This window comes from Prosopis cineraria, unplaced genomic scaffold, assembly GCF_029017545.1.
Source record: "Prosopis cineraria cultivar Desert tree isolate PC_DT_omini unplaced genomic scaffold, ASM2901754v1 PC8, whole genome shotgun sequence".
NCBI classification, from domain to species: domain Eukaryota; kingdom Viridiplantae; phylum Streptophyta; class Magnoliopsida; order Fabales; family Fabaceae; genus Prosopis; species Prosopis cineraria.
The window spans coordinates 2,380,476-2,435,611 of NW_026555339.1; the positions used below are offsets into that span (position 1 = coordinate 2,380,476).

General features: G+C 33.2%; 4 protein-coding genes across 6 annotated transcripts; all 4 read right to left on the minus strand.

Moving 5' to 3' along the window:
• Nucleotides 1–234: 234 nt before the first annotated feature.
• On the minus strand, nt 235–6,441 carry LOC129317180 (phosphatidylinositol/phosphatidylcholine transfer protein SFH8-like). Its single transcript, XM_054961543.1, has 14 exons — nt 6,092–6,441; nt 5,131–5,431; nt 4,619–4,718; nt 4,222–4,488; nt 4,039–4,116; nt 3,841–3,942; nt 3,647–3,696; nt 3,462–3,561; nt 3,274–3,372; nt 3,041–3,154; nt 2,026–2,161; nt 1,382–1,782; nt 685–756; nt 235–590 (listed from the first exon to the last, which is right to left on the minus strand). The coding sequence occupies exons 1-14, from the start codon at nt 6,123–6,125 to the stop codon at nt 573–575; spliced, it is 1,872 nt and encodes a 623-aa protein (XP_054817518.1). The 5' UTR covers nt 6,126–6,441; the 3' UTR covers nt 235–572.
• A 925-nt stretch (nt 6,442–7,366) lies between these two features.
• On the minus strand, nt 7,367–12,378 carry LOC129317181 (bifunctional nuclease 1-like). Of its 3 annotated transcripts, none has more exons than XM_054961545.1 (11): nt 11,966–12,377; nt 11,070–11,368; nt 10,520–10,690; nt 10,337–10,386; nt 10,196–10,252; nt 10,024–10,089; nt 9,817–9,891; nt 9,319–9,437; nt 9,101–9,192; nt 7,849–7,903; nt 7,367–7,757 (listed from the first exon to the last, which is right to left on the minus strand). In XM_054961545.1, the coding sequence occupies exons 2-11, from the start codon at nt 11,365–11,367 to the stop codon at nt 7,745–7,747; spliced, it is 996 nt and encodes a 331-aa protein (XP_054817520.1). In that variant the 5' UTR covers nt 11,368; nt 11,966–12,377; the 3' UTR covers nt 7,367–7,744. The 3 variants fall into 3 exon arrangements, with proteins under 3 accessions (XP_054817520.1, XP_054817519.1, XP_054817521.1); XM_054961544.1 differs by having other exon boundaries at nt 11,070–11,372; nt 11,966–12,376; XM_054961546.1 differs by lacking the exon at nt 7,367–7,757 and having other exon boundaries at nt 7,863–7,982; nt 11,070–11,372; nt 11,966–12,378.
• Nucleotides 12,379–13,864: 1,486 nt separating this feature from the next.
• On the minus strand, nt 13,865–17,910 carry LOC129318806 (transcription factor bHLH110). The gene is made up of 7 exons (XM_054963766.1): nt 17,487–17,910; nt 16,569–17,208; nt 15,923–16,057; nt 15,642–15,707; nt 15,238–15,303; nt 14,911–14,970; nt 13,865–14,345 (listed from the first exon to the last, which is right to left on the minus strand). The coding sequence occupies exons 1-7, from the start codon at nt 17,606–17,608 to the stop codon at nt 14,190–14,192; spliced, it is 1,245 nt and encodes a 414-aa protein (XP_054819741.1). The 5' UTR covers nt 17,609–17,910; the 3' UTR covers nt 13,865–14,189.
• Nucleotides 17,911–43,073: 25,163 nt separating this feature from the next.
• On the minus strand, nt 43,074–46,165 carry LOC129319035 (alcohol acyltransferase 9). The gene is made up of 2 exons (XM_054964067.1): nt 45,578–46,165; nt 43,074–44,157 (listed from the first exon to the last, which is right to left on the minus strand). Exons 1-2 carry the CDS (start codon nt 46,148–46,150, stop codon nt 43,237–43,239), a joined length of 1,494 nt encoding a protein of 497 aa, XP_054820042.1. The 5' UTR covers nt 46,151–46,165; the 3' UTR covers nt 43,074–43,236.
• Nucleotides 46,166–55,136: the final 8,971 nt, after the last annotated feature.

Consider the following 55,136-nt stretch of genomic DNA (forward strand, 5'->3'; position numbering starts at 1 on the left):
CAAAAATCTTTTACATTTTTCAACACTTTCACTTATGAAATATCTTATATTTTTAAACAGAAAAGGTAAATTATACTTTTTTTTTTTGGGTATCGTCTTGCGGTAATGGAAGGATTACAGGTGTGGTGTATCAGTGTGTCGCTGAGAGGAAATTGATTAGCATGGTTTCTGTTCTTGGTATTACCGAATTAATGACTAAAGAAGTTTAGCCGTTTCGGTGTAATGCAAATGACCTTCTGAACAGTTTAACTGATTTTCATAACAGATCTGTGAGAGCACAGGTGCAAGTGGATCGTCATACAATGTGTCACCCGTTGGTTCACATCTCAAGGCCTCATATATCACTTTCATCACATATATAATGAAAACAAACGAACAAAAAGACAACCAGATTAATCATACAGATTATATCCAATGACTGTCGAGTTGTCACCAAAAAATACAATGTCTGAACTTTGAAGAGTCATGAGCTACCAGTCGACGAAAATCAAGACACATTCTTGAGCAGCTCCAGCATAGAAGTATAGACACAAAATGTCCATTAATTTGTACCGTCCTGTACAGTATTCTTCTCACCAGCAAACCTTGCTCTGCCATACAAACAAATTGGACATGTGAGTTCCACGCATGGAATTAAAGAACAATCGAATATATATATTTTTTTCAAATGCATACAGGGCTTACTTTGGATTTGCTTTCTTGACTGTCCATGTATGCCAGAAGTTCCTCTTGTTTTATCAAAGCTTCGTATAAAGCCTATTCAGGAAGATGAAAAGACCAGTTTAAAATATATAAATATTTCTACACCAGAAAGTATTGAACGCTAGCACACAGCTAATCACGATGGGGGTTACAGTCGGAATTTGCAAGGTAAGGGCCAGTGTTCCTCAGACTGTCCAAAAAGTGGATTACAATGGTTTAGAAAGCAGATAACCAGCAAAGCAAATACTCGAGGTTGCTTTCTAATCTCTTGGCACCAGAGATTAAAAAAGAAAAAAGAAATAGCACAGAAGTACATGTACATCCGTGTAGGCAACGATCGTAACATCGTGAAGTAAAATACCAAAAAATGTGGTAGACATCTAGTTCGTACCATAATAGCTATAGTGGTTGTGAGCAAGTGTTTGAACTAAAGGATTAATAATCAAATAGACAAGATATACTTGAAGCTTTACCAAAGATCTGTAAAGCTGCAAATGTTGAAGTTAAACTTCATCATTAACTAACTCAGAGATAATGAAGACTCATTACTAACTATAGCATTGGACGCATGCACAAATACTTTTTGTGAACGAATAAAACAACAGGAATTACTGAACTAATAATTACTATCTTTCAAGCCTGAGGCAGAAAATATGTTTTCAGAATCAAATAGGGTTACCTTCTTTGTAGCAATCAACTCTGCTTCCAATGCATCCACACGATAAACTGCAGCATTCAGCAGTTCCTCTTTCTCATATGGCATTGCATTAGGTTTTGATTGTAGCATGTCAACTTTCTCTTCAAGTTCACGAAGCCGTTTTAAGGCAGACGAGAGGACCTCAGCCTCCGAGAATCCAGGAACAGGGGAAGGAGGACGGGATTCCTCCTTGAATATTGGCTCAGTAGTCACATTACGCATAGTCTGAGCAGACTCAGATTCCGAGTCCTGGCTTCTCTTGGTGATATGAAACGCTAATGAAATCGCAAGAGTAAAGAGGGCAACGAAGAAGCCTTTAATAACAGTCCAGATATAAGCGCAAATTCCCTCGGGAGACTTTTCAATACTTGATAGAGATGTCTCTGCAACAAACAAATAATACACAAAATTACTTCTCTTTTATGCCCAGAACAGGGTAAACGAACAAGTCTGAACTTATTCAACATATATGCATGATTATATATGAGTTTCCTATCATTTGACAGAAAAGAAAGATTCAATATATGCAGGCTTGAATAATAGTATCAATATTCACTTAATAACAATGGCACATCAACACCAACCAAAAAAGAAATAACTTCACGAAAGATGCATTAAATTTCTACCAACAGAATTGAAAGAATTTTGAGATGTAGTTTGCTTCTCCTTCCACCCAACATCAACAGCTTTGTCAACGATGGGGACATGCTCGTCGTACTCAGAGAAGCCTCCAACAAGACTAGCTTTACTGATCAATCTAGCCTGGACAAAAACAATGTATTTGAATTGAATTTATCACAGTTCTTTGCAACCTCAAGATTAAGATAGTTCTGTCCCATAAGATGATATATAAAGTGGCCACAAGGCGACCAAATAAATGGGAATATAAATGAGACTGGGATGACCTATCGGATTTGGCGGTGCAATAGCAAGATAGCAAAATAAATTAGAACCAGACGTTAGATCTTCGTTCAATAGTTGGCAGTGTCATCGGCTCATAGCTGGCTTACAAATATATTTTAAAGGATAAAGGTGTATTTTTGCCTTTGAAATATTCTTTGAGGAGCACCCAACATCCTAAACTATTGATTGGAGCAATTTTTCCCTTAAAATAATTAAAATGGAGCATGTTTATCCTTACCTAAAATTTCTAATGTTGACTACCAACTAGGCTCCAACCACTAGGAAATTTAATGACAAGGGCAAAAATGCTCCATTTTAATTACTTTAAAAGCAAAATTGCTCCGAGCAATAGTTTAAAGTGTGAGATGCTCCACAGAAAATATTTCAGGAAAAAAAAAATGCACAATTACCCTATTTTAAATTAAGGATTAGATGCAATGAATCGCCCACATATCAAGCAGTAATAATTAATATAAGTATAATGAAGAAAGAAAATCCTGAGTCAGTGCAAGTGGGTTAATGCTGCTACTACAAATAGGATACATAGAAATTTTCAAAATGATGTCATACAGAAGTAAACGACATATAAAACATAATCTTTACCACCCTAGCCGGATGAGAAAAAATGTTTTCATGAATGAAGAATTAAAACTCATGAATAAATCTGAGATTATCCCAACATCAAATCGATCTAAGTGTTTATTAGACTACTCTGAGAAAATAATTATGGTCCCTTACTTCTTCCCGGACAGGTGTCAGCCTAGGGTTTATGTAATTCCCACTTGCTTTGGGGGAAGTGATATCTTCAACTTCAGATCCTGATTCTGCTGTAGATGTATCACTACTTCTTATCTGTTCTCATGAACCAAAAAAATAAAGGAAGAGCAAATTAATTTTATGACTGTTCTCAAACTTGCAAATCCAAAGAGTTCTCATTCATGCAGCGTCCAGGATGGTGCTGGAAACCTGACCATTGGATAACAGGTCTTATCACATTCAATCACCCTGCCCTCGTCATTGGAAACAGTTACTATTTGTCTAGAATTTTGCACTTCACCGTTAAGAATCATCTGCATGTGCAGCATCCTTCATTGAGTCAGATAAAAGCAAAACCAGAGCACTTTGGGTAAGAAACAGGCTAAAAAGAAAAGCAGAAAACCTTTAAAATTTCTGGATCTTGCCATGGACCTTTATCGGACTTCATGCAACCACCCTGATCTATACAAATACAGCTACCGCCTAGAAATTCTGGCAGCTCACTGAAAATTCCAAGGACAACCAGAAATTTCAAATGATAATTTGAGTGACCTATTACTCCTTCATCGGAAATAAATGTATAATTACCTTGCATCAATAATTTCAAGTAATTTACTTTGGAATCTGTTGCCAAGAACCTAGCAGAACATCAAATATAAATTAATCCCATAGTAACAGCATATCCATATGAACGGCTGAAAATTATCACTTCAATGAAATACTGCACAAAACTTACTCTTAATTATATAAAAAATAACCAAGCAATTCACACATTGACATACATGAATCTTTGAAGTAGTTTTGGGATCAAGAAATGTTTTCACTGTATTCCAGAGCAGCTTAAAACCAGGACCAGCATTGATTATAAACATCCGACTTAACGTCTGCACAGAGAATTGATGAGATAAATAACAAGACGTAACTCCGGAAGACCCAAAAAATTGGAGACTACCATTATTCTTATAATAGAAATTATTTACTTCTGGATAGTAGTCACCATCAATCTTCTGCAGTTGCATGATGAGTTCTCGTGCAGACCTAGTTAGGTTCTTGAAACCCTAGAAAGCAAATAGACGAATTGTAAAGTGAACCAAAGTCTTAACTAACCCAATTTAAGATGGATCGTAGGAGATTTTCAACCATCACTTAGACAGACATCATACCACGCCTTGGACATCCAAAATTGTCGTACTTGAATCTATGTGTCTCTTTGCAGCGATAGAGCAAGCCGGAAACTTAACAGCAAATGTTTTCTCAAAGGCTTGAACATGGTATCTTAGATATCTTTCCAAGGTAGTTTCTTGCATCAGCTTGCTGGGATCAACTTTGCCTAGTCTCTCAATATAAACAGGTTTTCCTTCTTTATCCACACCATGGTAACCGTGTGGATAGGACAGCAGAACCTTATTCAACTCACTGAACTCAAAATCCTACAGAGAGAGATAAAGATATCTATGTCATAAATGCTGAGGATCCACAGCTATATCAAACAACACATGATTGAATGAAAGAAGAAAACAAAAGAAACAGCTGGGTTGATTTTTCTATCCGATGACTCACCTCCATAATTGTATCTGTACCAAATTCTTTCCTCCATTGAATCATATTGGCCCACATTTGCTTTGCTTTTTCTATATCAAACTTCCTTGCTTTAAGGAATCTGCAATAACATTTGTTAACTACAATTTTGAGCTAAAAAATAAAGCAAATCAGCAACCTGCCTACAAAGCACGTTAAAACTATGCACAGACACAGAGAGAGAGAGAGAGAGAGAGAGAGAGAGTATAATATAATGAAGCAATATGTTGTTTGAAACACTAGCGCCTGCTATTAGGACCAATCTATAAGTAATAAATCATAATAGAGCTATGTGAAATTATTGATCACATGACTGATCAAAACAGAGTGCAGCTTGTATTACTAAAAGCAATTTAAGAATTAACCATGTAGTGCCAACCCACTCAGGCAAACACAAAAATGAAAATGTAATATCTGTACGCATTATTAGGGGGAGAGTTGCCATCTTTTGTTCACATGTCTGATATAAATGGCAAGGAACAAGGGATAGTAACCTCAACAACATATGATAGTCATCATGTTTCGGAGGCAACAAGGAATCAGACAAAAGTGCTTGTCGGAATGCATCCACTGCCTTGAGCTCCCTAACATCTCGAACATCCTCAATAGAAACAGAATTGCTCCGACTGGGACCTTTTTTCCTGCCTTTCTTCTTGAGAGAATGTCTGAATCTGCTTGAAGCATTTATTGCCTTCTTTTTCAGACTACCAATTCTTGTTCGCCTATCATCCTCAGAGTTCTCAAAATCTGATTTTCGCTCTCTACGTTCATCTTGACCTGAGAACCCTTCAAAGCCTGAAAAATCAATCCAGATTTGATATACTTTTACTTATAATGTCATTTAAGTACTTTACAGAAAGCCATTACCGAATTAAGATTACATTGCATTTTTAGATCAATTGTGGGTCAGAATTTGAGGCAAATGCAGAATCAACACCAAATTAACAAATATTCAGGGAATTTAGATTCTTTGTAATAAGTCCACCAGAATCGTAGTAGTAAACCATATTATGTCAATGTTCAGTAAGAAGAGTGATCACTATTCCAGATAGACATGAAAATAGAAAACATTCAATACTCTACATACAGCATACATCATCCATTCTTGAGATCATATAAGCACGAGGATCGATATTTTGATGAACTTAATCCCAAAATATATCCCGTGAATTGCTTAAATAGTCGAAGTAACCGTTTAGCTAAATTTAGCTCATTTACCCCATAATCCCACTTGATTCGCATCAGGCGAGTTAGTTCACCGATCCAGACGCAGCACGCAACACAATCATATGGGAATTCCTTGATGCATATCATCAATTAACATATGACTTATGGAGAAGAAAACTTTCAATTCAAAACTACGTACAATAAACAATTCGGAAAAGCACAATGGAATCAAATGTAATAAATGAGAATGGAAGGGGAAAAACATCTGTCAGAGGAGGAGTTACTCACAAGGCCGAGCGAACCGATCAAGCGGCCCGGACATTTCGAGATTGTCAGGTGCAGATCGAAGCCGAAGAATATATGAAGCATCAAAACCCTCTCAATTCACGTTGATTTGTCAAAAGGGAGGTACCTAAGCCACAGCTCAAAAAAAAAAAAAATGAAACTTACAATCATGACGTTTGCTTCCTTTTTTTTATTTTTTTTAATAACAGTGATAATCGCCTCGATGTATTGCCCATGCGTACATGCTTTGAAGGTATAATCAAACTGCGACGGAGACAGTAAAGGGAGAAATGAGGGGATGTCGGCAGAAGAAAACTGAAAGACAAGACGACAAGTGAAAGAAGGAACAAAAAACAGAGAGAGAAATAGTCCGGAGAGTTAAAAGTTAAAACTAGATGCTGCATAAGCGGGGTAAGTAGCCACGTTGTCCGAGCGAATACAGCGCTATTTTGTCAAGTTTGAGTTGGCGGGAAGTTGCCGTCGGTGGCGGTTTGTGACGGAGCTCCAGCTAACTCTTTCACATTTCTATTATTTTTTGATAGAAAAATCTTAATAATTTTAAATACTAAATAAACAAAATTGTCAATGAATTCTTTTCAAATTCGCACGTAATGTATGGGAATTGAGTTTCTTGTTAATTAAAATATATAATTTATGTATAACTTTTTTTCAATTTATAATTTTAATTGATTCTTCAATTAAATTTTCAAAATAACACGTATTCACTAATTTTATTATCAACTAATTATATATAGTGCTGTAAATTTTTGTGTGCCAGCGTTTCTTAAATTATAAGATACTAAAAAGGCTTGAATAAATAAATAAATAAATGATCTAACTTTCTATAAGTTCACCTACTGCCTGAAAGGAGTAGGCTTTGGTGGAGGGGGCGAGGTGCCGTTAAAGAACCCCTAGTATTTTTACCAAGCTATAGTCCCCACCCTTTGGAACCAAGTATCGCATAATCATTAATCACGCAAAATGAGCGACGGATCATTTTTTTTTTTTTTTTTGACAGAAGCAATGAACCAGTTTACTATTTAATTACCGAAAAGTTCAACATGAGGCAATTTACGGATAGATTCCTGACCAAGAACAAGTGATTTTGATATCTTTTCAATCCTCCCGCAGGACTAGCCGAGTCAACTTCGCCGCTTCCAAATTCTAACATGCACACGTACGAATACGATATCCTGAGAAGAACTTTAATTCGAAGGTCGAACTTAATCACTACATAGTACTTCGAAATTCTTAATGCCTAAATAAAGAGTCATTCCAAAATCCAAACCACGTTTATTTATGGAGAAAAACTAAATCCCTTGGCTTTTCAAGAAGTGAATATAGGCTAAACACGAACCATACGAAACAAAAAACTGATTAAGCAGCATCATGTCTAGCCATTCTTCTAAATTTATACGGCATTGGAACAGTGAAAAGCAGGAAGCTGCGCTCCACGGGTGGCTCACATTACATGCATATTAACAGCCCGTAAGGATTGAAGCCAACAACGAAAATACATAAATAAGTTTAAATTGGCATTAATGTCCCATATATACAAATATTCACAGGCGTTGAGTGAGAGAAGGCAGGTAAAAATATGACTGCTGTCTGCTGTACCGAATCCCATCCACTTTCTAGTATAGGAGTATGTACATATTAAAGCCAGTATCTGCAACAATCAAGAGTTGTTAACATGATTTAATGTAACCGTGGGGGAAGGAAGAGAGTTCAAGGCAGGAGCAAAAGAACTAGACTTGTACGTTTTATTCACGTTTTTTCCAGCCCTGAATTGGTTGAGTTTGTCCCTCCACAAAGCTGCAGTAAGCATCAGCAACACGAGGTGTAAGAAGTTGTAACGACGTGATTAATGCTATAATCCTTCAAGACTTGCATCCTAATTTAACACGTGTACTAATGAAGAATCACTTCGACTAGATTAATGGATTCCCACCCACAATAGGACTTCCAAGTTTCAGTACATCACAACTATAAGAACTGAACATAACAACAGAACATAACGAAAACAAAACCCATCAAGGCATGGAGAAAGCATTTTTTCTGACGGTTGTGATACATGCCACTTTAATGAATACAAGTTTGGCATCCAAGTGCTGATACCAAATGGTTATAAATTATATCAAGGCTACGAAAAATGGAATATCTACAAGATGATATTTCTTCAACATGTACCATTCATTTGCATGGACAGAAAATTAGGAAAGCAGAAAAACTAAAAAGGAAAACTTTTAAAAATAATAATAAAATTTAAATTTACTATTTTTGAAAATTTTTCAAGAAAACATAATTTTGTCTCTAAAGTTTCATTAGGTTTTGCTTTTAATCCATGTAATTTTTTTCAGTATTTTCAGTCCTTATAGAAACTAAAACTATTAATAAAAGAATGAAAACTATAGGAATCTGGAAGACAAAGGTTAGCGCCGGCAACTTGGGTTTGGCTCAATTCGAGTTCAGATCAAGCTTAAAATATCTTACTCCCTTAAAAAAAGCCCATATAAGCAAGTCTGGCTCTAATTTTTTTCGGCTAAGTTCAGGCTGACCCATTGGGCTTGGCCAAAAGTAACAACAACTCTATATACATATAGAGCTATAAATTCTAGTGGTTGGGCTTATTCGGACCGAGCTTAAAATATCATACCTGCCTAAAAAAAAACCATATAACAAGCCCAGCCCTAACTTTTTTGGGCGGGCTCGAGCTTGGCTCAAATTACCGACTCTACCAAAAGTCACCCAATCTTTTAAAACTATGAAAACTAAAAGCACTAAAAAAAACTAAACATGATGAAACTATAAGAACCAAAGATTGTGTTTTTCCAAAATTTTTCCTTCAAGTTTTCTCTCTTCCCTATTTTCTTCTCACTCTTTCCGCCTTCCAAACCAAGCCGAAAGAATGGCAAGATCAAATTAATGCTACCTGCTAGAGCAAAAATACTCCACCAATTTGAAGGTAGAATTGCAGACAATAGATTAAAAAATAGACAAAAATTAAATTACCAGCATCTTTGTAGCGCTCTTCAACAACAGCCTGCATCATGTTGTGCAAAAGACCAAACTCCTCAGTTTCAGTACAAGGCTGACCACTTGGCCTGAAACAATGTTACTGTCAGTTAAAACTTGCATTCTACCAGGAAAAAGACATTACAAGAAATTGAAGATTTCCTTAAATCAGGATTACAGAGAAAACTTTTTGCCTTCCAAGGCATCTTTCTTACCGGTCCAGTTCAGTAAATAAAAGGCCATCTGAACCAGGGGACTGGGCAGAGAGTTTGCCAGATTCAATTACTCTCATCCCATCACTGTATGCTAAGTATTTGTTGACTTGTATCGGCACCTACAACATTAGTGGAAAGGTTCGAACTTAATTAGATAATTCTCATTTAACTAGGAAAAAGTGAATTTAACATTTGGTAAAAATCATTGCAATAATCCAATTCCAAGATATGTCAGGGTTCAACAATGGGTGAGATATTCCAAAACAAGTCAACAGTCCACCCAGGATACATGAAACTTGCCTCCATAACAATGAATTGACGAAAAAAGAAAAATGGCAAATAGTTTTTTCTGATAGTACCTGATTTTTTACCATCAACCAAGGCACAAATGAAAAATCATTTTAAGGAAAAAGGGACAACCATTAAGCAAAGCACTACGATGATAAAATATGCTGCAGTTGATTATGTATTTCTTGTGCATAGATCCACAAAGTTTACCTTGCATCTTACTGCAATATTGATAGCATCCGAAGGTCGAAGGTCAAAGCTCATACATTCTTCCTCATTTCCAACCTATCCCAAGTGTAAGATAATTAGATAAGCCACAAAACATTTTGTTCCTTTGCATTCTATTTTAAGAGAGAGGGGGAGAGGGAAAAAGAGAGAGGCTGAAGGGGCGGCCAAGAGTGCAAAGTCAGTATATGCCTTGGTAAGATATAACTGAGCAAAATAAGCCTCATGAACTCTTTTAGTCACCCTGACGAGTCTAACCTGCAGAGGCAGAAACCAATATTATTTGATCATCACAAAAAATCTGGTGGAGGGATTAAAAAAATCAGAAAGAGCTGTAAAGAGCATAAAACCAAATAAATCATACTTCATAACCCATCTTGTCAATCATCTCCTTCACTACTTGATATAAAGTAGGCCTAGCCTGATAAGACAAAGAAATAGTAAATATCCATATTGTCAAATTACATAAAACCAGAACCTCGTAGAATCGATAAAGAAGACGTACTATTGGAACATTGCGTACTGCTGCCATCAGTAACACACTAGGCATTTCCACTACAGTTAAAGATACAACATAAATTTAGAATGGCAGAAATATATAAACTAACATCACAATCAGATCAAAGATCCAAGAACAATTTTTCTTTGATACATAATATATAGGGATTAGGGAGAACAAGAGACATACAAACAATTATTGGGAGAAGTAGATCAGTCCCATCTTCCATCTTTAATACAATGGCAGGATGTGGAGCATAATCTGGTAGATGTCCTCCATGAGGATTGTTATGGACACATCTTAAGTGTCTTCCATCCCTCATTTTGATCATGAAGCCATCAATTCCACTCTTCACCTCAACTGAAAAGCATAATCACAGAACAAGTCCACTTAATAAGAGGTATTTCGCTAGGGGAGAAGGGTATAGTTAGAGTCTAATAATCAACGGTCACAAATTAATTGCATAACCCACAGTAAGATAATTAACTGAGAAAAAAGAATGAGTCTATGAGAAGAAACATATTTCAGACGCTATATTTTATTTCTGTCACACTCTCACTGAGCATGAGAGCATGACCGCAAATGATACAGTTTGCTTTAACTTAGATGAGAAGCCTTCAAAGAAAAAAATTGTTCTTCTGATAAAAGATAAGCTCAATGCATACAGCAATAAAGACGAAATGCACTACGTAAAATCAAATTTATACAAGCACAATGAGCAAACTTAGAGATGACATACCAGCTTCAACCACACTAGAGTTAACATAATCTTCATCCTTTTCATTAAAATTTTCTGCCATGCTTCCGCTGCCATTGGAGGACGAGCTGAAACTACAGTGCACTCTCTTGCACTTCCGCACATTTACTTGGCAAGAGAGAATTCTTGCCTTTGCTTTGCCGCCGCCGAGCTCCTTGAGTCCCCAGAATTCACTTCTAAGATATCTATGGTTTATTGGTCCAATCATAGGTAGACTACAAAATCCTGCTAATTTAGCTCGAATAGAGGGGCACAAAACTGGTCCTTGTAGAGAACCCATACTGTCTTCTCAAAATCGACAAGAAGAATAATATGATCAGAACTATGTTACTGCCTTGGAACTAAAGAACATTATAGTGGACAATAGCTCTACATAATTTCTTGATGAGCAGAGATGTCGTTTTAAGTCCTGTGGAAATTAAAATTCACAAAATACGGCATTGCAGATAACTTGACCGGCAACTTATGAAAATTCATAATACGCACGCGTTACCTAGAAAATAAATGGACGAATAGATTCTGAATTCTATAAATTTTTGTAGTGATTATACTCTCGCCCCATCCATACGGTCCCTCTCGAAGAGCACAGTCCAAAGTTAAGAAAGAAAAGAAAAACGAAAGATATAAACATGGAAAAACAACAATGATATTCGAAAATTCCATGTCCTTCTTGTGATTATCGGTGAAGATTCAGAAATCATAAATCTATCCAATAAAAAATACGAAGAGGCTAACATTTGTTTCCTCTGGCATCAAAAACAAAAATTATTCTGCCACCACTCCCTCAAATTTGGGAATATATAGTATAAGAAGCTTGATTACATAATAAATGGATTGATTTAAAACCAAAATCGCACCTATAAGAGATCGGAACTCACCACGTTTAATCACGGCAACAGTCAACGAGTGATTTAGTCACCGGTCAGCTCGAGAAGACGAGAAGCAGCTCCCGTAACCACCCGGGGCTTTCCCTATTAGTTTTAATTGTAATTGTAATCGTAATTTTACGAACAACGTCCGGAATTCAATTAAGCGGGAACTTAATGGCGGAGGAATCGGTCGAATGATCAAATTGACATGTATAGAAAATCTTGAGCAAATATTACGGGATATTTAAATATAGACGAAGGAAGGGAATGGAAATCAGGAGGGAGTGGCAATTGAAAGTGGTGTGAAACCTAACGACATAAGAGATCTGTGAAAGAAAAACCAGATGAAGGGAATGAGATAATTGCGAGGGGATAAGAGATTCTTCGCGGTGAGAAAGATCCCGAACTAAAAGTCTAAAACGACTGCTTTCATCACAGCATGCAGTGGAATCACTTTTATGCCCTCCTAATTTCGCACTTTCCAGATCGCCATGTATTTTGAAGGCACCGCTTGCCGCCATTTGATATGCTCGGGAAATGAAGATAAAATAATAATGATAATTTTATAAGCGAATGATAATATTCACAAGTTTTTTACTAAAAAAAATAATATTCATAAGTTCACAAGAAATGATAAATAATAATAATAAATATTTAAATAACAATAGCAAATGAAAATTATATCCCAATATATAAAAATCCCCCAGCTTCTATTTTTATTAAATTCTTCAACTTGACTGACAACAAATTGGATATTACATGCATTGAAGATAATATGATCAAATATTAAATGTTAGTTCTTCTTTTAACCTAAATTTAAATCTTGATTTATCATGTGATTTTTTTTATTAAATTCAACCTCATTAATATTGCACTTATCTTAAAACCAACCAAAAGTCATCCTTCATCGCTTAATTTTTTTCCTTTTTTAAAATGGCTTAATTTTTTTTTTCTGAATCTATATGGCAGGTTTTATTTTTATTTTATTTAAATTTAAATTTGGTGAACCAGTAAGCTGATTTATTCCAGATAGTTCCATAGTATTTATGCCAAAAAAAAAAAAGCCGCAAAAAAGCTGCAGTTTCGTTTTTGTTATCTATGCTTAATAGATGAAAGCTAACACTTTTATAAATAAATTTTAAAAACATGTGCATGTACCGACTAATTTTATTAAAAAAATTTAAAAAAATATAATCATTAATTTTTATAATTTTATTATATTTTTTATTAATCAATTTATTTTTTTAATATTTTTTGTGTTTATAAGAATTAAAAATATTAAGACTACAAAAACCTAATAATAATAAATGTCATCTAATTTTAGTAAAATTATAGACATTAAAAATATTAAAAAATATTAAATATTAAAAATAAAATTTAATAAAATTATAGAAATTAATTATTTTATTTTTTCAAAATTAAGAATAAAAATAGAAAAACAAAAATTTAGGTCTCCACGACATGTTATTCTTCGGTTATAGTTGCAGGAGGGCATTTATGACTTTCCACGAGAAGCATGGATGATGACAGCGTGGCCATGAAGCCAAATCCTCAGAAAACGACGTCAAGTCTCCCAGAGAGTGCCACGTGCCAGATACCTCTTCCATCAGTAATGATGCGAATATGGATAAGGTCATGGCCCTAGAAATATCTGATTTTTCGGGACCAATTAAGAGATCTGGCTTCTGCCGCCGCTTCGGCCGTATCAGTAACTTTTCCACCATCCTCTTAATTTCCAAAACATTGCATATAGTTTTTGACCAACAAGCCATTGCATTGATTGATTCAAACAAAATATAATTTCAAATGATGAATTAAAATAATCTTCCAGCAAAATTCATTTAAAAAATTTTAACGCAGATAATAATTTCTAAACAGCAACAGATGAATTAGAAATTGGGCCAGTAATAAGAGAGAATTATAAATTAAAAATGACTTTGAAAAAGAAGCTACAAGGAAAGAGTAGCGGTACATGGTTGATGTGTTGATGGATCAAACTTGGTCCCTCCCTGATTTCTTCCACAGGAAGACCAAATTTGCTCCATCAAGCTGAATGCATAAAAAATCAGAATTTTGAACTGCTCCTAAGCCTAACCATTGTGGGCTTAGTGTTTAATTAATCCCAGCCCAGATTCACATGCTTCATTTTTTGGGCCTGGACGTCAGTTCTGAACTCTTGGATTAATTAATAATATGTTTTTATAAATTTAAATGGAAACACTTTCGGTAATAATCACAGTGTTGCGCCGCCAAAATCAGACTGTTGCCACACTCCACCAGCACCCTCAGCTGCCAAGTAAGACATACATGACAGTGGCACGAGACAAAGGCCTCGGCTCCTTAGATCTAACTTCGGTTCTTCTATCATCGCCTCACCTAATCCTGAAACCTGGCATCATCAAGCGTCATCCCAGTTTTATCAGTAACACTTCACCATGTAATCTAATCTATTTAACACCGTGTGCTTTGCATAATCAAAAGAGGAAATAGAATAATTAATCACTTGATCTTATTCTTTTGGATCATTCAATTATGATCCAGTCTTTAAACAAGATGATTAATTGAATCAAAATTGCAGGATTAAATGATTAATTAAAAAAAGACTATTCAAGCCAATGTGATGTCTACCTCGAATTATACAGTGACAAATCCACAGGACTTGCAAGGGCCATGACCCCCCATATTTCAAAAAAAATCAAAAAAAATAGGTCAGTTTTTGTTGATGAAAAATGTTAAAATCACTTTTACCCCCACTTTTAAATAAAATTTCAGTTATGCCTCAATACAAGAATTTCTAGATTCGTTCATGATTATAAATACATATGGCACCTTTAGGCTCTGTAATATCCTTGCTGCAAATTGATCATCATGCATAATTATCTTAATTAATCATAGCATAATATATAATTAATGTGCCTGCGTACAATAGTGCTGGTAATATTTAGGACCCTTACCCCTTGCATCGCTCTGTTGCTGTGGTTCCGTGATGACTTCATGTATGGAACGCTTAGCGTCTGAAAAATTCATATAATTTATATGGTTACTTGCATGTACGTACATATGGTTTGAATATGTAGCACGAATTAATTGACTCGGAAGGAATAAATCAAGAGAATATATGTATATATTGCAGGCAGCGCATAGTACTGGATGCCAAACAGTAACAGTTCCATCGTGTCTATTCAAGCATAACATATGAATATTAATCAAGGACTATAATAAATAGGCCCTTGATAAAGCCACAGAAATAGCAAGTGCAGGGGATATATTTGGATACGTACCTCGACTTGGCTTTGAAGGAATTTGATGTATCCAATGGCCTCCATGAGTACAGATGCTGTGTCTGTCTGCAGACACCCACGTACAAACATGTTAAGGAACATATATAAGAACTGGTCAAATATTAATTGTGGAGCATTTTTAGACGTTTATGAACATGAACATAAGACCATATCTAGCCAGTACGCTTTCTGAAACAAGCACGGGTCTCTCTTTTTACTTTATATGATAGAGAAGTTCTCGAAGCCCTGAAGGACTCTCGTGCATCGAAAACAAATGCGACAATATACTATGAAAGGACGACGTGAGGTTTCATGGCCTGTTTGTGTTACTTTGCGCACCATAATACAAGTTTCATATATATATATATATATATGAAGTACTCATGGACGTGAAAGTTCGGTACCTTCCCAAAAGGAGCCACCAACTGTTGAAGAGCCGCAACCCTATCTCCTAGTTTCTCTTTCCTAACCTGAACGATTAATTACCACGAAATAAAGTCAATGTAACCTGAGACCTAAAAAATTGATAAAGTTACATGATAATGTAATATTATTTTGGTGTGGGAGGCATTGAACCTTTAATTAATGGTGAAAAGCTAAGGTAATGGATTGGTTTTGTGGCTTCAAGATAAATTCATCATTAGGTACATTATCTTGTTCTATAAGGTAAGAAAGAAAAAGGCACCTTAAAGGGTGGGCATGATGAGCGCGATTCCAATCGTGATTTTTTTGGCACATTTTGAGATTGAGAAGCCTTTGACTCCACCAAAGTTGTGTTGGGCCTCTTCGTTTCTGCCATCCCATTAGTGAAGTGTGATGGCTATCAAAGTAGAAAAGAGTAAAGATTAGTTCAATAATAATTAAAGTTGCTCTTTTTGCAAGAGCAAAAAAGCCAAAAGAAATGAAAAAGCAAAGAAATTCTGATTAAAGACATGTGTACTATGTTTAAAGCTGTAGATACCTCTCTAATATAAAAAAAGGTTTTTATTTTATTTTTTACGGTAAAGGACTCCGTCTTTTCCTCTCATGTAAAACTTACCTTGTCAACTATCAATAATTAATATGCATATTCATAAATATATCATCCACTGTACTTATTTGTAATTTGTTCTTTAATTTCTCAACACATCAACTCAAACTATTCTCCTTCCATGATAATTATATAGAGATATCACTTGCGACTTAAGTTATCCATGAACTCAGCAAGAAAAATCTTCACTTTCACTGATGAAACACTGCGTAATAAATTCGCTCTGTTCAATCAGTAATACATATGACTAAGGTAAATATAGTATAGATATACGTTTACTTTAATTTCGAAAGAAACTCACATTACTAGAGTTGCATGAAGACCTGTCGATTTGGTGCTGCGTATGATCAAGACGAAAAGAAACGCTGTCAAATCTGGCTAAACCGTCCTGGGTGGGTTGGCTCAAACCGCCATTAAATCTTGCAGAGTTTAATAGATCTGAGCTCTGCAGGTTCATATCCAAAGAACTCGACATAGCCGGGGAAGAATGGTTTAAGTTTGAAATATTAATACTGGGGTAAATCTGGCTAAAGCTCCTTCCACTAGGTGGCACTCCCACACCCATACCACCAAAATTATTAGCAAAATTTTGAGAAGAAGTGGAGTAAAAATCTCCGGAGGAGAGGGTCTTGAGCAAGAGCTTCTCACTTAGAGCATTGAAATCTTTGTGCTCCATACCGGAACCACCAGTGCTGTTTAGCATTTCAGTGAATTTACAGGGGAAAGCGTCTAGGATCTCTTCCTTTATATTTGAATACTGGAGGTCTAAGTCGTGATCTGACTGAGTAGTACTGCTCACGCAGCTTTCTTCTGCACTTGCCCACTGATAACCTAATCCTGATGAAGCGTTAAGAAGATGGGCTCCAATGTCTTTCTTATGCGCGAAAGCTCTTGATCTGGGATTTGCTTCTTGGAAATTCGGGTTCACGTTAGAAGCATTCCTGCGTGAAAGGGAAAGGAAATAGAAACTATAACTCAAATGTAAACACATAGCTTCAATGCTAAAATTGGATCAGACACCAAGCCCTGATCACTAATACTACTGATATATGTACAAAGAAAGCAAGACATCAGCAGCAGAAATCGTAGGAGTTTCCAATTACAACGACTCGAAATTCAAACAAAAAATACACATTCACGATGATCATCTACTCGTACATAGACATATCCATATATATACTCGTACATAGAGAAGAAGCATGAAGGAGGAAGAACTTACAGGGAGACATTAGGGGTCCAAGAATGCGTGGATTGTTGGCCAAAGAAAGAAGGGGTGCATAGAGAAGAAGTCTGGGGAGGGGGAGGTTGGTCTTGAAGGTGATGGAGATTGGTAGATTCCATAATGATGATAGATTTATAATAAGGTTTTAAAAGAGAATAAGGAAGGGGGAATAAGGAGGGGCTTGAAAATCCCAAGATGATTAAATGTGGTGTGAGTAGTATAGCAATTGTGTTGCTTTGGCGAAGGGAATCTGCTATGGTGACAGTACTCTCTCTATTCAAAGGAGGAACACAGTTCCAGGTGACACCCACATACCTCGCTGCTTTTCGCCCACCTTTTGAGTTCTCTCTCTTTACTCTTTCAACTTCCCCATCTTACTATATTAGCCTTCAAAAGAAAGGAACACAGCATGCGTATTTCATCTCCATGCTCTCTCTCTCTCTCTCTCTCTCACTGACTTTAATTATTTATTTTCCTTTTAGGCCGACTAGTTCGCTTTTTATATTTTTCCTCCTCAGTCCGGAATGCACAGGCATGTGTACATATAAGAAAATAAAGAAAATTTTAACCTATCTACCCAGCACCCACCTTCTTTTTCGCTGCTGCTTCTCTCTCTTAAACTATATTTGCCTTTTATGTACGCTGTCTCTGCAATTACAGGGAGATGATTATATAGCCCTCTTTATCTCTCTATGTTATATAATACTACCTTCCCTTCAATCCCAAGGCTTTCAATAAAGTTCTGCTACTGGAAATGATAGCAGCCACGCTCTCACCTTCCACCTCCCGAAAAAAGAAGAAGAAGAAGTGGCATACTCTACGTACGTACGTTTTGCTTGTGCGCCAAAGACAATGAATTCAAACTTTACATATATGACAATCAGAATGCATGCGGATGTTAAGTCGATCGAGATTTGATATTGAAATAAAACACCCAGCATTTAATTTTCAAAATGTTTTCATAAGTTTCTTGATAATAAGAAGCCAAGAATGGCTAGCGTGCAAAATAATCTGAGTCTACAGAAAAAGTCGAATGAAGTACACATGATTAAGGAATAATACATCTTACATGCAGTGAGAATATATGTAGTAGAGAAAGAACGATTTATCCGGGAAAAACAGGGAAAGAAATGTTATTTTGATTAATATAGATTTTTGACTTTCATGAACTTGGATTATTTGAATTATTATACGCGTAAATTTTAAGGTGATGAATAAAAAATTATTGGAAATAAGTCACATCAGGGAATTGGTGTGGCCTTGGTAACACAGATCTTCTCTTGTGGCAACGACAGAATCTTCTCGTTCTCATTAACAGTAGTTTTGAATTTTTCTTTAATATATTTTTTCGCCAGCGATTCTTTTACTAATTTACAAGATACTTAGTGCTCATATAATTGTAATAGATAGTCAGTACTTATTACATACTTCGTACTGAAAAATTAAATAATTGATAAAAAATAGATTATGGGAATTGAGAATATAAATATTCTCTCCTGTTCCCAGGAAGACAAGGGTCGAGAGAAGAGGAGACTGGTTTTGTGCTCATTGCTATATGGTTTTTGTGCTTATTGCTATATGGTGCTCATCAAGTGATGAGAATTAGTTTTTATTTTATATTTATTAAAATGAATATCCTCAAAATTTTAATAAATATATTTTATTATCAATTTGGACAAAACAATATAATCTGAAGTCTAGAAAGTTCATATTTAAAATTCTTCACTCACAATTATTTTAATTTTTTTAAAATGCCATTTTGGAGATTATCTTTATTTTTAATATTATATTTACCAAAATAAAAATTCATTAAAAAATTTTAATATTAAAAATAAAATGATCAGAATATATATATATATATATATGGATATTCAATTTATAAAAATTTTAATATAAAATTGAATGCCTAGATTAAATATGCAGTCTCTACGTTGCTGATAAGGTAGATTTATTAAAAAAATTATAATTTTCATTTTGACAAATATAAAAATAAAATAAAATAAAACTAATAAATTTGAACCGTTAAGATTTTTATAATAAGCACCATGGTGATGAATAGTGAAACTAATTCCAAAAAAGAGATCTGTGTTGGTGGCTTTAAGTTGATCCTTTAATGCAGAACGAGAAAGGAAAGGTGGGAAAGAATATAGAAAAGAAAAAAGAGGTTAATAGAGAGAAGAGAGAAACTCAAAGAAAAGGCAAGATAACAGTAATTATTATTCAATCTAATATACATATACAAAACAAATGAGTTAAGACACTATTTATAGGCCTCAACCTTAATTCTATAATTAAACATGAGAAATTCTTAAAATTTTAAAATTAAATAAAAAGATAATAATAATTCAAATATTACGACAATTAAAATAAAATATTCCTAATTAATAAAATATCCTAATAAAATATATTCGATCTTCCAATCTAATCAAATCTTCAATATCTTTAATTAATTCTTTTACTTCCCATAATTTCTCCCTTCCTTGAAAAACTCTCTTCCAAAGAGCAGAATTGTAGATATGCTCTAGAAATACGACGGGATCAAGAGATTTCAAGTTGTGTCTCTGTTTGGAAACTCTTTCAGCAAATCAGATACTAATAAATGGCATCAAGTGAACAACAAACAATCTGAGCATATAAAAGCACAACATACAAATCTAAAAATCTTTTCCAACAAATAAGATAATATTGGAGGGGATCATATGGTTCAAGAACAATCTGTGCTTCCATATTTACAATAACATCAGCACTAGAGGGCATAGTAGATTAACTAGGCAGAGTAGTAGGAGGTTGAAATTTGATACCATCATTAATTGTCCTAAAATTCGCAACTACCATGTGTAAAATTTGCTTCTATAATCTCTCTTCTTCGTAGTCAAGAGTTGCCTCTTGAGTCTCAACAATGCTTAGATCTAGGGTAGGAACAAAAGCTTTAATATGATTTGACTGGACTTCTTTAATTTTTATGTCGTGACATGTCTCAATCTCAAAATCAGCAGTAATATTACGCTTTAGCATCACTGATAAAGGTGCATGGTCTTGGTTAGACATATTATCTCCTTCAAAAGTCAAAATATTAGGGTCTTTATGATGTTTTAAGATACTATCAAGAAGATTAAGAGTTATTTTCTTTTGATATAATTTCTCTTTATTAACTTGATAGCAATGCCCTTCTTTTATTGTGGATCGAATGGAGTTTTGGAGTTTATCAATTTTATCTCTCACAAGTTCGGGCGTGAATATATGAAGTTCAAATTTGATTGATCAACCAAATCATATTGATAGTGACATTCATGATGATTGACATAATCATAGTTGTGATGATAAACATAATCATATTGACAATGATAATTATATAGATGACAATCAATATAATTATACCGATCTATATAATTATACCGATGATGGTCACTGTAATCATATTGGCAATTAAATTAGGCTATAACATCACAATTGAATTTGATTATTTTTTATAATTGTAGGCAATGGAAGGTGAGATCTTTTTTTTTTTGGACTGGGAAGCTTTCATATCCTATTTGAGAAAAGCTTCCTAAGTTGACCTCACCTAAAAGGTGAAAACTTATTCAACAAGTCTAGCCTTCCGAGAACTCAAAAGTTTCTTAGGGATCAAACATGCTAAATAAGTAACAACTTGAGTAAAGCCTTCATAGTGACCTCTAAAAGCTTGGAAATCCCTCAAGAAAACTGATAGAAACCTTGAATAGCCTAGGGTAGATTTTGACCTAGGTATAGGGCCAAACTATTTATAAGGTGGATTTATTTTTTAGGGTTGAATCAAGAAAAAAATTGAACGAGTGAATGAAGGAAAGAAAAAATAGAATAATATACAATTAAAGAAATAAAGGAAATAAAATAATATAAAAAAGAATGAAATATGGTAGAATGGTTTAAAGTGAAGTGAAAACAAATAAGAATAATAGAAAAAAAAGGAATTAGAAAAAGAGACAAATTGCAAGGGACATAGAATTTAGGATTGAAGAAATTTATGGAGTAACTTAAGGAGCCTTAAGTTATAAACTTATCTCCCAAAACCTTTTCATGTGATAATTCTTGGTACTAAAAAATATTTTAGAGTGTATTTGGTAGTAGTAGTGTGAAAACATTAGCTCTGATACCAATAGATACAGAATGGAAAAGGAAAGGGGGGAGAGCATATAAAAAAGAGAGAAAGAGGTCAATAAAGAGAATAAAAAGAACAGAAAAACTCAATACAAAGATAAGATAATAATAATTCTTATTTAATCAAATGTGCGTTTATAAATAAAAGACAAATGAACTAAAGCGCTATTTACAAGTATCAACCTTAATCCTAAAATTAAATGTGAGAAATTTTTAAAATTTTAAAATTAAATAAAAAGATAATAATAATTCAAATATTATGAAATTAAAAAAAATTCTTAATTGATAAAATATTTTTAATATTTTAATCTTATTAAATCTTTAATATCTTTAATTAATTATTTTTTTTCTTCCCATCACGCTTTTTTGACTAGGTAGGGCTTTGTGGATGGACCTGACGGAGGAAAAGACCACAACGCTTGCGTTTTTGCCAAGGCATCGACCCATGGCTTTTGCGTTTGCTTTTCAGCATCGCAATTCGTTGTCAGAATCCTTATAATCGGGTTGGATGCTCCCCCTCCCCATTTTTTACAGTATCGCCACCACTTTTTGGTTCTAATCATATTTTTTTCTATATTAAATATCACATAATTGGTTTTGAGATTTGAAAACTATAATAAAAACCACTTTTCTTCCATCTCGAGTTGAGGATAATCAGGACACTTGTCCTCAATTATGTTTTCTCGATCGATCGACAAATCAATATCAGTTTTTATTTTGATACAAGCCAGTGTTATTTAGAAAAGAAAAGGGTTTATACATTTAAGACTCAGGAGTCCAGAGGATTATTATCGGCGATAGTAAATTAATAATTAAGTTTGCGCCGTGGATAAATGAAGTCCAAAAGTAGAAAAGAAAAGAAATCAGTGAAGAGCATAGTCGGTTCAATGCGGGAACAGAAGAATGGGTCAATGAGACCTTTATATATACTTTTCGGGCTTGATTTATTTCGCAAAAGCGGGAGTCTCGTCGAATCCACTAAACTCAGTTTAAAAGGAATCGAGCCATTTGGAAAAGATAAAGATAAATCACTTCTATACATTTTGTTTTGGCTGCGTCACATCATAGTACTACGTGGAAGTCTGATTAAGAACTCATCACAACAGTAATCATCACACGGTTGACTGCTATATACTGCTTGATATATATAATCGAGTACAGTTATCTCACAATTACGTCTTCTCTCTTTTTTCATCACGATAATCATGTATACCCTATACTTTACACTTGTATTTACGACTGTCTAGACTCAAAAAATATTCAGAAAGAAAACAACTGTTCCCTTTGTATTATATGAATTCGCTCTTTGGTTTTCCTTAATTATATATACAGCCTCCAACCCAATTGGATTCAATTTCAGTGATAATGGCTGTGGCCCGCCCGTTTGGGAGGACGTCATTCCCACCAGAACCAACTAATTCTCCGGCAAGCTATTTGATTCCATTTGTTCAGTCAATATAATAAACTAATTTTATTCTCACACTTTGCAAAAGGCTATGTCATAGCTAGCCATAGTATAGGTGGCCACGCCGCACGTACGTATATGTATAAATGATAAGTATTGAAAAAGAATAATAAATCCAACCAATTTGTTGATGTTAATTTTGCTTATCTCCCTAACTACTCGCAACAGAGAATTTAAAAAACATAAAACCATTAAAACAAGGGCACAACAGAGCACCACTCTCTCTTTGAATATATGAAACATATAAGCGCACACACAGTTATATCATGCTGCACACATTGTATGTAATATGTTATACCGAACTAGCCAATACCTAGCCACGGCCATAACCCACAGGAAAAAAAACCAGATTCGCATTGTAAGTGTACGTGTAAATTTACAAGCCCACATAAAAATACTCTGTATATATACTGTACTAGTCCGTTTCTTTTGAGTTCATTGCCTCCACACACACATGTACATGACTGAAACTGAGTGTGAGAAACCAGAGCCAGCTAGAGCCAACAAGAGAGGAATAAAATATGCCAAAAATGAATAAACAAGAGAAATCGTCCAGCAAAGACAGGCATATTAATATACAAGGAAGCTCTGAATAGTTCACATCAGACGAAAAGATGATGGAGGACCGAGAGGGCAGATCGGTATGGGTGAGCGCCGAGCTTCCACTTTGCTTTTAGCACTTTTCCACCTTTAACCTTCATGTCCCATCTCCATCCTCTTCCACATACCCAATTTCTCCACACACACACACACACACACATTAATCCATTCGTATATCCAACAAGCATTTTCACAATCGTCTTTAAACTTTTTCCTTTTTTCCCCTTATCAGTAAACATCCCTTGTCACCCTTATCTCAGTATTTCGCCCTCTCGATATTTTTCGAGATTCATTTCTTTAAAGCTGCGTCTCTTATTAATCCAAGTTTTAGAATCCGAACCTTTCTGCAAGTCGCGAAAAGAAGATTTACCCAACTCAGGAAAGAAAAATAATTTCCATGCATCAATGCCGTTTTGTTATTTTATGTAGTTATGGACCATTTCCACATATTGGGCAATGTGGAGTAGTGAGAGAATAAAATAACAGATGGGTGTTACATAAACAAGAATATAAAACAGCGTATAAAGCTGCTGCTAATTCTCCCACATCTCGTCCGTCAGACAAGGGTATGGGTTTGTCCTTAATTAAATGCGTGGTAGTTTTCCATAACTGTGCTGAAATCGATGAACTGATCTGATCAGTCGACCAAGTAAACAGTAATAGTACGTTCTTGAGGGCTGAGATCGATGCTTTCTTCAGCAAAACCGAAAGGTGAGGTCGTCAAAATGCATACTTTTCAACGCACATTCAAAAGAAATCGCTTTGTTAATTTGGCCTCTCTCTCTCTCCCTCCCTCTCTCTCTCTGCACATCCCAGAGGCAGACCGATTAAGATACTGCCAGATTCCTTTTGGCTCCCCTTTCTCAATATCACCCAATTCTTTAGCGTGACTACGAGAGACCTTATTAGCTTTATTCAAAGTGGTTCAAGACAGTTTGGTACAGGCCACATAAACCTTTCTTTTCATAAAATTTTGTTGACCAAATAACTTTTGATCTTTGAATTATATAACATAACACAAATTATTAGCTGGGCTCAGCAAGCAATCAAAATTTTTATATCTGACAATATTAATGAATTCTACCGCAACTCCATACAAGTATGTTATAAATGATCGTTGTTTGCTTTAAGAGTTCATTAGTCCATCCTTGTATATTAATAAGGAACACCTTTTCTCCTATTCTTCGAACAGTCAACCCCATTGGGTTGAGTCTCTTATCATGGAACTCTGCTTTATAATAAAGTTCTTCCAAGTTGCAGATATAACACATCCGAGTCACTTACTTTCACTAACATGTGGATGTACCGGGATCGGAGAGTTTTAAATTACAGTTTTGTTTGGTGATGACGTGTTTAAAAGGTTCAAACTTGGTGCTTTTAATGCTCACTCTCTAATATATCTAGTGATGCGCCAAAGTGACCTCCCAATTATTTTTTTCCTTTTACTTTCGATCGTTAGGTTTTAGATAAAAACTGAGTCATTCTCATGTTTTGCAATGAAATAGTGGAGTTGTGTTTTTCAGGATTTTTTAAAGAAAAATATAAAAAAAAATTGTGTAGTTGTAATTTATTTTTAAAAAATGAAAAAAATACAACGGTCCCATTTCGTGAATATAACATATCATAATGTCTTTAATTGTATGTAGACTAGTAATAAGAAAAGGAAAAATAATTAGAAAGCTAAGTGGAGACATTAAAGACGCAGGATACTATACTCCAGACCTGAAAGATTCTGACTTAGTGTTTCCTTCTTCTTATATTACGGCTTGATGACATCCAATTCACAAAACTATTGTGTCCCAAGGCCTTTTGCGATTTTCGTCACATTTTTTTTTTGGCCCCCTTAGCTTTCTCTAGGTTCTAGCCACTAGCCATAGATCGATAGATATTCTAAGGCCTCTCTTCTTTAAGGGTCGGCTTTAGTGATGCATCTTCCCGTGGCGTTATTCATCCAACAAGTTCTTTAACTTTCCCTCCTTTTCCCCCCTTCTTTTTTGAGCAAGAGTTCATGTCAATAGTTTGTCCTCGAGCGATTAGAAATTAGAATCATACAAATCTAGGACATGCAATAATTGCCACTTTCATAGGATCAAAATGTTGTTCATTGTATAAAGCCATCGTTACTGAATAATAGAGGTCCGGGCGGGTTATTAATTAGTAAGTCTCCGTCCATGCATATTCCTTGCTATACGCTTGAACAAGGTACACGTTACAAAATCCTCAAGAAATAATTAGACATTTTAATTTTAAACTTTCATAATTACATTCGGAAAAAAAGGAAAAAGTATATCCTCGTTTAAGAGAATAAGTGGGCCACGATTTCCTTTCACTTCAATTATTAGATCCCATCACTATAGTGTTTGGCTATCCATTTGTGCCAAGAAAAAAAAAACAAAAGAAAATCGTAATAATAATGATGAGAACAAACAACAACAAAAACAACAACAACAGTGATAATAGTGAAGTGTATTGCGATTAAGTGTTAGTTTTGGCAAAACCCTGAAAAGCAGGTGAAAAAGCATGGTGTGGACTGAAAAGTAGGAGTGATGAGAAGAAGACAAAGCATTGGAACAGGAGAATATATGCTTTCTCAAACTGATGGGCATGAAATCCAACACTGAGGGACCCTGCTCCACTATTATACCAATATATCCCTAACATATAATATCACCATTTTCTTATATATTGTATAATTCTAGGGTCTGTGCAGGTGCTCCATCCCCTCTTTTGTCCTTCGTTAGGGTTCTTATTGCTCATCCTCTGCCATCTACCACACAACCTCCACCACCTCCATTTCTTCCTCTCAGCTTCTTGTGTTTCTATAACTTTCTAGTTCTCTACATTAATTAATTAACTTCATGGAAAAAAGAAAACAAAAACAAAGTTTCAAATGGTTGTTACGTGCGTGCTGTGCTCTCTAAACTAGGACGTAAGAGGTGGTTTTGGTTCTGTGATATATATGAGATAACAAGATCAGTCATAACCTATTCATTTCAATAATTTCCATTTTAATTTTGAAGAGACCAGTGTCGGTAGGGACAAGGGTCCCAGATTTACAAGCAAAATCTCAGTGGTGAGTTAATTAATCGGGATGAAGGATTGAAGCATGTGACAAGTATATAAGTAGCTTTCCCTTTTTATTTGAGCTTGCTTACACGAATGGCTAGTAATTCATGATCAGCTCTGATGACTGATGCACACTAATACACCATGTGCAAACACCAAAAAGCAAACCCTACAACAGGGCAGAATACCAACATCCTGACAACTGGAACAGAAGCAACAAACATCACAGCTAAAATACTATATATAAAGCCAACAAATCCTCCATGGCAGAAATAGAATCAACGCGGCCACTTTCTCCTTCCTTATCTATATGATATCTACTGTTTCCAAAGCTCAATGTCGTCGTCGGGTCAAATATCTCTCTCTAAAAGAGCATGCATGGTGGTTCAAAGACCCGCCCTTGCAGGCCCGTCCTCTTTGAAGAGTCGTGATTGCCAACAGACCCTGGAAGCTAAGGAGAATTCACAATTCATAACATTCATGATCAAGCTCGAGAGTATTATGCATCACGCCACCATCACTATTCCAATCATAACATCCTCAGTGTATATCCATCTCCATACACACAACCTTCCAATTCTCGAGCCAGCAAAAGTATTGATATTTTAATTAGTTTCTAGCCTTCAAACTGGACGAAGAGGGTCTAGAGAACATTTCCTCTCACAGAGTAGTGCTCATTTAGTAGCCATAGACCATAGCACTCGATGACAAGTAATTCATCATTAGTTATAGCATCCGATGCCAAGTAATTTTGTTATCACATTTCGTGCTTCTTTATTACCCATATTTTACTAATTAAGCTGTCCTTCCTTTCGGTGTTTAGTATTTTTTTAAAGATGACAATTGATTTCTATTTCTTTTTTTGTCTATTCTTAATTATGGCCCTGATAAGAGTAGAGGAATTTGTGCTATATTATAGTCCGTTTTCCTTTATTAACAATTTCATGAAGTACTATAAGTGAACTTTGCCAGGTTTTAATGAACCAGTCCCCGTTGGTGTGATGGAATAATTTGGGTCTTGCAACTATTCTATTATAGTTCTGGCCTGGAAGGAACGTTTCCATTCATTTAATCTCATGTTTAAGTGATTTAATTAACAAACATCAATTTAAGTGATTTTCACTCTTGCCTCTCATAGGCCGAATTTCATGCATGTAAACCAGACATATGTAATAGAAAAGAAAATACCACTCTGATTCTCAATATAAAATGAAGTTAACAAGTCGACTCATTAAAAACTGTTAGTTATAACATTGAAAATATAAAACAAAAAATCTTTGTAATTAATGGTTGTTAACTTGTTATAAATTATTGTCTAGGATTTCAAATATGACAAACAATAAATAAGGAGTGAAATTGAAAAGAAAAAATATAAATTACTTTAACTTCATTTTTTTGTGATATATTCCCAACTTCATCTTATATTTAGAATCAACAAAATCTTTTAAATTTCGTCCTATATCTCATTAACAGAGGGGAAAAAATAATTGAGACTCACGCTATTTAAATCTGTAAGCTAACGCCAATTTACCTCCTCTTTTCATCGGCTTGAACTCAATCAAAAGTGAGGCTGAAAATATATCCAGTTAATTCCGGAAGAACAGTCCAATTTGGACAAACTGGGGCAGGTTGGATTTTTTTTTTTTTGTTTTTAGGGGGGGCCGGATGGCGGGGTTTCTTTTTTTTTTTTTTGGGGTGGGGGGGATTAACCATTTCTTATTGAATCGAACCACCAAACTGGACCGGGACGCATGATCTTTCATCCGTCATAAGTTTATAACCCAGGACAACCGACAAGCCAGTGTCACAAAACATCCAAACCTTTTATCTAATTCTCCATTTATAAAAAATATTAAATAAAAATAATATATAAAAAGAGTAATACTCCTCCATTTCAAATTATAAGGTATTTTTAGAAAGGATTTATCATCCTAAATATAAAACACTTTTATCAAAATAAGATTTTCTCAATAATACTTTTTCAATATTACACTTTCTATATATTTTTTTAATATTTTTTTATGAACGGAGTATTGAATGAAAAATATTTTTAAAATTTATGTTTTATTTTAAAAAAGTAAGGTTATAAACTAGATTTAATAAATTTTATTGATATGTATATATTTATCTAAAAACATCTTATAAATTGAGACAGAAGTAGCATTAGAAAAATATTATTAATAAAATTTTATTTTTGTTAAAGATATTATATTATGAAATATCAAATCTTTTTTAAAAATAACTGAGGAAGTATATTATAAATATATTTTTTTGGAATATATGTTTTTAATACTTGATTGGTGGTGCACCCAAATCAAATGATTGTCAGGCACGACAAGATACTGGGAGCAAAACTAATTGCTGGTGGGAAGAGTGGACTAAGAAATCAGGTGAGCCGAGGCCCATGAAAAATGTAAATGGACCAGGTGTGAGTCACTCCACATGAGCAGGAATCATGGAAAACACCCACGTTTGATAGGTGAACTTGCAAGGGAAAGCATCCTCCCATGCCAAGTGTCTATCAGATACGTTATCATCTTTGCCAGATGAAGGACGTGGAGAGGCCGCTGTTCACGAGCACGTCGGGGGCAGACCTACACGTGTCCATCTATGTTAAGATATGACTTGGGACTCTAGTTACCATACTATCCAATCAACCTCAGGTCAGGAGAATAGTTCTGGAATATACAAGAAGTATTCTTCTCGTTGTTTAATTATTTGTGGGATTTTCATTAATTTGATCGGTGCTTTAGTATTCGCCGCCGGCAATCCTATTCGATTCTATATGTCACTGTTACTTTCATGAGGCGTATATCACACTGATTTTTTATTTATAATTAGTTAACTAACATTAGTTGACTTATCTCTGGTTTACAAAATACGCACCAACTATACGAAATCGAAGCACATTCATTGTCGGTTTTAGTTTATTCTTGCTGCCCATGGGATTTGTTCTTCTAAGCTATCCACATGCTAATTAAATATCTCTATTTGACTTTTTTCATTTTTAATTTGCTTTAATGCTTTTCCGCTAAAACTGAGTTTGAAAAGAAAGACGAATGATGGATAGACCAAACCAAGAGAAGGGGCCGGACAAACTGAAATGATCACAATGTCTTTTAATATTGTAAATAATTAATGTCAGTGGGGCGGCATCAGCTTCAGATTTATGATATGGAGATGTTAACAGATGTGATTTTCCTTTTTTTTTTTTAATAATACTTGTGTCTAATGTGATTTTGAAATCATTCAAGAGATCAGTCCGTTTAGCGTTAAACATTTTATAGCATACGAAATCCCTGTTTGCATAGACTAAAATTGTATGTGCAGTTGCAGTAACACCACAAGGGGGTGAACTATATATACCTGGCCTGTTGTATAATCCTAGTAATGTTGTATTATCTATCTGAGTTCTAAAAATGCAGCAATATTAATAATAAAAGTTTTGACTCGAAAGGATACTGACCGGGTTTAGTCAAAGATTAACGGGAGAATGGCACTAAAAGTCTTAAAAACATACTTTATTACAATTTAGGCCTAAATGAATTTGATATTATTCTGCAGGCCTTGGGGCTCTTATTGTCAATTTTCTTGGAGCCAAAAGTACGATTTTGTCCTTTGTTTGGTTTGAATTTAGAAAACCTGCATGAAAAACTTAAAGTAATGGATTTTATCTCTTCTTTCTCATTTCTTCAGTCGTCACTCTGCCATTGTTGACCATCGTCGGCGTGAACGAGTGTCGAAATCTTGACTGTTAATACTTCAACCATAGATGTAATTTTTCATCTCTTTCCTTGCATTGAGTCATTGTTGATCATTGTGACCCTTGGAACTCAGCCCCTTGCTGCCGTTGGAGGAGGATTGTATTAGTTGGGATCTTCCTCTCCATTCATTCTTCCTTGTTCAATTGTGCATTCTTCTCAGTTCTCTCCCTCATTTTCTCTTACTTTGCATATCACCAGAAAAGAATGCTAACACTTAGTTTTTTCTTTTTTAGCTTATGCTTTGTGCTAATAGACAATAAATATTTGCTTTGTATTAGCCTGTAGTAGTGTGCATCATTATAGTTTTTGAAAGTTGACATGCTTTATCAATGAGATTATATTCTTTAGTTTTAGTCAAACAGCATATCCATATGTGTTTTATCTATGCATAATGAACGTGAAACCACACAGCTCTGCAAGCTTTAATTAGGAGGTGGTTTTGGCTGAGGAAAGATATTTTAGATGCTCTTGTTTAAAAATCTTGCAAGCCTTGTTTATTGTCTATATAATTTTTTTCATGCCTACTGCAACAGTTTATCTAAACATAATATTGTTGCAGGTTTTATACATTTGTCATGAAAAAAAAGGACTATTTAGCATTTAGTTATGAAGCTTTAATGTGCTCCTTGTTTTGAACCTGAAACCCAAAACCTGTGATAATTCAAAACAATATGACTTTCAATTGAAAATATATAAACCTTATATTGTGCATAATAGATATTGTATTGTACATTGTTTATCTAATTTGAGCTTTTTGTTAAGCCTAGCCTAATGATAAACTGAAATCGCATTGACTTTCAATTGAGAATATATAAACCTTGTGTTATGCATGGTGGATGTTGTATTGTACATTATTTGCCTAAATTGAGCATTTTATTAAGTCTAACCTACTGATAAACTGGAATCACATAGACTTGCAGTTGGGAGTATATAAATCTTGTGTTGTGCATAGTGAATTTTATGCTGTACATTGTTTGCCTAAATTAAGCATTTTATCAAGCCTAACCTACTGATAAACTGGAATCGCATGGACTTACAGTTGAAAGTATACGAATCTTGTGTTGTGCACAGCAAATTTTGTGTTGTACATTATTTCTCTAACTTGAGCATTTTATTAATTCTAGCCTACTAATAAACTAGAATCATATAAACTTTTAGTTGAGAATATATGAACTTTGCATTGTACATAGTAGATATTGTGTTATAGATTGTTTGCCTACTTGTGCATTTTGTTAAACATAACTTACTGCTGATAAAGTAGAATTGTATGGACTTTTAATTGAGAATATATGAACCTTATATTGTGCATAGTAAATACTGTGTTATGCATTGTTTATCTTTTTGTACACTTTGTTAAGTCTAATCCATTGATAAAGTAAAATTGTATGGACTTTTAATTGAGAATATATGAACCTTATGTTGTGTATAATGAATATTGTTTTGTATATTATTTGCTTACTTACGCATTTTGTTAAGTTTAGCCTACTGATAAAGTGAAATCGTATGGATCTTTAGTTGAGAATAAATGAACCTTATATTGTATATGGTGGATATTGTGTTATATATTATTTGCCTAACTTCAGTATTTTGTTAAGTCTAACATAATGATAAATTGAAATCACATGAACTTTTAGGTGAGAATATATCACAAACTTTCTTTTCTTATAACCGTCTTTAACTAGCCGTCCTCCCAGGAGGCCACAAACAAGAAGGATAGAGTTTTCCAAGATAAAAAAATTTATCATTGTTCAAGATGTGGGGAGGCCAGACACAGTTGCAAGACATGTAAGAATCATAACCCAACATGAAAAGTAGTTACATTGTACTTCTTTGGTGTACATAGGCAATTATAATTATGTATATAGAAGCATTCCCATGTAACATTTTTTAGGTAATTGGGAATCAAAGATATTTTTTGTTTGCATATAGAGAAGCAATTGTTAGGTATTTTGAATATAGTGGTTAACTTTTTGTATATATCAGACTTAAAATATTGTGTTAAATTTCATATGGGTACTTGTTTTAGTAGCTAGGCTAATACGAACATGAAATTATTCATATCTAATATAATTGTCCTTCTTAATATTAAAAATGTATGAACTTTCTATTAAGCATGCATGGACATTGTCTTGTGCATAGTGAATGTTGTGTCGTGTATGATTTGTCTAATGTCTTTTTATTATAGCCTAGGCTAGTGAAATATTGAAAATGCATGAATTTTTTGTTGAACACGCATGAATATTATCTTGTGCATAGTGGATGTTGTGTCGTGTATGGTCTGCCTAATCATTTTTTGTTAAAACCAAGGCTAGTGAAATACTTGAAATGTATAGACTTTCTGTTGAGTATGCGTGGATATCGTCTTGTGAATAGTGAATGATGTGTCGTGCATGGTCTATTTTGTTGTTTCGAGAGTTCACACAGGTTCTAAATTTAAATTAAATAAAGGACAAAATCATACTTTTAGTCTAAAGAAAATTAGTAATAAAAACCTCAAAGCCTGCAGAGCAATATCAGATTAATTTAAATTGTAATAAAATTTATTTTTAAGATCCTTAATGCCATTTTCTCAAAATTAATTTGGGTTCACACTAAATTTTTTTAAACCCACAAGTAAGTTCATGATACCAAACGTTTTACGGGGGAAAAATAAGAAGGAGAAGAATAACTCGTGAAGATAAGTGAAAAGCAGCGAAATTTCTTTATGTATCTTAATTGACTTGCGTAACCCCAAAAAAAAAAAAAAATCCTGATTGACTTGCTTCTCATTGTTCAGCTCGTACAAGACTCGATAAACAAAACACTCATTGAGATTAAATGATACAAGTTATAACTTATAACCCACATAACAAAGACCAGAAAACTGCGCTTAAAAACTCATAATCAACCATAATTAAACCTATAGTTGAAGTAAATAATTATGAGTTATGCCAGCCTACACGCGAGGAATGAGTCAAGCTTTAACGGAGACACCGCGTTTTAAGGAGTGGATAGCAATATTATGAAAATAGAGACTCTTGTACGGACTTATGTGATTGCCATCACCTCTTTTTTTTTTTTTTTTTTGAAAAAAAAGGACGTTTCTGTCAATTTTTTGAATTGTGTCAATTTTGTCCACTTTTCCAACTCTATTATTAATAAAAAAGTTTTACAAATAAGCCTTGCGGCCCTTGTTTAATTGTAGTAATGTAAAAAATAATTTAAATTAATTTGATTAAAGATACAAATAAAACAATTAGATCTTATTGCAATTTACTTTTTGAATAAGTATATGTTTTTATTACACGATATCTAACTACATAATGATGAAATAATATGGTTAATTTTTTTATTTAGAGTATATACTTTAAATGTAGAGATAGGATTAAAATCTAGCCAAGAACCATATTCTTATTTTCTTATATTCAAATTCAAATTAATATGAAAATATTATATGTTATACTTATTTAATTTTTGAATACTTAAATTGTATAATCTAATTATAAAATTATTAAATAATGTGTTGTAAAAAATTTATTTATTTTACAAAATTTATAAATGCGGATGGAATTAAAATTTAAGATGTAAAATAATTAGCTAAATCTCATAATATTTTTTTAGTAATTATATTTTATTATATTCAAATTCAAGTGAGATTTGGATTATGGAGGATCAAGAAAATTTTAAAAAATACTTAAATCCTTAATTGTTATGTGAGTTTGTGTAATTAGTTTTAATATTTTAAAAATGTATCTTTTTAACATACTTCAAAAATGGAACGCTTGGAATCGGGTTTAATAGTATAAGAATTTTTTATTAAAAAAATTTATTTTTTAGGTTTTTTTTATTTCTCTTATTCACTATTAAATTTCTATTAACACATCTCTTCTCTTAGAAATTTATACAAACTCATGATTTTCACAATTTTAATTGGAATAAAATAGTAACTAATACTGAAAGAAAAATTTAAATTAAATTGGTAATTTTATCTAATCATTATATATTAATTTTTTAACAGGTATAATTTAAAATTCAAAATTTAAATCCTAGAATATTTTTATTATTGAATACATTATGTTGATAATATAGAATTATAGAATATATTGACCGATATTATTAACATATCCTACTCAAATTATAATATTATCAAACTTTCAAATGCTTCTAGAAAATATGATTAATTTGAAAAATTCATTTTACCAAAGCTATGTGATTGTGATAATTTTTTCCACATAACAGCTTATATTTTTTATTTTAATTAAAAATAAATTATATTATAAAATAATTAGTTGTCATCAGAACGTAACCAATACAATCTAATTAGATGCTATTATTAAAAACTTTAATAAAACAATAATTAAATTTAAAAATAGTATATTGTTAGATCTAAAAGAACATAATCAAATTATACAAATAAAAGATTCAAAATCTTAACAAAAATCTTAATTTGTTACATGATATATTTAGATTTTAATCTTAATCTTAACATTTATAACATTTTAATTGGTTATAATTATGTAAAACAAATATTTAGATTGATATATTTTGATATTATTAATATGTTAGGTAATTACAATAAATCAAAAAAATACCTAAAATAATTTTTTTAAAAATCATATAATCCTTGAATAAATTTAAAAGCAATTCCTAAACATAACTCTTGAAATACATGATCCAGAAAGAATAAGAAAACTAACCCTACTTTTATATATAATAGATAAAATTTTATTTTTATCAAATTAAAAAATATCATCATTTAAATAGAAAATATTATTTACTTATCTTTTGAAATTAAGAAAATTAAATATTAGAAGTTAAACATCTTTTAACTACCCTTTTAACATATCTATAAATAGTTATAATATCATATTGAACTAATATGAAAACTAATAACTAAACATGACTTCCAAAATAAAAAATCACAAAGAAGACTGCCTGATCTATAGTTTATGAATTAATTTATTCTTTTATCCATATTAAAATTGAAAATCATATATTTATTTACATATTTAATTTTTATATCATATATGTTAATATATTAAAATTAAACAATATCAAAACTAAATTCTATTTAAATTCAAACAAAGATTTTAATAGTTCAAATATAATCATTCATTGATTCTATAAGAATACTAATTTTTATGTAAGAGTTTTTATAAACCAATATGAGGCATGAACTTTATATTAATACGATTTTTATTTTTATTTTTATCTCAATTTGTATAATCATATATTTACAAACTAAATATGATTTTCTATATATTTTTGACTAAATTCAAATATTTTTATTCATATTCAAATTAAATTTTAATTTATGTTGTAACCTTAAAAAATATAAACTCCTTTCATTAGAAAATATAAAGTAATTTTAATTGAATTATACCCTCTAATAAAGTAGTTAGTTGTCTCCCAATATCATATTTTAATGTTTACCATTTTTCAATAGGACATTTCTATTTAAAATAAATAAAAATAATTTATTTATTAGGGACACTTTTGTTAAAATTATATTAATTATACTTTAAAATATTAAAAATACCTTATATTTTTTAATATCTAAGAGGGAGTAGTAGATTTAAATAAGTTAGCTAATTTTTTAAAAGTTAGACAGTTACATATAAGAAGCTACAGATGAGAATATGGGTTAAGAAGGTAGACAAAGTGTATATAGTTTTTGGCTTAAATAAAATATTTATTTAAATATCTATCAACATAGGTTAAGCAAATACTTATCACAATTGTCTGTTGATTATAAAGTTTATATATTTGAAATTTAAATCTTTATTTTGAATTCAAATAAAATATCTATAAAATATTTAGTTTTTCAATAAATATATCAAGTCTTTCTACATCAAATTATGCACGCACACCGTCACATACTCAATTATCATAAGCTTGATTTTTAGGATGTCCAATGAAATTTCAACAATCATCAGGATAGAACATATTTTAATTTCAAATGGAAAAAATTAATTTTTATATACATATTTAGATAGAATTTAATTTGAATTTAAATACACACACACATTCAATTGTATGAAGCTTAATTTTCAAAATGTTATCCTAAATTTTCAAAAATCATTAGGATAGATGAGGTTTGAATTTGAAATAGATAAAATTTTTATATACATCTAAAAATTAATAATCCATCTCAAACCTAACTCTAAACCTAGATATTCAATTATAGATATAAATAATTATTCATCCTGAACCTAATTTTAAATATGACTCTGAAGTACAAAATCGTAAGAAAGACATGCCGAAGCATGAAATTGTAACAAATCAAAAAATGAACATATGACATTCTTTTGTAACCTTTAACTCTACTTTTATATATATAATGATAATGATTTTCAATTGCGGCTCAAGTTTATTCACACTTTAACTACTTAATAACAAATTAAATATTCATTTCAATATTATCAAGTTAGATTGGGACATTATTAAATTTAGAGAGAGGCAACTTAATTTAAAGTTCTTTTATATTTACATAAATAATGTTTATGTGTAACGTGTGTAGCTTACTATAGTGCTCATTTAAAACACTTCTCCCACCAAGGATTTAATATCTACTGTATACCTAGGATTCGAATTTAGGACCTATTAATTGTATCAGTGTAGTCTTTCAATTTAAAAAAAAAAAATCATGATCTTGCACATGGAAAAACAATAGCAATCATTGATGTGGAGACAGAACGATATCGTTATTGATTAAAACTGTGATTACGCACGCGCGTGACCACTAACTCTAAAATCCTCCCAATAATGTTTTCTGCCATATGTAGTGGCGTTTAATTTCTTGACTGATTTAAAAAAAAAAAAAAGAAGTCATTTAAACCGTGCGGTCTCGTGGTGTTTGATCCATATACCTCACAATTATTCATGAAGAGAATTCAAGATGAGCTACTGACTTGATTGTTTAAAGTTTGCAAAACATGTTTAGACAAATTTCTGTTGAAGCTGCAAAATGATTTATTACTTGCTGCTTAATAATACTAAGATAGATTCACGCACTGTCGTCATTTAATTATAATAACTCTTCTGATGCATTTTCTTGCTTGCAAACCGAAACATTCCAACCACTTGGAGAAAATATTAAGATCACGTTTGTTTATTAAAATATAATGGAATGGAATATATTGAAAAAATTAAAACAGAAATGAACTCAATCACCTTTTCTGTATGATAAGTATGATAAAACTTATTAATATACATTACAAATGTGAGAATCACTAAACCTTTTAAAAATTTCATGAATCATTATTCTCAACTCTGTAAACTAAATTATCTCCCCCCTTATAAATGTACTCACTTATCTCCCTTGATCATCTTATTTTTATTTTTATTTTTTTAATTCATTCTATTTTAATAAACAAATGTGACCTAAGTTCTTCCCATTCAACTCAGCTGCCTTGAGGTTTGAGTTCATTGAAATTAGCTTGAGTTGAATCAATGGTGAAACCTAAGGCTCAAAGTTAGAGATGCGAGATAATTTAATTTAAAAATTAATATTTTTTAAAAAATAATAATTACCTTAGGACTTAAATTGTAAAAATATTGATCATTATTAAAAAAATTGTATTGAATATATTGACATGATATTTTACATAAATATGATCGTTATATCTTATATTATTTTTTTTAAAAAAATTATATTGAATATATTGACATGATCTTTTACATAAATATGATCGTTATATCTCATTTCAATAATTAAAATATTACACATATACTAAGTTTTTGAATCTAAATATTTTTTATTTAGCTTAGATGGTTCAAAATATCAAGAATAGATGGTACAAAGTTATAAAATTTATATACATTACTTAAAAAGTTTTTTAAAATAAGAAGATACATTTGCCTACCCTCACCAAAAGGTACATCCTCCACTGGCTTGAGTGATAAGAAGACACTGTCAACAGCACTAAATAAGGACTTGGCTTCTCTCCTCCATTGCACCTGCAGCAAAATTTGGATAATATGTAATCAGATTTATTAAAATTTTTTATATTTTTATTTTAATAAAAGTTAACAAAATAAAATATTAAATTTAGACTGTGTAAATTTAATCTAGACAATTCAAATTTCATTGCAGCTTCAACGAAAGGGCAAATGAGGGAGGCTAAGGAGGAGAGAAGCCGAGGCAGATAAACACAGTTCCAAGCAAAACAAAAACATATATAACAATATTATCATCTCATCATCATGGCATCGCCCATTCGAATTAGCGTCCAATGACTTTAGAAGAGAAATTGGAGGTCATAAAACCCATTCATCACGACGCAATCTTTTTGATGAAACCTTAACGATTCATTAAGCCACAGAATTTACTCTATGAGAATCCACCAAAAAAATATTGTAAATTCTTCCAAATTTCGTCACCAAATCAATTGACATTTAAGTAGTATCAGAGTTTTGACAAGGTAATTTTAAAATATAATGATGTTTATTGATGATGTTGGGTAAGACTAATTGAAGAGTTGAATTAACTTAACCTTAGTGTTCGTTGTTAGTAACAAAATACCAGGCGTGTTACAAATTATTCCCCGTAAATAACCAAATACCAAATGTGTTAGAGATGCTGAGCCTTAAATGATAACAAAAGATTCCCGAGCTCCCTTACTATAATTTACCTAAATGTAAAAGATACAAAGGAACTAGAATAACAAGTATTTGATTAACAAGAAAGGTGGATTACAAAGTAGTAAAGATTACAAAGCTAAAATCAAAGCTAAAAATTAAGAGTTACAAGTATAATGGATTTCAATAGTTGTTATTGTTCTTCAGTGTTGATTTTCTCCATGACCTTCTCTTCCTTTTATATTGGTTTATTTGAGATAGTTATTCCCATAGAATTCATGAAGTATTGGGGATTTAATAGGCATGGCCTGCAAAATTTGTGGCACGATCTTCCTCTTTGCAAGATGTATAGACTATCGTTCAACAACTAGCCTGTATTCCCAAAATATATGTGGATGATGGCCATGATCTTTCAAGATTCAAGGCTTGTTGAGCACACGTATCATGAGGCAACGGCCTAGATAAAGATTTCAAGCCTTAAAGGATTTATGGACTTTGAATTGACTTAGTCAGGTTATTTCTATTATGATCTGGACTAATTCTATTGCTGCATCACTTACAGGATATAACTCTTCAGTTACTCAGCCCATTTTCTGCTAAAGTCATTGTAAACAACAAGATAAGTGTTAAATAAAAAAAACAAAAACATTTTCAAGATAAAAAAGTAAAAAACATAACTTTGAATCACTGCATTTTATGGGCGTTTTGCTATAAATTCCCACATTTTTTTTTTGCTTTCTAGGTCTTTACTCTTTAGTTTTTTAATATTTTAGGTCCCTAAATGAACATAGTTAGAGGGACCTAGAACACAAAAAAAAAAAATTAAAAACCTATAACAAAATATTAGTAAAGTATAAGGATCCAAAATTATACTCCTTCTGTTCAAAAATATAAGACATTTTTTAAAGAGTTGGATATTCAAAAATATAAGATATTTTTAATCTTTTAAGATGTAATTATTGCATTTTTTTTTAAAAAATATCCCTATCGATAATAATTTTACATTTATTGTAAGGTATTTAATAATAGTAAATATAAAAAAATAAAATTAATTAAAAAATAAGTAATTATTTTATTAAAAGATAAGATTCAATTAAAAATGTTTTATATTTTTAAGCAAAGAAAGTTATTTTTTAAAAAAAATATTAATGTTTTATGACGAATACAGTTATTGCAAGTGGCAAGACCAAGACGATGAACCTAGTACTACTGTAGTAGGTAGAGTGATCTGAAACGAGCCGCGTAACACCATGTGGGCATCCTGGTTTAGTCTAACCTTGTCAAAAGTTGCTAGGTATCAAATTGGTAAACAGCTATGCGGCGTCCTCTTTTTATTTGTTAATTTCTCCGAGAAGGAAGCCATGCCGGTGGAGATAATTTATGCTTCTTTAGTTAAAAAATATAATTTTTTAAAGAATTAAATATTAAAAAATAAAATAAAATAATAAATTTGATCACAAACTATTTTTTAAAGAACATTTAACTATCAGATTATATAAAATAAATTACAAACTTTTTGAAAGATTGCATCCAGTAGCCCCTCATTAACTTCAATTGACGGACTTTATGCGAGTCTCGCAATGACACATGGCACAACATGTCACTATAGTAAAAGTGTAAATTTAGCTACGAACTATTTTTCTGACAGCATTGGATAGCCTCTACTACAAAAAACGGACCATCTAACATCTTCCCCTCAATTTTGACTAAACATCATTTATTTTCGTACTTATGAAGCCCACAAAACATTAATATATTCAATCTTCTTAATTTTGTTCTTAATATAAGTTTTAAAAGAAGAGGTTCAATGAGTTCTTATCTAAAGACCTTCACAAGGACGATGTCAATGAAGTAAAAGCTTGATTTTACTATGCATAAGAGGAAGCTTGATTCTAGCCTGATTTAGTCATGAATTATTTTTTCTACTTTATTAGCATCGTCTTGGTGAATATCTTCAGATAAAAACTCATTGAACCTCTTCTTCTGAAGCTTATATTGAGAACAAAGGCAAGAAGATTGGAGATATTAATATTATGTGGGCCTCATAAGTATGAAAATAAACAATATTTGGTTAAAATTGAGGAGAAAGTATTGGATGGTCCTTTTTTTTATAGTAGAGGATACCAAGCGCTCCTAAAAAAATAGTTCATAGCTAAATTTGCACCTTTATCATGCTGATGTGTCGTGCCACATGTCATTGTGGACCTCACATAACGTCCATCAGTTGAAGTTAATGACGGGCTACCAGATGCTCCCTTTTTGAAAGTTCATGATTTATTTTGCACAATCTAATGGTTTAGGCTAGCAGATACTTCTCAAAAAATAGTTTGTAACTAAATTTGCTACTTTACCCTAAAAAATATAAGATATTTTTAATTTTTTAAGATGTAATTATTGCTTTTTTTAAAAAATATCCCTATTGATGAATGACTTTATATTTATTGTAGGGTATTTAATAAGAGTAAATATAAAAAGGTAAAGTTAGTTAAAAAATAGATATTTATTTTATTGGGAGGTAAGATTTAATTAAAAATATTTTATATTTTTAAATGAAGGGAGTATTAGTTAGGAATTCCGTGTCAAACTAAACAAACCCCTCTAATTAATAATTTTTATTGACGAGGATAATTTTGAATTTTTAAAAATAAATCATTTTGACTAAATTCATTCATTTAAGCAAAGTTGTTATTGGTTTTTTATATTAAAAAAGACTGAGGGATCAACAAGTATTGAACCTATGAAATGGCAGGAAAATATATATTTAAAAAAGAAAGGACGAGAGGGAATCATATCAAAACGCATATAGAGATGCAGCGGCGGAGAGTAAGTGGAGATTTTGGTGGGCGCTCAATCGGTTGGATCGAGAAAAAGCTATCCCAAAAGATATAATATGCCTATGCCCACAAACCACGCCGCATCGCTCTGTCCAAATTCTTTCTCTGTTCAAAATATTACGAATGCATTTGATTCCATATGCCAATATTTGGCTCCAAGATCATTGCCCGCCATATTTACTCCTGCATTCACGTTCTGTCCAATAAAGTCCACTTTATAGCCTAACACAGTGCTTGATTCCCCCTACAAAATCCACCCCGTATACTCTCTGTCTCTCCTAAATCCCAGTTCAACTTTTCCCTGCATATTTTTCCTTCTATTCCGATCCATTGCTTCAACGCCGTCTTCACGCTTTCTTTGCTCTTTTGACCACTCATCTTTATGTGTCCTTAACGTTTCCAAGGCCGTCTGTGTTTATATATAATATATAATTTGGACATATGGTTGATGCCATCCATGACTCCACTCACCTCGGTGCAAAACGTGCAATCTAGATACGATGCACCAAATGTTCCCATTTTCTATCTATTTTTTTTTTTGGCATCTCATGTATTTCTATCGTCCCATTTTTATGATATCTAGCCGACTCTGGCATATTCATTAATCAACATATAATTATCACAACAATATGAAACAAACATTATATGTTTTTACCTAGACGACTCTTCATTTCAAAAGTAATCAGTGATAAACAAACTATAACACAGTATTAATTAATTAATACTTAATTCAATTCATCCTAGGCAAACACATACATTCATTTCCTGGACCATGGGATACAGGGAGCACGTTCCCCTTCCTTCTCTTGGGCTCGCCCTGGTTTTAATTTGATACATGAACGAACTGAATTGATAACACGGTAGTAAAGTTCGTACGGTAAAGAAGTTCATGAGTGCCGGAAAACGACGTCTGCGTTCAACTTGCATCCGCCACGGCGCCCACCCACGCGTGCCTCTCTCTATTCATTTTTCCTTTCCCAGCTTTTCATGCGGTTTTACACCTCCTTCTTTTCTTTTTTCCTGAAGAAAAGCTGTACTACAGCAGTCTCTTTACTTTTATTTTCTGTTACGCTGCCCTTTCATTTATTTATTTAAAAGGATGATCATAAAACATCTTAATAACGGCGACGGAATCCACAAGCTCCAAACCTGTGATGGGTTAAGATTAAATGCTCTTTTCCTTTATACATCACAAGTTAATTAACAAACTCGATCGGTGTGACCCCATAAAATTCGAGAACACAGAGATTCTCCACTCTTGATTTAATATTAATTAATAAAGCTCCAAAAAGAAAAAGGATAGAGGTGGTGTTGTCATTCATTCAGATAAAACCTTTTCGTTGTTGATGATAGCCATTGCGAGCATGTCCGTTTCCTCCTTTATCCCAAATGAACTCTTTCATGTACGACTCGAATTTTTCAACCATGGCCTCGGGCACTGATATCATCACTCTCACCGCATCAGAATCACCCGTCACTGGTAAAAACAAACAGTAAATATCACTGGTCAAAGGCCCCATTTGCAGTGCCTTCCCTCCTCCAAAGTCCACCTCCTCTAACCCTAGCTTCGACCACTGTGATATTACCAAGCTAGCCGAGAGATCCGTTTCTACCGTTTTGTCCTCCAACAAATCTATCATTGACCTCACATGCTCATCGTCCACCCTCGCTTTCCCTTGCTGCACCAGTTTCACGCCATTGTGAAGGCCGCCCTCAAGCAACTCGTCCACTGTGCTCTCGGCGCACGCTAGCACGAATCCGTTCCCAAAATACCCCTGAGGGATTTCTGGGTTCAGCTTTTTGCGAACGTTGACAGAGAAAAGGAGCTTCACCTTGATCAGGTCGGGGGATCGGTCCAGTGATCGAACCCAGGAGCGCCACGTGTGCGAAGCCAGGGCTTCGAAGGTCGTGCACTTCACAGCGCACTGCTTCTTAAGATGAAGGAGATGAGAAGAGGTGAAAGTGAAGCACGTGGCCACCAGGGGCTGCGACTGCAATAACTTTACCAGGTCCACCTGAGACGAGTTACTCTTTGTGTATACCGAGTGAGAATACTTCACCTGTGGAGGATTTCGAGGCTTTAGGAGGTTTCGACAGTGGCAGGGCATTATTGGCAGGTCACAATTCGGCGACGTGGTGAGGTGGGCCCATGCGTTTAAAAACTGAGACGAGCCTATGCCGTCGCATATACAGTGGTTGATGGCGGTACACACCACCATTCCACCGCACCGGAGACTCGTCACCTGTTAGGAGGATAATAAGATCGAAGAGGATATTTTGGTCAGTTTAATTGAAAAATTAAAATTACAATAATGATATAAAGAAAGGTGGAACAGCCACATATGTTTTCGTGAAAGCAAGAGGCATATGCTAACAGCTTACAGCATTTCATCACACAGATTCCAACCTCGTCACCTCCAGACATGACTTTGCAAGTAAATGTACAGGATGTGACTATGACCACACAAAGTTGAACAAGAGGGAAGATAAAAGTTGGCATCAAGATTTCAGGAAGGCAACTATTTTGGCTTAACCATGGTTGTCGAGTTAATTTCATGCATTCAAAAAAGAATGATTTGCGGGGAGAAATGTTTAAACTTAAAAGAGAGAGCTGATCAATGACGTTGATGATTGCTTTGAAGCGTAATCATGACAGGTGAGCACTGAACCAGTTGGGGAATACAAGCTTTAATTCCAGATATCCGAACACCCTTTTTTAGGCAGGGAATCCGCCATAACATGCTCCCACCGTTTTCATGTATAAAAATATTTTAACCAATTCTCTTAAAAAATAGTTAATCTTGAAAATTATATTTAAAATAAAAAAATTTGAATTAAAATATTCTTATAACTAATCTTTAGCTTTAGAAAGAATTGAATTTGTCTTGTAAAAATAAATTTTGATTATATAAAAGAACAATTCAAGCAAGATGTTATAAACCTTTTTAAATTATTGTTTTTCTTGTTAAAAGAAAACTATATATTTGCTCATGTATGAACCAGAATGAGCATGCTAGTAGCACATCTGATAAACTTAAAGAACTAAATTATATTCTAACTTGTCTGACACTAAAATACACACAGAACTAACAACTGTTTAAAATTATTTTTATTTTATTATTATAAAAATTAGTGTTTTGTAGAACATGTTTTGAGAATAAAAAAATAATAAAAAAAGTATTTTTTTATTTTTTCTCATTCTTTAAAACACTAATCACAAAATAATTAAAAGTTATTTTCATTTTTTCTATTTTTTAAAACAATATTTTATTTATTTTTTTCCAAAACACTTTAAAAATACATTATCAAATAGATTTTTTTATTATCTTATTCTGACAAATAGACAAGGCCTGACATTTCTACTGACCGAAAAAACTCCATTTATTTACTTAAATTCCATGCATATATAAGCCACGAAGTAGTGAATGACATGTACATATTCATTTCTCTTTTTCCCTTATTGTATAGGAAAGATAAACAACTCTGGTGCAGCAGTTCTTGGGATCAAGGTAATTAAATTTAGAAGTCACCATATTTCTCCATTTCGAAGGATGATGAAACAAGGTGTGCTGTAGCCAGTTGGGTTTCACTGAAAAAGCCCACAGAAGAAAGGAAAGCAGATTAAGAAGAATAGGAAATCAAGGAATGGAACAAGAGTGAGACCTGGACAATAAGAGGAGGAACGTCCAATAAACTCTGAGCTTCCACCTTATACAAGAGCTTCTTCCAGGACTTATTTGGCATGTCGGAACATTCGAGCAATTCGTCGGCAGTGATGGGCATGAAAGCTTCAACAAAAAGAGCACCTTCTCCGTTGCAGTCCACGTGGAGCTTCCCTTGGTGTTCATCGCTGGGCCTCAGTCTCCCAGCTAGTGGGTAGTAATCCACTAGAACTCTGGACAGAGAAAGCTTCAACACGTCGGAGCTCACAGATTTGCGGAACAGATAAAAATACTTAATGGAGAATCTGAGGAACTTCTGATCGTCGAGGTTAGAGAGATAGAGAGAGTGATTTGGTGTAGCAGCGCTTGGGTGGATTGTGATAGGCGGATTAGAATATAAACAATCTGGAAGGTGTCTGGATTTTAACATTCTTGGCTCTCGAATCTTAGTCAGTACTGTTGAAGTTTTCAGATAACGATGAAGACGATGGTTGGGTGGAGATGAAGAGAGACGGAAGATTAGAAGAATGGGACAAGGAGAGGGAAGAGTTAGATAAGACTTTTTAGAGGACATGGCAATAGCTAGCTAATTTGTAGACAAGGGAGACGGCGTGTCATTTTTAAAATCTAAGTGCGATGAGATTTCTATTAGAGGATTTAGATTTAATAACTTTATTTAATATAGACATCAAGTGTATGTATTATTTACATCATTGAAATTTAAATCAATAGTTTAAATACTAGTACAAAATGTGATAATTAAACCTCCACATCTACATCAATTATAGTGCTTACGATGTAGAAATAAGATGCGGTGGCATTTTCATAAATAAAAAAATTGTGAAAAAACATCTACACCAGTTTAAATCTTAACCAGTGTAGATATTAAAATCTACAGCGGGTATAATAATAATCGGTGTAGATAAGTATTATATTTTAAAAAATATAATTTCTTTTTTTGATATCTACACCAATTATTCATAAACCTGGTGTAGATGTATTATTATTAAAAAAATATTTTTTAATTTAATCATATCTAAACTAGTTGGACTTGGTAATCAATGTGGATATGTTTGAAATTTTTTATCCCATATCTATGTCGAATATTTCATATAATCGGTGTAGATATGAGTTCAAATTTTTCAAATGTCTCAAAACCCTTCTCTACCGCCTTAGATGTCTTTGCTTTTGGTCTCGGTCTCACCCTCTCCTCTGATAATCTCTTGGTCTCACTATTTTATTCTTTGCTATTGGTCTCACCCTCTCCTCTATCAATCTCTCGGTCTCTCAGTCTCACTATGCTATGCAACTATGTTTCTTCTTGATTTAGACTTGGGCACTTGGCCCTCTCAGTCTTACTGTGCTCTACAACTCTGTTTCTTCTTGATCTGGACTCGGCCTCTCAGTCTCACTGTGATCTGGACTTAGCTTCTTCATTTTGTGATTTTCTCCTTCAACTGCTACGCGTAATTTCCCCTCATTGAGAAAATTACTCTAGCCTCTCTCAGGTACATATATCTTCATTATATTTCTGTGCTTCCTTCTTCTTCTTCTTCTTTTTTTTTTGCCCCACTTCATGTAACAATGATTATGATAAAATATTGTTTCTTCTATAAGCAAGCCTATTTCCTTTTTTTCTCTCTCTTTTAATCGTACAGCTTCATTTGCTTTAGATATGTTTTGTGATTTTTGTGATTTTAAAAACTTTATCCTTTAAATTCAGCCACTCGCTATAAAAGAACAATCATTCAATCTAAAATTCAAAACAAACCAACTCAATTAGCTTTTAGAAACTTGATGAAACTTAACTCTCTAATAATTCTCTTCATGCACAGACACATCATATATTATTTTGAGTTCCCTTCCTCCAATTCTTGTTACCAAATGGGACATCAATATAAAATAGTGTTTGGAATTGAAGTACTGTACTTGAAACTCCATTATTTCTAACTTTGCTTTTTTCATGCTAGAGACTTCTCTGATGTCTCTGTTATTTGTTTTTTGCCTGCAACTTGTAATATCAATTATAGTAGACAATTTAAACTTTGAATCTCTCATAGAGATCACGGGTAGTGAAGTGCGAGCAAACAAAATTATGGAGAGTAAGAAAGCTTTTTCATGCTTATTAAGCCATCCAATATTTGAAGAGTCTCATTGGAGTTTGATTAATGAAGTTGAGCCAGGAAGGATCTCACAAGAGTGATAAAGCTTTCCCAATGAATATTTTAATGCAATTGCATACTTAAAATATATAAATCCAAAATCATTGATTAAGCTAATGCAGTTACCTTAACCTTATTGTTTATGTTGTGGCCTGTAGGGGAAATATTATTGATGAGATATTGAAGAAGGCTGTCTAATTAGAATGATGCATATGATCACTTAAATTGTTTTCATTCTCAATCAGGTCAATAAGCAGGTCTTTCTACGACCGAGTCAATTTAGATTATTTTCTTGTAATACCAAGCAATTATTATTTGTGCCATAGGTTAAAAATGAGAGTAATTTATAGTAATATTACGGTACTCAAAAACCCTTTATATCTTGACTTTGCTTCTCTTAATTAATATAAATAGGGACAGGGGACTAGTATAGTGTGAGCATATATATAAGAGGCCTAAGGCCATTAGGCATTGCATGTGACTGTGTTGTGGTTAAAAAAATATTTTTTTCTCATATTTTTAATTATAAATTTATTGAAAAGTCTAACTTTTAAGGGAAATAATAGTGGGAGATTTTATTGTCCATGTAGGAATCATTTGAATGAGAGGCAACTAAATGCAAATGTGATATATGAACACTTAATTTATGAAGGGTTTCTCAAAAGTCATAAAGTATGGATATGGCATGGTGAAAGACTGAACATGCCAATACCAAGTACATCTCAAGCGCGGGATGTGAATGTTGATGATGATGATGATATGGTTGATTGGTTGGAAGACATGATTCGTGAAGTAGGTAAAGAGGCCTTTATGCAATTCTTGACATATAATAATATGTGCAGTGATGCAAATGCACCTTTGTACCCAGGGTGTGAGGAATATAGTTTGTTGAAAGCAGTGTTAGAATTGGTGAACTTAAAAGCTTGATCTGAATAGAGCGATAAGAGTTTTATAGAAATATTGGAGTTGTTGAAATTAATACTTCTAAAGAAAAATGTGTTGCTGGTTCATTACTATAAGGTGAAGAAAATTCTCTGCCCACTCAGCATAGAGTTTAAGAAAATACATGCTTGTCTAAATGACTACAAACTGTATAGGAAAGAGCATCAAGAAAAGCAGAAGTGTCCAATATGTGAGACATAAAGGTATAAAGAGAACAAAGATCCTGTATAGGTGCTCTGGTATCTTCCAATTATATCAAGATTTAAACAATTGTTTGCTAATGAAAATGATGTGAAGATTTTGAGATGGCATTCAGATGAGAGGATTTTTTATGGAAAGCTCCAACATCTAGCTAATTTAAAATTATGGAAGAAAATTGACAAATTATTCCTCGAGCTCAATAATAATCCAAGGAACCTCAGGCTTGGACTTAGTACGGATGACATGAATCCTTATAGTAGCCTTAGCAGCATACACAGCTCATGGCTTGTTGTGTTAGTAATTTATAACTTATCTCCTATGTTTTGCATGCAACACAAGTATATTATATTGTCTATATTCATTTTGAGACCAAAACGACTAGGGAATAACATTGATGTTTACCTAAGACCCTTGATTGAAGACTTGAAAAAGCTATAGGAGGTAGGTGTGGATGTGTTCGATGTAAATGAAAAGGAGGTATTCAAGCTGTATGCAATGATCTTTTACACCATAAATGACTTTCTTGTATATAAAAACTTGTCTGGTTATAACATTAAGGGGCATAAAGCATGTTCAATTTGTGAAGCAGGCATATGCTATCATCAACTTCATCATGAAAAAAAGATAATTTATCTTGGCCTTAGAAAATTTCTTGAAGAGAGTCATTATTATTGTAAAATGAATAAAGCTTTTTTTGGTGGGTAAGAGCAGTAAGCTACCCTGAAGCCATTGACAGGAGAGCAAGTCTATCAATTGGTGAAAGATGTTAATGTTACCTTTGGTAAAACTATAAAGAGTAGTGAAAAAAATTTAGAAAAAGAGGTCTATCTTCTTTGACCTTCCTTATTAGCGTTATCTTAATGTGAGGCATTATATTGATGTCATGCATGTGAAGAAGAACATGTGTGATAGCATTGTTGAAACACTTCTCAACATACCGAGAAAGTCTAAGAACGGTATGAAGGCAAGATTGGATTTGGTGAATGTGAAAATTAAAGAGGACTTACATCCAAGACTAAATGGTAAGAGGACTTAGTGTCCCTCGACTGAGCATACTTTGTGCAATGATTAGAAAGTAAGCTTTTATGACTGCTTATACGGCATAATAGTGCCATCAGGATATTTTTTAAATTTTAAAAAGCTTGTATCGATAAAAGATTCAAAATTAATAGGCCTCAAGTCTCATTATTGTCATGTCTTAATGTAGCAACTACTACTGGTAGCTATTCGAGGCTTCTAGAAAGATGAATTAAGAGACGTCATAATTAGGGTTTTCTTTTTCTTTAATGCTATATGTCATATAGTCCATGACATTGAAGAATTGAATGAACTAGAAAATCAAGCATATCTTGTCTTGTGCCAACTTGAAAAGCTCTTTCTTCCATCATTTTTTGACATTATGATACATTTAATTATTCATTTAGTAAGAGAGATAAAGTTGTGTGGCCCTGTTCATTTATGATGGATGTATCCAATTGAAAGAATAATGAAAGTCTTAAAAGGATGTGTGAAAAGTCTATGCCATCCTGAAGCATCAATTGTTTAAAAATGTCTCTGAAGAGGCGACAGAATTTTGTCAAGATTAATTGAATAATGTATAACCTGTTGGGTTGAGGTAATGTGATATCAAAGATCGTAGGCGCAGCATGTCTGTGAAGACCGTAAATCTGCATAAATTGTAATAAGCACACTTACATATTTTGAATAATGTTGATCAAATTTAAGACTACATAAATGTGCATAATGAACTTGTAAGGGAGCAAAGCAGTTGAATTAGGACGACTGAGCAAAGACTGATTAAGGAGCATAATAGTACTTTTGCAAAGTGGTTGAAACAAAAGGTTGAGAATGAAGAATGTGTTTCTGATATTGCTAAGGTCTGGCACAAGGTCCTAAGTGTGATGTTATATGAGAGCCTGTATTTAATATTAATAGGTAGTTGTTCTACACGAAGTCTCTAGACAACAGGAGTAATGTGCAAAATAGTGTGTTATGCTAGTGGCTTCAAGCATGCACTTCTTAAGTGGAAAAGACTCGAATCCTTTATTCGTATCCATGCCTTATTATGAGGTTATTGAAGAGATCTAAGAGGTTGACTATATTAAATTTAGAATTCCTATGTTCAAATGCAAGTGGGTTGATGTGAAAAATGGTTTTCATCAGGATAGTTTGGGATTTACATTGGTAAATCTAAATACTCTAAGTTTTGACAATGAACCTTTTATTATGGTAGACCAAGAAAAACAAGTGTTTTATGTTACAAATCCAAGAAATGAAAGATGGTCAGTGGCTCTGGAAGGAAAAAGGGAGGTTAATATTGATGAGAAGAATTGCTCAAATTTTGGTATTTCTGAGACTCATTCCTTCTCAATAGGCTTACCTGTACTAAATGTTGAAGATGAAGTGGATGATGAATATGGCACAAGAGATGATCACCGTGAAGGGATATAGGAGAATATCACTATTTAAAACTATTTTAAAAATTGGCTATTTATTTATCATTGTGTTTGATTATTTAATTAGTTATGTCTTTTATCATAAAAAATATTTATCATTGTGCTTGATTTATTTATTAATTTTTTTATTCAATTTATTTATCGCTTATGAATTTTGATTATTATCTGAACAGGATTATAGAGGATCGGAGCATTAATTAGGGACAGCTTGACCCTTCTATTACTCCAATCGTGTCCACTACTAGTGATGAGGGTGTGCCTGCAATGGGAGACCAAACCCAAACTGTAGGTAGCAGCCAATCTACATGAACAAGGAGACCTAAAAGCAAAACGCGATTAAGAGAATTGGCTTTAAGTTAAAGTAGAGGCAAAAGGATTCCCATCTAGTTTGATAGTAATTGGAAGCCAATCGAGCCTAACGTAGCCAAGTTTATCGGTTTTACAAGCCTCCAAGCTCGCAACAAGTCGAGCCTATTAGCACCCATATGGGTCGATGTCCCCAAATGTGTCGAGGAATAGATTTGGGATGCTATCAATGCAAGCACTTTTATCTAGTATTTTAAAACTCACATCAGACATTGAACTGGAAAGAGCAATAGGTCGCAGTTTTCATTGTCTAATCGATTAAACCAGCGGTTGAAATGGTAACATAAAAATTAAATAAAAAATAATATTTATATGCACAACTATATAAATAAAACATAAATTTGTCAATTGTGCTTGAGATCTTGACTTCAAAATCTAAATGCTTGGACTGTTGAAGCTAGAGGTAAAGGCATGTTAGTATAAGCTTGTGATCTTGAAAGAAAATGCTGGAGCTAGAGGCACGTTGTCATGTCATAACTCATAAGCTTTCTGTCTCAATGCCAAAGGTTGGATATCTAAAGCTAGAGGCAGAAGTTGGAGGAGAAGTTAGAGATTGAGCTTGGGCTATGAAGGAGAGATTAGAGATTAGAGAAGAGAAGAAAAGAGAGAATTAGTAATTAGAGAAGAGAAATTGTGAATCTAAACAATTTAGCCTAATTTTTTTTTAATTTTTTAGCTTTGAACCAAGTTGACTCGGGTCTAGTTTTTGGGCCAAAGCCGGTTCTCTCAAAATTAGCCGATTTAATCCGGATCAAATGCTAGATTGGTTCAATTGGTTGAACCAAACTGTTTTACTTAATGGGTGGCAGTGGGACCGTCCGGTCCGATTTGGTTTCAACAACATTGCTTTTATTACTTTTGTGCCACTAATTATTAATATCACTATGTCACTAATTATTTTAATGGCATATATTGCAGGTTACTTATGATGTCCCTGACGATGCAAACTTTAAGCATCAGTTGATGACCTGGGCTTGTGATCGTTGGAGGGGTTTCAAGACATCATTGGCCAAAAGATTTGTGCATGTTAAGGTGCCGAAAGGGCAACCCTTACCTGATCCTTGTGTCAAGTATACATTATTAAAAGTAGATACTTTTGATGAATTTTTTAGGCTTAGGACTATGCTATATGCTATGGTTAGTTAGCTTGTTTTAAATTCATTATTATTTATTGGTTTATTTAAGTTATATATCACTGTTTTTCTTAAATTATGAATATTTTGGTAATTTAAATTTATAGGAAAGAAGGAGAAAGGCTTAAGAAATTGGAAGGATGAATAATTGTCTTCAAACAAAATCTCATAGTGGTTATACTTTGGCCAATAAAGAATTGACGGATGCTAAGAGAAGGAAGAAGGAAGAACAAGCTCAATCTGATCCCTCAATTTTGCTGTCTCCACCATCTGCAGTACATCATGATGAGAGATGGATCCATGCTCACCAAAAGAAGATGGGTTTTTTTCAAGCGAGCATGCCAGTAATATTGCTTAAAAAATTATAAGTATAGTAATTTTCCTCTCTATATTTATTTTAATATAAAATATTACTAATTGTTTGTTATTTGTATGTTAAAGATGAGCTTAAGCAGAAACAATCTGATGAATTATTCATCCTTGAGGGAAGGAATGACATCCTAACTGTTGCTACAGGAAGACTAGATGATCCTTGACGTGTTAGGAGATTTGTATCAAGGGTGAGCATAAGAGATGCATTTGGACTACCTCGTTAATCCTATTTTTCAGGACTCATGACTAGAGAAGAGATGAATGCGCTATTGGCTTAGTCAAGGAAAGAGGCAGCGGCAGCAGCTACCTTTAAAGCTAGGTGACAAAAGATGAAGGTGGACATGGTAATGATGATGAGCTTGAACAAGGACACAAGTGTCCCGATATCCTACTCCCTAGCTTGTCCTTCGAGCACTAAAGGAGTAAAATTGTTTTGATTCCTTCAGAAGATAACCCGACCCCTGAGCTTGATGAGTTATACTTCTTGTATGTGGAGGATTTGAAGAGACGCTTAGTAGCAAGGGTTGGATACACGAGGGGTCAAAATGCCACTTCAGGAAGTCCAAGAAGATGTTATCAAGGTCACCATTAAAGAGGTGAAAATTGATTATGCTCTCATTCTGTTGACCACTGATGAGATCAGGACAGTGAAGGATGCCAAGGGCACTTTTACCTTATGGCCAAAGAGACTTGTTAGGAATCCTCAAGATTCAATAATAAAATTAATTAATTGTAATGCATTATTTATATTTAAGTTCTTAATCTCACTACAGTAAAGAACTACCAAATCTTTGTTGAGAATGAGGGATCTATGTCAGATTCTCATTGATACTGACTTAATTATAGCAGATATTCATATTAGAATGATTGAAGTTTTTCTTGTAAATTTAAATGAAATTAAACAAATCATTTATTGAAACTAACTTGTTTGTATTTTCGTAGGTTTTTATATCAATGGTTAGTTTCTTCGGGCAAAGATAAACAATATAGATTTCTTTGCCCGCATTTCACTAATGATAAGGAGACCACCAAAGAAGCAAAGGAGGGATATATGAATTAGAGACTCAGTGAAGGCAAAAAAGAGTGTTGCTATGCCATGTTTCTCAAAATATAAGTAAACATGTTTGAATTTAAATTTATTTATAATGGTGTTAAATATTTGCTTAATTGACTTTATTCTTTTATAGTACATATTGCAATGATAGTCTTTTTAATGAAGAGCAATTCTATTCTCTTTTTATGCTCTTTGCATCATAACTCAATCTGATAATGAGTCCTGTGAGCAATAAGTTTGTTTAAGTGTAATTTGATAAGTCTTATAATACATTATTATTTGTGATTATGTTACTGGCTATATGATATTGATGGTAGGGCTATGAGGATTGGCTAACAAATATGGTTAGGAAAGCTCCACATATGATCAAGGATCCTACATAGATATCACCGAAAGGTAAGTAACACATGCATGTTTTTATTCCATGTAATTTTGATGAAAAGTTTTTTTTAATCTAATTTTGATAATGTTTGTGCCATTCTATAGAGTCATCGTCAATCCCTACTAACTTGTGTGGCTTTTATATGTTTAGAGACACGCATATAATATCATCACGACGGCTTGATTGAGTTCACTGAAGAGGTAAATCTAATTTTAGATGTTTATTTTTTTTTACTTAGAATTGCTAAGTTAATTTTGTTTATTTTTTAGATGTTCAATGATCCGTCTCCATTTTCTGAATCAAAATCCAAGAAATTAGAAGACATTATGGACTATTCTTGTTAGATCATCACAACAATCATCTTTTAAAAAGAGTGAGTTATGTAATTGTAGAAAAAATTAGTATAGTTGTGTAGGATTGTGTAATTAATGCTTGACAATTTATTTGATGTTTATTGTGTACTTGTATAGTTTTATGTGAAAGAAAATGTAA

Coding starts and splice junctions, on each gene's coding strand:
- LOC129317180 (XM_054961543.1), bottom strand. CDS start 6,125: ATGTCCGGGCCGCTTGATCGGTTCGCTCGGCCTT. Junction 3,943..4,038: donor ATGGTGACTACTATCCAGAA/GTAAATAATTTC, acceptor TTCTCTGTGCAG/ACGTTAAGTCGGATGTTTAT. Junction 2,162..3,040: donor TGACACCTGTCCGGGAAGAA/GTAAGGGACCAT, acceptor GTTTTTGTCCAG/GCTAGATTGATCAGTAAAGC.
- LOC129317181 (XM_054961545.1), bottom strand. CDS start 11,367: ATGGGTTCTCTACAAGGACCAGTTTTGTGCCCCTCTATTCGAGCTAAA. Junction 10,387..10,519: donor ACTTCTCCCAATAATTGTTT/GTATGTCTCTTG, acceptor CTTTAACTGTAG/TGGAAATGCCTAGTGTGTTA. Junction 10,253..10,336: donor CAGTACGCAATGTTCCAATA/GTACGTCTTCTT, acceptor TTGTCTTATCAG/GCTAGGCCTACTTTATATCA.
- LOC129318806 (XM_054963766.1), bottom strand. CDS start 17,608: ATGGAATCTACCAATCTCCATCACCTTCAAGACCAACCTCCCCCTCCC. Junction 17,209..17,486: donor TGGACCCCTAATGTCTCCCT/GTAAGTTCTTCC, acceptor CCTTTCACGCAG/GAATGCTTCTAACGTGAACC. Junction 14,971..15,237: donor TCCTTCAAAGCCAAGTCGAG/GTACGTATCCAA, acceptor TGAATTTTTCAG/ACGCTAAGCGTTCCATACAT.
- LOC129319035 (XM_054964067.1), bottom strand. CDS start 46,150: ATGTCCTCTAAAAAGTCTTATCTAACTCTTCCCTCTCCTTGTCCCATT. Junction 44,158..45,577: donor TTCCTCCTCTTATTGTCCAG/GTCTCACTCTTG, acceptor TCCTCCTAACAG/GTGACGAGTCTCCGGTGCGG.